At 33.2% G+C, this 72,089-nt stretch overlaps 4 protein-coding genes and 1 long non-coding RNA gene across 11 annotated transcripts; 2 read left to right on the top strand and 3 right to left on the bottom strand.

Annotated features, from left to right (window-relative positions):
- Window positions 1–10,873: 10,873 nt before the first annotated feature.
- Window positions 10,874–12,262, bottom strand: LOC104644571 (GCN5-related N-acetyltransferase 10, chloroplastic-like). Its single transcript, XM_026028288.2, has 4 exons — window positions 11,782–12,262; window positions 11,639–11,691; window positions 11,397–11,561; window positions 10,874–11,309 (listed from the first exon to the last, which is right to left on the bottom strand). Exons 1-4 carry the CDS (start codon window positions 12,124–12,126, stop codon window positions 11,075–11,077), a joined length of 798 nt encoding a protein of 265 aa, XP_025884073.2. The 5' UTR covers window positions 12,127–12,262; the 3' UTR covers window positions 10,874–11,074.
- An 8,265-nt stretch (window positions 12,263–20,527) lies between these two features.
- On the bottom strand, window positions 20,528–21,899 carry LOC138339210 (serine/threonine-protein phosphatase 7 long form homolog). Its single transcript, XM_069290792.1, has 4 exons — window positions 21,711–21,899; window positions 21,310–21,564; window positions 21,030–21,224; window positions 20,528–20,950 (listed from the first exon to the last, which is right to left on the bottom strand). The coding sequence occupies exons 1-4, from the start codon at window positions 21,897–21,899 to the stop codon at window positions 20,528–20,530; spliced, it is 1,062 nt and encodes a 353-aa protein (XP_069146893.1).
- Window positions 21,900–31,047: 9,148 nt separating this feature from the next.
- On the top strand, window positions 31,048–35,501 carry HSP70 (heat shock protein 70). The gene is given in 8 exon segments (NM_001246851.2): window positions 31,048–31,828; window positions 32,517–32,769; window positions 33,165–33,244; window positions 33,352–33,494; window positions 33,620–33,718; window positions 33,912–34,101; window positions 34,219–34,617; window positions 34,856–35,501. Coding segments are annotated over 8 exon segments (2,079 nt in total). The 5' UTR covers window positions 31,048–31,315; the 3' UTR covers window positions 35,258–35,501.
- A 150-nt stretch (window positions 35,502–35,651) lies between these two features.
- Window positions 35,652–38,989, top strand: LOC138339703 (uncharacterized). Its single transcript, XR_011212557.1, has 3 exons — window positions 35,652–36,279; window positions 38,236–38,311; window positions 38,606–38,989. It is a non-coding gene; the product is annotated as an uncharacterized lncRNA (long non-coding RNA).
- Window positions 38,990–45,730: 6,741 nt separating this feature from the next.
- Window positions 45,731–53,208, bottom strand: LOC101248937 (uncharacterized). 7 transcript variants are annotated; one of them, XM_069291268.1, is made up of 11 exons: window positions 52,971–53,080; window positions 52,800–52,906; window positions 51,903–52,033; window positions 49,961–50,105; window positions 49,672–49,799; window positions 49,135–49,206; window positions 46,852–46,978; window positions 46,660–46,784; window positions 46,515–46,556; window positions 46,042–46,254; window positions 45,731–45,954 (listed from the first exon to the last, which is right to left on the bottom strand). In XM_069291268.1, exons 3-11 carry the CDS (start codon window positions 52,011–52,013, stop codon window positions 45,886–45,888), a joined length of 1,032 nt encoding a protein of 343 aa, XP_069147369.1. In that variant the 5' UTR covers window positions 52,014–52,033; window positions 52,800–52,906; window positions 52,971–53,080; the 3' UTR covers window positions 45,731–45,885. The 7 variants fall into 7 exon arrangements, 6 of the variants coding, with proteins under 6 accessions (XP_069147369.1, XP_004250408.1, XP_069147370.1 ...); XR_011212351.1 differs by having other exon boundaries at window positions 46,357–46,556; window positions 52,800–53,048; XM_004250360.5 differs by having other exon boundaries at window positions 52,800–53,208.
- Window positions 53,209–72,089: the final 18,881 nt, after the last annotated feature.

Consider the following 72,089-nt stretch of genomic DNA (forward strand, 5'->3'; position numbering starts at 1 on the left):
AAGAAAGAAAAATATATAAGCCAAATAAAAATGATTTGCATGATCAACACTAAGGCCTTATTTGTTTGCACTTAATGGAGGTCTGAATCTTAATGATTCAGATTCAGCTTATTAAGTACGTTAGGTTTTTAGTTCTGAATCTGAATTATTCAGATTCAGCCCATTAAGTTTATTTGTTTTATTTTAAGAAAAAAAATCTTAATGGGTCTGAAGAGGTCTGAATGAATTAGATATGTAAGAGACTCTTAACAACATTCAAACTCATTTAATAAGTTATCAAATAATAAATCATCGTTTTCTCTACTTTAAGCGTGCCTTTTTATCTCATAACTAAACCTTTCTTTCTCTTTTTACTCAATCAAACACCATTTTTCCCTCTTAAACTGGTAAGTTTTCGTAAATACTTTCAAGTTTTTTTATATTAATAATTTTCTTGTGTTGACGGTATCAAGAACATTGTTGGTGTATTGGAGTTTATCAAGGTTTTTGAATGAAAAATTTTTTACTTCCAAATCATGATTATTAAAACTTTTAAAACTTTTCTTTTTAATCAAAAGTGATATATTTTGTTGAAATGAAATTTTTATGATATTTTATTAATTTGATGTTAATTTTACATGCACGTTCAAATATTAAAAACAAACAACATTAATTATTTAGTGTTCAGATTTAGAGACCACATCTTAATATTCAGATGTGTATTCAGATCAAAACATCTGAATCTTAATACAAATCTTAATATTCAGATGTTTATTCAAATTCATACCTCTTAATCTTAAATGAAAACAAATGTGGCCTAAATGTGCTCACTAGACAATAGAAATGAGTAGACTAATAGCCAAGTGTTCCACCAATAAAAACAGTTTTTTATTACATTTTTTTATTCCTTGTATATATCCTCTTAGTTTTGTCTAAAGAAGAAAATCCCCAAACTATTGAAGGAACTGGAGCAAACAATCCAATGGAAACTCATTATCATGATATGATTGAGAAATTTATGTGATGTTGATTGATCTTGACAAAGAGTTTGTTGATGAGATGGTTGATTTGCTAAAATCATATGAATATAAACGTAAAAGTTGATACATCTCTCTCGAAATGTAGAAGTTATAACCTTTGTCGCTTTGATATAATTGATTATTTTGTGGTTATTTCTTTTTTAGATTAAATTATCTCTTGAATTTTGAAATTCTTTTTTTCCTTGTTGTCATAACACATCTCTATGCTTGTTTCTATTGTTTTAAAAGCTAATAAATGAGTTTTTAGTGGTTATTAATAATTTAATTATAATTTCTACTTGTGATCCTTGTTATATATATGTCATACACCCGATTAACTTCCCCACTGGGATTTATATGATTTCTGACCCGGGGGGGGGGGGCATAATTTCATTTTAACTTTTGTGTCATTTAAATTTTATAAAATGTTACCGATGAGATATAATTTACTATTTTGTATAAATTCATTGAATTATAGATTGTTCATTTGATTATTTCAAAATTATGACGAATTCATGTATGTATAATTCCAAGGTGATGTGAACTTTGGTGGATAACTTGTATCTATTGATTGGGCATTTATTATGATGACCTTTGGGGTGATATTCAAGGGCGGACCCATATGCTCCCATGAGGGTACACGTGCACCCGGTACTTTTTATAAAAAAATTGCACACACACACACACATATATATATATATATATATATAAGTGTGCACCCTAACAACAAAAAGTTGTTAAGGGTGCACTAGTCGCGGTCTCCTCTCTGGTACGAGAGCGTGACAGATCAATCCCATTGAAGGTAATCTTTTTTTTTTTTACTTAAAATTCAGCTTTTCTCTTAAATTTTTTTTATTATTTTTGGTACCATTATCAAATCCTGCCAAAGGTAACTCTTTTTATACTTTAAATTCAGCATTTTTCTGTTTAAAAAAAATATTTTGTCTCCTTCCTTTCTTAATTGAATTTAAAAACAAATAAGAGTCTCAACACAATTCTAAGCAAAATATAACTAACTTTTCCTAACATAATTCTAAAAAAATTATAGGACTTTTAGAAATCTAAACTTACAAGTATTATTCACCGTATAACTAAAGTCCTACTTTCATTATTTTTTTTATAAATTGATAAGTTCTTCTTTATAAGCGTATTTTTTTGTGAGATTTGTTATTGATTCTTGTGATTTGAAATAGATAGATTTTGACGAAAGACAATTTTTCTAAACAAATTTCTAGTTTTAGTGACAATTTTTTGGGTTTTATAGATGAATTTTTGATTTACAATCACTTAAATCGGATCCTGGAGAAATTTATTTATTGATATGAAGATTTGAGTTGTTTATTCAAAGTGCTAATATATTCTTGATAAGTGTTGATTGTTCTTTCTTTATTTATTTAATTATAATGTTCAATATTGATTAAAGTGAAATAGAATAATAAAATTTACTATTAAAATTTATTGGAGCTTCAAAATTTTCGGCACCCTAAGCAGTAAGCATGGTGCTTCGCTAACCTTACTCTTTAAGTCACTCATAGCCTTACCCTTGAGCCACTCTTACTGGTGTCCCCCCTATCTTCAAATCTTGGGTTCGCCTCTGGTGATATCTCTACAATATAAATAGAGATATCATTCACCTTTTGTAAAACACACTTGAATAAGAAAGGCATCTTCTTCATCTCTATATTTTTTTTCTTCTATTTATCTTATATTATTCTAATCTTATATTTCATAACACGTTATCAGTACCCAATATCATTTACTGATTTTGACGAGTCAAACAGAGAAAATTGCTAGGAAGGTGGTTCTTGTATCATCAAGTAGTCATGACCTCTGTCTCTTACTTGATGGATCAGACCACTCAACAATCTCCAGAAGTTGAAAGCAGAAGCAACACAGGAAATGGAACTTTGAAATCTAACTCTATCTTATAAATATGAAATGGCAAGCTGCAATAAAAGTTTATAAAAAAAACACTTGGCTATTGTTGGAACTCAAGAAGGTATAAAGTTTTAGTAGCATAAATTTTAATATTATTGTGATTATTCTTAATGATTTTGAGGGTGAGTCAATTGTAATTCGGTCTATTACACCTTTGGTTAAGGGTAAGAGGATGAATTCAAGTTTCATCGCATCAAAATGGTAAGACATCAAGATAAAGTCCGGATGCACCATAATGAAAAATGTCTGAGGATAAGACGGTTGATTCATGTTTTATCGCACCAAGAGGGTAAGACATCAATTTGAGTTTGATTTAACGTAATTGAATCAAGTCCTATAGAATGATGGTGTGACACGTTTTATATGGGTAAGACATTGAATTTGAGTCAATGCACCATAGTGATGATAAATGATTACTAAGGAAAAATAATACATTTTTTATTAAATGAAATTCATCTTAATGAATTTGCTTCATTCCTTGAAAAGAATATTGCAGCAATATATGATAACTTTGACATCCGCCTATTGACATGCTCCATTCTATCGTATGAATGTGATAGCAGTAAATAATTATTCTGAAAGATGACAAATGATTAACGATGTAAAAAAGAATGTGAAGGAACGGAATTATAATAGTCATCATTGTGGTAACTATAAAGGGAAAAACATTATGGTTCTTCAAATAGTCCTTCAAACTGTGAAGACAATTTTTATTATCAAAAATTGTATGAAATTGAGGTCATTGGACTTGTGAATGTTGTCGATCCAATAATTTGATAAGTTTATGAATCCTCTATCAAAAGACAAGAATATAAAGTGATGGTACACTTGATCTTTGAAAGTGATGTTGAGGTGTGTCATGTAAATATGATGAATTTTAAAGGCATGATAAAGTGCTTATAATGCAAATTTACAAAGTACACATAAATGGTTTGTACATTCCTCGAAGAGAATGTGACTTATGATGAGTATCATTAATGCTCGACCATTCTATAAGAGAATGGGTCAAGATGTGATAAAATCATTATTGGTTCGATATATGTCACAACTCACCTCTATGGGAGGTTTGAAAAAGAATGATTTATGTCAAAACTCATATCTACGAGAGGTTTGAGAAAAATAAATAAAATTTTATTTGATCGAAATGGTCAATGGTCGTATGCATTTATACGTTACGAATATTATGGTATGTTTGTTATGAACTACAGAAAGGGCAAAAATAAAAAAATAATTCTTGCCTATAAAGGTTGTGGTCATGATCAAAATAATATTATTGTGTGGCAATATAAATTTGTCATTGATTGTGTATTTATGGTATAACAAAAGTTAAGGAAGAAACATGTTTTGCTCGTAATAATTTTGACCATGACAATAATAATATAATTTATCCTTGAGGAGATGTTCACCATATGGATGGTGTCATAGAATAAGTGATAGTACACAAAACTAATTGCAAACTCTGAGTTGTATTATTACAAGAGGAATAATAATGGGATTGTAGTGAGTCTCAAAAGAAAATTTCTAAGTTTCAAATGAATTGAAAAAAATAAATATTTGAGACAATGAATTAAGAAAAGATTTGATATATTTATATTACTGCAACCGAAGTGGGTTATAAATATTTATGTAAAAGATTACCCCACTATTCCTCTTGTTTGTTGCACACAAACACGGACATGCTGATGAAATCACACGAAAAATAAAATATGAGTGTACTAAAATAAAGATCAGTTGTCATGACCGGTCGGACTTTCTGATTTGAATGTGATGCAAATGTAATTGAGAATTCATGTGGCTTATATGATGAAGAAATAAAAGATACTTCAAAAATTTTCTTGTATTTCTTGTTCTTTAAGATTTGGACTGTAACTCCATGAAAAGTTTGGAACATATAAAAAGGTGAATATGGGCTCATTCACCTGTCATGTGGTTCATTTGCAACTGCATGATAGATGCACCTATGCGATGATCACATGTTCTCTGTTGTCAACTTACAAATTGGTGTTTGTAAGGTTATTTGCTCGAATTGTTAAATTAAGATAACAGTTCCAAACTATGAAATTATACTGATAATGCTGATGGATTTAGCAAAAATTGTATGCCTCCAATTATAGCTAAATCATGGGTATGAGAATAAAACTCTCATACAAGATTTGATATGAGATAATTTTATTTAACATGTAGCAACACATGTATGCATCAAACCAACAAGGTTTCTCCATTAAAATTGGTTCAGGGTCAGGAACCAAATAATTTGGATTTAAAATGTTGAATGTGAAGTTATGATTCTAATAGTTTCACCACGCACAAAGATGAATTCTCTAATGAGGTTGGGATGAATGTTAATTTTCTAACATTAGGGGGAGAGATGATTTTGATATCTGAAAATTATGTTTGAGGTTAATTATGAATTATCTAGATCCCCATTCAATAAATATGTGAACTAAAAATTCAATGGATAATTCATTTGCATAATATTGCAAATCAATTTGCAGATGAATGCATTGACCCTATGATATGATTCAGCTGCAAATGCTCCAATATAAAGTCCTTGAAGGACAGAGTCTATGATACGCCGAAACCGTAATAGATCAATTGATTCCAAATATAAAATTCCTTGAAGAAGGAGAGGAGCAAATGATCAATATGGTCATGATAATGAGGCAAGTGCTATAAAAGAGCACATTGACATAACACTTCATAAAAACCTCGAAAAAGGTTCAAGTTCATGAAAAATGATGAAAATGAAGAGATCTCGATAAGTTATGTCTTGTTGGAATCGATATCAAATAATCATCGATGGTATCTTTGATATGAGGTAGCGCTCAATGATATAAACTGTGACGAGGATATAGAATTCAAATCTGTCATAGAGTGTGGACAGATAAATGATTGGCCAAGTAAAATGCATTATTCAAGTATATTTTGTTCACTTAGAAAAGTGATGTTTTGGACTGATAGTCCATAAATCAAGGTATAATGTCAGTAGGGTACAAATAAATTATTATGCAATGATATAATCTAAGATATCAAGTACGGCTTGTACCTTGGGGCATAAAGGTTTAACGCAAAAATCCTGACATTATTGGAGATGTTTTATCTTATGGTTAGATGCAATGAGATTTGATTTGATCTGGCAATATATGAAAACTTGAATGCATATAAGGGATAATTATCATGTTTAGCTGAACAATAAAGAAGGTTATATGAAAATCATTGAAGCAATCGAGGTGTCTGAAGCATATAATAGTTTAAAGGAAACATATTCAATAAATCTTCAAGAATCCTTATATGGATTGAAGTAATCAAGGAAGAAAAGGTATAAAAATAATAACTCTACTTGTCCTTGCATTTTTATAAAAAGATTGAAAATTTGACGAATGAAATATTTGTCCATCATTCAACATACACAGAAAAGTTTTGATGCAATTTTATATGGATAAATCACATTCATTGAGTACCCCAATGATTATGATATCGCTTGAAATAAATGATGATTCATTTTGATATCAAGAGAAGGATGAAGAATTTCTTGGTGATGAAACTCTATATCTTAGTGCAATCAGGATACTAATGCATCTTACTAACAATACTCGACCAGATATCTGTTTTGCAGTAAATTTGCTGACAAGATTCGGTTCCTCCCCAACAAAAGGACATTGAAATGGTTTATGTATACACTTGAATATCTTTGAAGAACCACAGACATGGGTTCATTCTATTCCGAAGAATTCAAGTTAGCGTTGATTAGTTATGCAGATACAAAATATTTATCTGATCCGCATAAAACACGATCTCAAACACGCTATTTGTTTGCATATGGAGGCACAATTATATCCTGACGATTAATGAAGAAAATATTGCAATGCAGAAATAAAAGTCCTTCATGAAGCAAGTCGACAGTGCGTCTGGTTGAGACAAATGACACACCATATTCAGGAAATGTATGATTTTTCTTTGAAAAAGAATATATCAACCACAATGTATGAAGATTGAAGACATCATCGCAAGAAATTAAGTGATGTTTTAATCAGGAGAGTATAATACGCATTGCACTCTTTTTTCTTGACCGAGGTTTTGTCTCATGGCAAGATTTTTAATGAGGCAACAAATAATGCATATCAAAAGATATGTGTACTCTTTTTCCTTCACTGGAATTTTTTTCCACTGGATTTTTTATAATAAGATTTTAACAAGGCACATTATTTATGGACATTCAAGAGGGAGTGTTATAAACCCATTGAATTATGGATTGTCCATTTGATTACTTCAAGAATTATGATGAATTCATGTATGTATAGTTTCAAGGTGATATAAACCTAACTATGTATCTACTAATTGGGCATTTATCAAGTTGACATTTGAGGTGATATCTCTTTTCTATAAATAGAGTTATCATTCACTTTTTTGTAGAACACGCTTGAATAAGAAGAAAGTCATCTTCTTCATCTCTATTTCTTATCTATTATATATTATATTATATTATTCCAAGCTTATATTTTATAAAACTATTTATTTAATCAACTTGCCTACGTGTTTGACACTTAGAGCCTGTTTGGCTCAGCTTAAAAGCTGGTCAAACTGACTTAAAAGCTGGTTTTTGACTTATTTAGTTGTTTGGCAATACTCAAAACAGCTTATTTTAAGTTTAAAAAAACTTATTTTAAGCCAAAAGTTAAAAGCTGGGGTAGGGGTGCTTTTTTTTTTTAGCTTATAAGCTGTTTTAAGTTGACCACATTTTTATCTTTTTGTGCTTAATATTTTTATACAATCTCCAAATTACCCATATAACCCTAACATTTCTTTCTTCCATTTTTCCCTTTTCACGTTTGACATAACAACTTCAGCACTTTTATCCAAACGCATAACTGCTTATTTTAAAAATAAGTTTCAGTACTTTTTTAAAGCTGCTTTTATTAAACCCATCCAAACGGACCCTTAATTTATTTTTTTTAGAGAAAAGGGACAGAGGGGGGGGGGGGTTAATATTATTATTTTAAGAAAAGCTTCTTAATTTCTTTCCCTTGTATTTAATTAAGTTAATACCCGTATTTCTTCAAAAATTCCCTTGTATTGTATTTAAAATTTTCTCAAACACGCATAACTTTTGAATTTTATTTGCCTTGTGTTCAAAAAATCCAAGCACAAATAATTTTTTATTTCTTTATTTTTACCTTGTTTCATTTATTTCTAGTTGGATACGAAAGGAGTGAAGAAAATTAAATAATATATAAGAACATCATAAAGTAAAAATAAAGGTCAATTTCTAAAAATTTATTTATTACTTTTGTACAAATAAATAAACAATAAGCTTATTTTTTTTCATGTTATTTTGTAAATGAAACGATAAGAAGCAACTAACGAAAGAGGAAAAAATGAAATTAAAAAAAAACTTTAAAGTAAAGAGTTAAATAAATATTTTACAGAGAAATCAATGAAAATATATATATATATATTATGTGTATTAACTAATTGTATAATATGACAAATTAAAAAAATTCAGGTAGATAGTGTAAAAAAAAAAAGGGTTGTCCTTAGAAATTTGAATCCCTGTTCAAGGGTACTTATGTCCTTTTCCGTTTTAATCATTTTTATTTTATTGGAACCTTCTTGGTCCTTCTGATTCTATATTGCAAACTTTTTATTGCCGGAGAAAATATTTTCTAGTCAAATCAATTGTTGCCAAGAGAAGATCAGTTGTTAACAAATTCAATTTTTAAGCAATTTTGTTTATTTACTATCAATCCTAAACAATATTCATTTTCTTTTCTTCTTTTTTTTTTTTGGTAATAAAAGATAATTTATATGTATATAACCCTAGTTAGCTATTACATTGGGTAGATTAGTGTTCCGTAATCTTGCCAGATTAATACAAGTTGCTATGGACACTTGCTTAGTGGTAATGTGTCACGTTATATCCTCCACTAGGTAGTGCGTCACCATAGTAGTAGGAGTTATAAAAACTACACAAACTTCATTAGTATTACTAGTTCTTAGCATGATTTGCCAAAACATGGGCTACTCTATTGCCTTCCCTGAAGTTATGCTGGATTGTTGGATTTCTGCAGTTTCCTCAGCCAGTACCTGCCATGACATTAGATTGGATGAGACCCAACTGCTGCCAGAAGGTAAGGGCAATAGGGCACTCTACAAAGATGTGCTTAGTGGTCTCAATGAACATATTGCAGATCTTGCATCTATCGTGATAACACAACCATAAAAAGAATTTAATTGTAGGGAGAGTGTTAAGCTGTCAGATCCAACGTAAGTCTTTAGTATGGTGGTGGCTATAATAGGGGTTAATGAGCCTATTAACTGATTCCATGTTGAATCTACTATTCTCATTTAAGAAAGATGATATAGTAGAGAGCTACGAGAGGCTAACTCAATTGGCGTCCACAATTCTATATCAACTTGGTAGCTTATATTGTTAGATAACATTTCCATACATAGTATAAAGATATAAACGCCATCCTTGCCGAATACCGCTAGTTGGATTAAAAAAAATAGTTTTAGCACAGTTAACAAGGATTGCCATTGAAGGCGTAGTACATGACATGAAATGGTAAACATAATAAAATAAAGAGAAATATTTAGTAACCTACAAACATGAATATCCACTTTGAAATCCAGCCATAAAGAAAAGTATGAAACCCTAGCCGCGAAAGAGAACGGGTGAATATATCATTTCTGAAATAATGAAATGAGGGGGGGGGGGGAATAATTAGGATTTAGGGATTTAGTCTATGTGGCAGTGGAACCTTATTGGCATGCAATGTGGCATCCACATGACATTTAACAAATTCTATTGATAAGAAGGATACTTTTGAACCAATAGTTTGACGGGAAGGACAGTTTTGAGCCAAAATATAGTTTAAGGATAAATATGAGGTATTTCTTATATTTTAAGGATATTTTTGACCCTTTCTTTTTAGTCTATGTGGTAGTGGAATCCTATTGGCATGCAATGTGGCATTCAACAACTTCCGTTAATAAGAAGGATACTTTTGACCTAATAGTATAACGGAAATGGTAGTTTTGAATTGAAATAAAGTTTAAGGGTATATATGAGCTATTTCAAATAGTTTAAGGATATTTTTTTATCCTTTTCCCTATTTATTCTAGTATTATTCAACCTACTACAACTATTGCTAGAATGGGTAAAGACTATTATTTCAAGCAATTTACTACAAAAAAATATAGTTTGAAATGTCATTACTTTGTTGCTAATTAAAATATCTCAATTAACTCACTCTTAGAAAAGGAGAGCTTTGCAAAAGATAGGTAAACAATAATTTCTATAATATGTGTTGAATAGTATTAGTGACGATTTTTTATTGTTTAGAGACCTAAATTGTTTGTCGATAGCCAATTCTTGTTTTTTTAGTATATGCATAATACATAAACATGACCCTTAACTTGGTTTCAACAAACAACTACGCCCTTCAACTTTGAATGTGCACAAATAAACACGTAAACTTGTATAAAATTGAACAAGTAGACGCAAGTGCCCTACATGGCATAATACACGTTGGCATGTAGGACACAAAATTGTCATGTAGGATGAATGTGTATATTTGCTCAATTTTATAGAAGTTTAAGTACCTACTTGTGCACACCCAAAGTTAAAGGTCATAGTTATCGACTGGCGTCAAGTTAAAAGTCATGTTTATGCATTATTCGTTTAGTATATGTTAACTAGTTATATTGCAACATTAATTTTATAATTTAATAAAATTCACTGGATATAGTTGAAATTAACTAGTCGGATATATTATTTATAATACGACATGGATTACCATTACAACTTTATTGTATATCATGTATATATAGTCAATTATTTTAACCAACAATACACTGTATAAAGGAGGAAATAACTATGAAATTTAACAGTAGAGTGTCTTTTTATGACTTTCATTTTCGACGATTGTGTCAAATTATGTCACCTATTTTGCAATTATTAGCCACACTAATCAGTAAACAAGTTACTGCAACAATATCAAACTCTAACATATGAATACACTTTTTATGTGTGCTGTATTTGATAGAAAACCGCAGTTGTTATTAGCTATGTAACTCTGAATTTATCACAAGATTCAGCAAATACAGTTTTACAGAATTCTAATTTCATACCGAAACTATTGAGTCGTTGATTTATGTAAGACTTGTTTAACCATAAGAACTCGTCTTCTTTCAGGAATCCACTTTGTCTTCGATGGAGCATCGTCTGAAACTAGTTTATAACCAGCATTTGTATATAATTTTCGAGCACCAAAATCATCCTCGTATGCCTTTAGGACTAGATATTCAATACTCCAAACACTTGCAAGAACATCACATTCCTTAAGCAAAGCAGTTGCAACTTTCTGCCTCCTGCAATTGTGATCAATATCGCGCAATTGTCAGCAAAATTAGTATTTTACGCCATGTTATAGAAAACATCAATTCATTTTACTTGACCTGAATTTGTTCAATACAGCAACCCCTGAAATATAGATATATTTTGTTGCTAATGGAATGTAGTGAAGGATATCTTTATCTTCTTTCACTGTAGCATCAATGACTCCTACAAGATGTTGTTCTTCCTCATCGCTTGAGACGGCTTCCGCGACTAAACATGCATACCTATGTACTCAACAATTTTTAGTACAAGAATAACATTGATCAAGAATTGGAAAGTTTTGATTCTTTTTTTTTTTTACCTGTCTGGTGCATAATGCTTGAGTCTGTAATAAAGATTTGACAATTGTTCAACCTACATAATCACCACAATTCTCATTTTCATAAGTAAAAAGAAGAAGAAGAAGAAGAAATCAAGAATGCGTTTTTCGGAGAATTAAGGAACCTTAAAGAATTGAAAGAAGAAATCATTGGAGTAAAGTTGATGTTCATAAAAGGCATCAGTTTGAATAGCAGCAACTTCCATCATTTCTTCTTCACTCTCAATTACTCTTCTCACTTTCCATAAATCATTCGTTTCGTACTCATCGCTCTTTTGTGACTTCACTTTATCCCTTGATCTTCTTCTTGTTGTTGTTGTTAATGGAAGTGGAATAGATTGTCGATTGCAACACTCAGCAATGGACAATCTTTTTGGGAAACAGCAAATTCTTGTGGCTCTGTTAATGGAGACTCTGCATTTCCATGAAATTTCTTTCTGAAAGTTCAATTGCCATTGACATTGCGCCATCTTTTTCTCTCTTCCAAAGAGGGGAAAAAACTTATTTGATTTATGGAGTTCAATTGGTTATTTCAGTTGTAGACTGTTAGCTTTTCTGTAACTTTATTTATACTCTTCTCATTCCAAATCTATTTTTTTTTATTTCCTTTTCTTTTGTTACCTAATGAAAAACATTAGGGTGTGTTTGGTATAAAGGAAAATGTTTTCTTTGTAAATAAGTGGATTTCAAATTTATTTTTTCATCCTTGGTTGGTGAAAAGAAAATATTTTCTGATATTTGGTTAATGAATAGAAAATATTTTTCAGAAAATGTCTTTTATTTTTTCATTTAAGACAAGGAAATACTCTGTAAGAAAATAATTTTTTATTAATCGAGGGTCATATCCTGACACCCAAGCTTGGACTAGATCCGACAATCATTCCAAAATTTGATCCTGAGATCTCACCCAGACTTTTGAGGTGGCGTAGAGATTGAAATTTTTTAAATTTAAAGTAATTTTTTTTAAAAAAAAATTGAGGGCTTGGTGTGTGGTCACGTAAAAAAAAAATTAAAAAAAAATTCTACCGGGGTGGCTTGGTAGGGGTTTAGAGGTGGTGAGTCGAGTAAAAAATGAAATATTTTTTAAAAATATATTTTTAAAAAAAAATGGGGGTTGCCTGGGTGTGGCGTAAAAAGAATTCTTTAAATTATTTGATTTTGATAAAAATAAAATTAAAGAAAAAAAAATTTAGGGGACTTAAGGATAGCATAAAATGCTTTATTAAAATTTGAAAATAATTTTTGTAAATAAATAATTGATGGGGGTGACACAGGGGGTGAGGGGTGACGGGAATGGGATGGGGTGAAAGTAGGTGTTGGGTTAGGTAAAAATAATCTTAAAATTTGAAATATTTTTTACTATTTTTTAATTTTTTAATTTTTTTTGTTTGTTGGAGGGGGGGGGGGTGTTTAGGAGTAGGGTAAAATATATATGACAAAAATAAGAAAAATTTAATTTATTTATTTATTGATGAGGAGAGTCGGGGTACAATGTAGGTTTAAGAAAAAAAAAATATTAAAGAATGAAGTGGAGTTTTTGAAAATGTTTTTCTAAATTAAGGGAAAATTTTGAGGAAAAATGTGTTGATTTGAAAAATATTTAAGTCAACCAAACATGGAGAAATTGAAATTTATACCAAAACACCCTTAGAATAATGGATTGTTACATAAGGTGATTGTTACACAAGGGATTGTTTTGGACAATAAAAATTAAATGACTATGTAAAATATTTAGTAAATATATTTTAATTCATAGATATCGAATAAATTAGACTCAAAATGAGATAAATTAATTATGATGTAAAGGAAAATGTTTGGTTCATTCCTTAAAAAGGAATTGGTGGCAATCTTTACAACACTTTCTTTGTCACAATACATGGATGTGGGAGAGAAAAAGTGAATGGTAAAATTAGTCAACAAAGGCAAGATCAGACATAAATTGATTAAAAATATAAATATCATGAAATGTCAAACTAAGGAGTCCATGAATGGCCGGGGGTCTGAGAAATATTTCCCATCAATCTTAGAATAATGATTGTTCTACTCCTTGGGTGTAACAATAGTGGTCACATCAGTTAGGTGATCCATGTTCTTTCTTTGGTATACGTCCATTGGTAAAGAAAGTAGTCATCACTACAAAGATTGTAACATACATTTATGCTTTAAATATCTTCGACGTCATCCCTAATAATTAAGAGATCATCAAAATAGATTTGCATAAAAAAACCTCTCTTGTGGTGAGGAGGAGATAAATAGAGAATAATGATTGTGAGTCTATCGATAGCCACATTGCACAAGAAGAGGCTTCAGCTTAGAGAACTAGACTTTGTCAAGTATCTTTTGAATTACTTTTCAACACTCTCCCTTGATTCAAAACTAAAAGCTCTAAGTTAACCTTGGAAGAATTTATGCTTTGCTTGCGGAAGTGACTTTGTAAAGATGTATGTTGCTTTCTCATTTGTATCATAAGACTTCACATTAATTTCTCCATTAGAAACAAGACTTCAAATATAGTGATAATGAATATTTATGTGCTTTCTTTTACAGTGGAATGTTGGCTTCTTTGTTATCGCAATAGAAGATCTATTGTCACAAAAAAAAAAAACTCTTAGTTGCATTAACTGGTTTGGTTTCTGATTAAAATCAGCAACAAGTCTCTATTACCAAACTGCTAGACAAGCTGCCAAAATTTTTGCAGTATATTAGGCCTCTAAAGTTGATAAGGTCGCTGCTTGCTACTTTTTTAAACTCATTCCTCCAAATCCAAGTTCTCTTTGTATCATCAATGTTGTCAATATAGTCACTAGTAGTAAGTACAGTTAATGTGAAATTTGTTACCTTAGAATATCAAATTTCATGTTTTGTTGTCCTAGTGATGTATCTCAATATTCTCTTTAATTTGCATCTCCAAGGCGAAGCTTGTTAAAATTATGCATAAATCTTCATACAACACTAATAGAGAAATCAATGTTTGATTTTGTATGAGACAAGTAGTTCAAACCAGAAGTTTTGACCAAAATGAGCTATTTTTAAAACCAATTCACCAAAATAATATGTTTTTAACTTTTTTCACAAAACTAGTATAAACATACTTTATGGTAACATTTTAGGATATTTTCATTATAAAAATTCAACGGACAAAAAGTTAACGGGTTGGCGACGTTAAACACATAAACGTACGTTTTTGGAGAATCCAATCACGGGCCACTGACTCCAATCCTGCAAAGGCGGAGTCAAATCATTCAACGGTAAAACGTTACTATGAGTAACGTTTTACACTTAAAATGTTACTTTGAGTCCCGTTTCTTAAGAATCAATCACGGGCCTTCGACTTCTGCAAATTTAGAATATATTTCGCTATAAAACGTTACTCACAGTAACGTTTTACCTTAAAAACGTTGCTATCAATTACAACACTCTGTTAAAGTCATATTCCTCCATTTTTCAAACTGACCAAAGTGACTATAAATAAATGTTGTTGTAATTTTTTTTCATGTTCAAATATAATTCAGCAAAATTTTTCCTTGTGTGGTCCATTTTAAAAATAATATTCAGAAAATTTCATCAGGTATGAAGTAAATAAGTGAAGTTTATCCTTTGTTATGTTCTTATTATAGCTTTAAAATTATCTTTCTAATTTAATAATATTGTTTTAAAAAATATTTTATCTTTATGTGTAGGATTAAGATGACGAGCTTTGAACATAATGTGATGGTTGCTTTGTATTGGGGTGGAGAAATAATTACGGATATGAACGGATTTAGGTATACTGAATGTGCTAGAACGATTATTAGCATGTCGACTTCAACTACCTATGTTGAATTGGTTGGATTGTTACATGAGAAAATGGGAACATATAGTGAAAATATTCATATGGATATTTTTGGAAAATATCCATGTTTGATTCAAGGTAACAATACAAGGGTCATTGAGTTTAAAATTGAGAATGACCAATCTTTGTTAAAATTTCTTTTCATACCTCAAAAATTTGCGGATAAGATTGATATAAATGTTTTGGAGATGTATGTAAAGACTGTATCGACAGGACAAAATGTTGCATTTCAAGTTAGTGGTCATCATGGTTATCACATGAATTTGTTGGCTCAAAATTATGGCCTTACCACGATCAATCAACCTCATTTTGTAGAACCGATTGTTCAACCATCATTTCAACAATTGTTGATGCATGATCATCGATCATTTGGTGAAGGCTCAAGTAGTCAAATGCATATTGATAATAGTCACATGGAATATGAGGCTAGGTAAACAACAAATCTTTATTTTATTAAATTTTAGTCTAACAATTTAATAAGATAATTTTTATTGTAAGTATACACAAATTATCTCTTATAAATAGAAGAAATAATATTTTAGAATATTTATTATCGCTTTTAAAACAAGCTTGTATATTTATAATTTTGCTAGAATTTGACTAATATTTTTTTACAGAGATATTGATATCAACGTTGATCTATATAATGATGTAAATGCTGAAATTAGTGATGAAAGTTCGGAGGAAGATGAACCTCCGAAAGATGGTGATGAAAGTGAACCTGATGAAGATATCGATGATATTAGAGATTTTTCTCAAAATGGTGTAAATCTTCATAATCATGATCAGGGTGTGTCTCATGACATACCCTATTTCAGGACATTAGAGAATGAGGAAGACATTTTTATGTCTACATGTGAATCTGAGATGGAATGTTGTTCCGTTTGGTCTGAGCAAGCAAAAAAGATTTAAAAAAAGGTATGCTTTTTAGTAGTAAAGAAAAGTTGAAAATGGCTGTAACGATTTGGAGTTTGCACAAAAATAAGGAGTTCAAGGTGGTAACATCTACCAAAAGTCTATGGGTTGTGAGATGTAAGTTTTATAATTTATTGGGTTGCATGTGGTTTCTTCGAGGACGACAAGTTAGAGATAAATTTTGGAAGATAGGAAAATATGTTGAAAACCATAGATGTGAGACTGAGGGGCTTTCTAGCGGTCACGCCAACCTAAATACCAATTTGATTGCATCACTACTTCTAAATCAAATTAGAAAAAATCCTAAGTTCTTGGTGGTAGATGTCATTTCAAAGGTTCATGAAAATTTTGGTCACCAAGTGACATATAGAAAAGCATGGCTTGGACGTCAACGCGCATTTGAATTGGTATATGGTGACTTTGAGAAATCATTTAGTGACCTACCTAAATTTTTTGCAGCTTTTCAACACTTTATCCATGGAACAATTGTGGAATGGAAACATGAAGAGTCTATGAGTTCATCGGATAAAAACTTTTAAATTTGTATTTTGGGCTTTCAAGCCATGCATTGATGGATTCCAAACATGTCGCCCAGTTATTTCAGTAGATAGAACTCATATTTATGGAAAATATGAGATCAAATTATTAATTGCTGTTGAAATTGATGGGAATGATAACATTCTCCCTTTAGCGTTTGCTATTGTAGACAAAGAATCAAAAGAGGCATGGAAATGGTTTTTTAGAAATTTGAGTGCATATGTGATAAAAAGTAGACAAAATGTATGTGTTATATCTGATAGGGCAAAAGGAATCTTGACTAGTTTGCAGGAGTTGCGGCGATTTCAAGAGCCTCGAATCTTCCATCGGTTTTGCATAAGACATCTTAAGAGCAACTTTCAATCTAAATTTCCAAACAAGGACCTCAGCAGATTGATGTGCAGGGCTGCTTCAGCCCATCAAGTAAGGAAGTTTGAGTCCATGATGTGGCAAATTAAAGAAGAAAATATCGAAGCATATGCATACCTCATGGAAATTCCCTTGGATAAATGGACTGTTAGCCATGATGATGGAAAAAGATGGGGAGTGTTGACAACAAATCTTTCAGAGTCATTCAATGGAGTATTGAAAAAAGCACGAGGTTTGTCTGTCACTGCTATGATTAGACTTTCATTGGAGCAAACTATTGAACGGTATACCCGTAGGTCTCAAATAGCACACCAACTTGCAGAGCAAAATGAATTATGGACCGGGAGGTTCAAAATAAAGTGGGAGAAGAATTATGAAAGTTCAAAGAGGCACTTTGTTTTTGATTGGAATATACCCACAGGAGTATACGAGGTTAGATCTATACAAGTTGATGGTACTGGTGGTAATCATTGTGTTTCACTAAATGAAAGAAAATGTGATTGTGGAAAATGGGTTAATCTGCACTTCTCGTGTTCACATGTCATGAAGGTAACTGATAGAATGAGAGGGCTAGCTAGAAATTTTGTTAGCGAGCATTTCATAATAGAGAATTATGTTGCAACATATTCTGGGTCATTTTCACCAATTGGTCATGAGTCATATTGGCCATCTCCAAGTTTTACAATGACAAGTAATGAATTCTATCGTCGTCCTAATCGGCCAAGGACAACTAGAATAAATAATGAAATAGATCGTAGTTCTACAGTGTATGAGCGAGCTTGTGGATTATGCAGGCAGACAGGACATGATAGGCGTCAATGTCCCAATCATAATTAAATTTAAGTGAATAATTGTGGGTCAATGTCTAATGGTGTTAATTTTCTTTATGTTATCTAATGTAATGTGAATTTTTCCAGATTGCTAATAAAGGAAAATTATTAATGTTAATTTCCAAATTTCCATTTATATTAATTTCCTTTCAATTATTAGTGCATAAAGTTATCTACTACATAAGCTTAGAATCTTAGAGGGAAAAACTAACTTAACTTAAAAATTCTCACATTACTAATACTCAAATAATTCAAAATTTCATATTTGTTGCCAACCTTGGTGATTCCCAAGCTGCCAACCTTGGTGATTCCCGAACAAAATTTCATATTTCAATTATTAGTGCATAAAGTTATCTATCACTTTTCACAAACTTGAAGTTACATTATGGAATACTTGAAAAACACAAACTAAATATAAAATAATTGAAACATTCATGTATTCATAGATCATGTTGCTTTACAAAATAATGACTAGTAGCTTCATTCTTCACAAAATATCTCTACTATTCACCAAGGGTTATCCAGAATATCAACAAGCTGCATCAACCTAAGAAAAAATGATTAAGAAAACTTTGATGAGTTACATTCACCAAGAATCTCAAAGTTAAAGAATATAAATATCAGCTAAAATTAAGTCAAACGATATATTTATATATTATGCATGCCTATTTATAATATAAGAAGCAGCAATTCAACTGCTTCAAATATATGCAGAGGGTGTAACTAATTAAACTTGCAACCAATACACCGGCGTTCCAAATAGCTCAGTTGTAGAGAAGAGGAGACATAAAAACAAAGAGAAGAAAATTTCTCATGATAACCACTCTGATGGAGGTATTCATCTTTAGTAGTCACATTTTGAACTTGCTTCCATCGTGAAATTCTGGTATTTATCTTTATTTTCTGTATGGGATGTTTGACAGGTACGAAGGATGCAAATACAAGGAACACAAGTGAGGTGGAATCAGATGTATCTTCCAAAAAAATTATACAAGATGATGCACTCGATGACGAGAACCAGACCTTCTGCCCAGTTGTTGAAAAGTCTAGATGGAGTTCAAGCAGTAAAATGCCAGAGATGATTCGTGACAAATGTAAGAACAGGGACTCAGAGGATGATTCAAAGAAAGACTTGGTTTCAGCAAAGAACCCAGAAGCTTATATTTCCGATGTGTCAACGCAGAAGGGGAGAGCCAACGAAACAAGTCCTTGCAGAGTAACTAAACAAGCATGATACATATCACTGTTTCAACTAATCCTTGTAGAAGACAGGCAAAAAGACAGGCAATGCATCAATAAATGTTTGACCCAAACCAGAATCATGTAAATGGAATAACTGTTGTAACTGTCTTTGCAAAGCATCTGAACTAGAAACTTCAGGATATCCATTAGATTGAGATGATGCTGAAGAAGAAGGGTGTTTGACTCCCTGACAAACAAGAATAATTTTCAGTTGTTCGACTAAACAGAGGAGCATTTATGTCAAAAAAATAAAATAAAGATGTTAATAGTACCAGTCCCACACGCTTAGGAAATATCTTATGCTTCTCCTTCGCTGATGGTTCACCACATTCGTTTGCATTCTCCACTTCATTGTTGGAGTCCTCTAAATGATTAACAACACCAGGGGTCTTAATGGACATTGGCAGCCCATGTGATGAATTAAAGTTGGGGGCATTCTCAAAATGTTGAGGTCGAGAACCACCAAATACATTCTCAAGTGATGAAAGACTAGAATTCCTTAATATTTGTGATGCCGTGTATGGAACAATATCAGTATTTGTTGGTTGATATGTCATACCTGATGCCCCGGGAGTGAATTCTTGAGTTTGGCCCCTTGAACTGGAACCAAAATCACAAGTTGTGTGATCATCTTCGGAGACTGATTCATCCATTTCAATAGGTGCTCGTCCTTTCTCAACAGCACGAGCCCTCCTACCGGCAACACCACCTTTTCCTCGCCTACGAACCGGATGATGTAAATGATCATCATGTACCTCATCTCTTCTATAATCGGCTTGTACATTAATCCTAGCAGCCTCGTGCACATATGTCAAGCACTTTTCTCCTTCATTTCGGACCATTGCACGAAATATGTATAAATCCTCCATTGATGGCTGATCACCAAGGGCTTTTACTCTATCAACCATGGAATGAATATGACGCACCTACACAAAGATCAATTTTTTTTCTTACAAACATTTTTCATTCTTTTTTCTAACAGATGCTCAAACAAATATCAAACTAAAGAACTTATTTTATATTTTTTAAGAAAAAACATAGGTAACAATTTTCCAAGTAACATTTTTCGAGAAGAAGCAATATTATACTCAAAAGATAAATCACAAACACACTAAATCTAATACATACCATTGTTTCATATGCCGTTCAATTGGGCACATAACCTTCTTGTTGTTGAGGACGCTGAGTAGGATTACCAATAACAAGACGAGTAATGCGTCTAAACCAAATAAGGTAAGGGTCATCATATCGAAGTGGTTCACGATTGACCGGAGCATCACAAACATATTGAAGTCGTTGGTTCCAAAGAGGCAACCATTGTGCATGCTCCAAGTACCAATTTGTATTTCGTCTGCCCCTACGATCATGGTGAAAATGTGTGGCATCAAATAGAAATGGAGTTGGTATCGTTTGTTTTAATCCAAATTGTCTCATAACTCGATCAGGCAAGTGAACCTCAACGATATCCCAACAAAAAATTGGAGCTCTTACACGCCATATGTCTCGTTCAATTCGACAATAATCAGGAAGACTCTCAATTAAGTCATCCAAATATGGTTCCCAAATAAACTACATAAAGAAAAATACATGAGTTTCAACTACAATATATACATAATTTTTTTTAAAGAAAAACAGTATAACATCATACCTGATCCTCTGTCATGGAATCAAGTGCATCCCTAAAAACTTTCAACACATGCTTAGTGGTATCAGTCCAACTAAAATGTGCAAACCATCTAGTAGCACGTGGACCCCTAGGTAAACAAGCAAGAAAATTATTTTCGATGTCCCTTTGTGCTATTACCTGAGGTCTGAGGACGGTTACTCTTTCCCATGCCCAAATCTAAATATAATATATAAATATATAATTATGATATTATAAACTAGAAGAAATATTTATAAAGAATTGATGTAATTATTAAGTATACCTGAAGTAGTGGTAGAAAGCCAGCTATCTCATTTTGGTTACTCTGTGAGGCCTTACAGAGAAAGCGATACAAGCATGCTAAGGTGGCACTACCCCAACTATAAGAGCTAACTACATTGAGATCCTCGAGCATAAGAAGGTACATAAGCTTTAGATAGTTGCCGGATGTATCTGCCATCATCATAACAGCAATCATCCAAAACATGTAACATCTAGCCATTTGATCGATCATTTCTTGTGTTGTCAAGTCAGGTAACTGTAGTTGCTCGAGCATATGCGCATTAAGTGCAGTTACCTTGAGGCTACTACGGTTGAAGTCTTGAGGACGTGGAATAAAACCTAACAATCTTTGACAAATATTTTCCAATCCCCTATGGTCCTTATCGACTCATCACCAAGTACTGGATCACCATTCACAGGTAAGCCATAAAACACTTCTACATCTTGCAAGGTGATTGTCGCCTCACCCGTTCTAAAGTGAGATGTATGAGTCTCGGGACGCCATCTCTCTACTAGTGAAGTGATCAAGCTACGATCAATAGAAGGTCGATTTGATCTATAAACACCATATAGTCCTGATAACTCAATCATTTCTAAGACTCGTGGATGAATGGGATATTTCTTTACGAGGTCCCAAAATTTTCCATCACACCTCCTCGTATTTAAAATCATATTAACACTTCCATTCCATATATCCCGTGACCTATGGGTAAGTTGTTGAATTAGTACCGATGGTTCAAGTGGACCGGCAACCAATCGATATGCACTATAACCAGTCATATACGTATCTATTAAACTGAAAAATCCATATGAAAGTAAATTAAATATAATTGTTAGTCCAAAATATAACAACCAAATCAAAGTAATGTACTGTCACCAAATTGTTTCTCTTTGCATCAACAAGATGCATGAATTCAAAATAAAAACAGAACATGCAGATTAGAATTTCTTAAGTGATTATTCTATATAACCAAAACGATATAAATACTAGAAGATAGAAATTCTAAATTCAAGCATTCCATCTACTAGTTTGTAAGGAAAAAAAACATACCTCGGGGCTCTAATACAGGAAATTAACTTGATTCCAAGCTTTCCAGAAGATTGATAGCCACAATTTATCGTGAAACTCGATATAACAAGAAATCCCCAAAATTGATTTGGAAAACTACCGCTACCATTTATCCACAAAATGAAATTTTAATCCATTCATTGTCTTCCTGTGTTTTTGTTCTTTCACGCCTCCTCTTCGTCCACAAATTACCGATCGAAAATGGAACTAATTTTATATTACTGACCATACATGAACAGGGATGGTGAAGGAACTTACAGGTGGCTATATAATCAATATCATGCGAAAGGGTTGGAGAGTGACCCAATTGAAATTGACTTCACTCCTCCCTTCAGGTTTGGGAGCTTTTCTGGTTTGTCATGTTTTGGTTTAGTTTACAAGGCACTAAGATACTTATGCGTTGCTTCTGCAGACGGATTGATATGGTAGAGGAATTGGAGAAGATTGCAAACTTGAATATACCCAAGGATCTCTCAAGTGATGAAACCAACAAATATCTCATAGATGCTTGTGCGAAGTTTGAGATCAGATGTGCTCCACCTCTAACAACAACTAGATTACTTGATAAAGTAAAATTTCTTTCAGATATCTTCCGGATAGCCAATTTTTACATATGCAAAGCTTAGAAAGTGACAATGGCGGCTGCCAATTTTTTTTTACAGTGAAAGGGGGAAAGGGGTGAAAGGGTTTAGCCTTTTAGATATCTTAGGAAATTAGAATTGCTTAGCAGATTTAGCCTTTCAGTTTTAAGTTAATAACAAAGTGACGTCGTTTAAAGAAAGGGATGGGTCAAGTCACGTTTTAACATAAAATCGTTACTGTCAGTAACGTTTATTAAGTTAACGGCGTTAATTTTTTTTAAATCAAATAAAGCCTAAAACGTTACCATAAAGTACGTTTATACTATTTTTGTAAAAAAATTAAAAACGTATTAATTATGTAAATTGATTTTTAAAATAACTTATTTTGGTCAAAATATCTCAAACCACATATCAAACTTCTAAAATAAACAATACTTTTCATTTCAGAACCATCATCATGACACAACTTCTCATAAATGTTCATTGGTGTAGAAATAATATTACAATTTTTCATGTTGAACTTTTTCAAAACATATGTTAAATTTTTATGTGTGAAAGAAATATACCCTCAACTCATTGTTTCACCTCAAGATCAAGAAAATCTTCATCATGCAGTATTTAAATTTAGTGATGAGAATCACTCAAACCCATATATATTATATCGTCAACTAAATACATACAACCAGCAAATCATTCTTATCTTCTCTTTCTCTCTCTATATATAGAGAAAGAGAGTAGGTTCATTGTTGATCCTTTTAAAGCTACTCTCCTAGAAATAAAAATCTATTCCGAAGTATCACGCCAACGATGCTTGTTTTAAGCTATAGGGTGTCTTTTTAATCTATAAATCTTATTTTATTTGTCATTCACTATAAACCTTCAATTTTTAGACATAAGCTTTTCATTCCAATCACCATTTAGAAAAGGGGATTTAACATCAAACTGGTACACTGTTTAATTTAATTTTGTATTCAAAATTAAGAAAGTTCTCATAGATTCAAAGTGGGATAATGCCAAAGTACCCCTCAACCTATGCCCAAAATCCCAGAGACACACTTATTATATACTAAGGTCCTATTAACCCCCTGAACTTATTTTATAAGTAGTTTTCTACCCCATTTCAGCCTACGTGGGTCAACCATCATTGGGCCCACAAGATAGTGTCACGTAGGCCAAAAAGGGGAAGAAAATTATTTAAAAAATAAGTTCAGGGGGTAATAGGACCTTAGTATAGTATAAGTGTGTCTTTGAGATTTCAAGCATAGGTTGAGGGGGTACTTGTGCATTATCCCATTCAAAGCAGACAAATTTTTGAATAATTCCATAATCGTTTTCAGAAATGCATAATACTGACTTCATCTCAAAAATCTGAATATAGCCCTAATATCATACCCGACAACACATGGTTAAGACTTAACAGCACAAAATCATAAAAAAATAGCATTGGATCATACCAAAACACGTTCATCATACCTAATCTCTGTTATCGTACCAAAACAATCTTTTTCCAATGGTTTTCGATTAATTTTGACTGTCCTAAAATTGGGGTTTTCCTGTGATCACTATTTATATTATTTAATTACCATTCTTACCACGATAAATCCATGCACAATTCTTAACACAAAAATATTCAGTTAATCACATAGCAATTTATCACCAACCCATGGCATATAATCAAGTTATGAATTTATCAGAATTACAAAAGTCCAGACAATCATATGCACATAATTTCAGTCATTCTGTCAATACCATGCAATTAGAATCATCAAGCTTTATCAATAATTTTACAAGTTCTTTACATTATGTTTGCATCATGAATTATCACTTAATTAATCGTTCGTCAATGCATTTAAGTGACCTTTAAGGTCAGTTACTAACTTCTATTACTTGTGTCCCTTCAGTTGCAACAATGACATTAATTTTACTTTGTTGAGACACCAATTGGAATTTAGAGATACCAAATAAATTCAACTCATATCACAAGCGACAGACCACACGAAAGGAGTGAAGAAATGAGACATCTTATTAGAATAATTCCTAGTGTTCTGGAAATTAAATGTGGATGTCAACACAAAAATCCTCGGGACTTTATTCGATATTTTCTCTTGTACCAGGATATTGGTAACCTAAACTCTAATACCAAATCGTTCCGACTCAACCTATTAGGTTGCATGGGGACCTACGCTAACACCTAGATAAGAGAACCGTTAACCACCGACCTGGGATATTAATCGCAGAAGTGAGGAATTATAAGCTAATACCCTATATATAAATAAAAGTACTTTTTAATCTAAAGTGAAGTCCTTTTGTAAACAAATACATTGAACCCTCCCAAAGAACTAGTTTTAAAAGGTACAAAAACTTCTAAGGGAGAATAAAATTATGAAATAAATATGACACAACTCTCACCATAAAGAAAGAGAAGTAGAAGTTTTTGGAGATCATATTCATCTTTACCTAAGAAACATCATCAATCCTGCAATAGGTTTATACCAAGTGACAAACAATATGTACTGGTAGGCATCATCACTTTGTTAGAAAGCATATATGCACATCAGAAGCATACCGGAATCTTTACTTCTTACATGAATAATAGATAACAAATATTGTTTATGCTAAAACACATAAGCTTGCTAAAATTTAATTCGATAAATACATCTTGAAGTGCGAGTATATACCTTCAAATAAATTCTAAGTTAGACAGATCTTCAAGTGAATCCACAAGATAGACAACAACTATGGTCTTCTACAAAGATCTCAAGTTCACATCCGAACTCTCTCAATATTTGGGTGGGCAAGTATCGAGTAGAAAACTAAACAATCTTCTAGGGTTAAATAATCTTTATTATACAGCTTTATTCCCAATCCAAAGAGGAGAACCAAAATACACGTTATTTTTATTTCTAAAAAAAATACATGCTAGTTTTCTTTTTATAAGAAAACTCACGTTTGTCTCCCCTTTTTCCTTTAGCAATAGGATTCTGAGTTTTAATTAAATATGTGCACTATAATGTCACGTCCTGCTAATTCTTAGTAAGATGTTGCATCCGGATAGGGGCGGAAAAGTCTAGATTTATGGAGAGGTTTATAGAAAACTCTAGAAGCCCTTAGATATTTTAAGAAGACTTTGGAGAGCTCCAAAAGAAAGAAGGACTAGATACTTTCTAGGAAAGCATTAGAATTTCCTAGAAAGTGTAGAGATTTCTAAAGAAGGGACCAAAGTGTAAATATATAGGAATTTGTAAAGTAATTTTAGATTACACTTTAGCCTCTAGGTGTTATTATGAATAGAGGTGTCACTCATTTGTAAATCATCCATCCTAGTTGTAAGAAATCTTCCAAGTAGTAAAAGTCTTCTTCCAAAGTTCACAAATCTTTGTAAGTCTTCCTTTCATTCTCTTATCGGTCTTAGTCCTAAAGGCTTACTTGAGCTTACAAGATCATGAAAGATTTGTGAGTAAGTTTTCAAGTGTCGCACATAATATTCGTTAGAACTCTAGTTCCGTGACAATATGGTATCAGAGCAAAGGTTTGTACTAAGGGAATGGCTAACGAAGGAGACGTAAATGCCTCTAGCACCACCAACCTCCGTCCGATGGAGGAAAAGAGAACCACAAGGGAAAGAAGCACCAAAGAAGTAGTGAGGAAATGTTGCTCGACCCTCCACCAAGCGAGGCACTAACATCTCACCCACCTTCGACCACCGAAGCAAGTGACGATAACCGTGGCGAGAAACCCATTAATGTCACACCTGGAGAGAAGTGGATCACAAGGGTTGAAACGGTGAAGCAGGCCGTGGATATAGTAGGCCAGATTTTGAACGTAGCTGGTAGCAAGTTCAAGAATCTCGAGGATTTCACCCTTGAGGAGACCGAGAACCTATGAAAGATTTTGGAGGGACGCCAGCATGCGGAGTTTGAGATGAAGGAGGCTATCACTTCCTTGGAGTGCCAACTCATGGAGGCATGAGGCATTAAGCACGATTGAGACCATGAAGGCCGAGATCAAAAGCACTCAAGGAGGGCGTAGAAGTTGGAGGATCATCGTCGCTTGACCGAGATCATGATACCAAGGTCGATGCTCCCAAGCCACCTATGTTCAAAGGTGTTTGTGACGTGCAAGAGGTGGAGAATTTCTTGTGGCACTTGGAGAATTACTTCAAGTGTAGTCTGCTGAAGAGCGACGAGAACAGATCAACACTGTCGTGTTGTATCATTTGGAGATGGTCATGTTGTGTTGGAGACGTAATGAGTCGGAAATAGGGAAGGGAGTTTTCACCATCAACACTTGGGAGCAATTCCAAATGGAGTTCAAGAATGCAGTCTTCCCTAATAATGTCATCTATGAGGCGAAGCACAAGTTAAGGGAGTTGAACAAATGGGAAACATACGTGCATACGTGAAGGAGTTCATTAACCTCACACTTCAAATTCCTAACTTCACGGATGAAGATATGTTGTTACATTTCATAGATGGGTTGCAAAATTTGGCAAGGACGGAATTAGAACGCTGACAGGTCAGGACTATAGATGAAGCCATCACAAAACTCGAAGCTTTGACATACTTTAGGCATGAGAAACCTGACTGAGTGGGGGGAGAAGAGAGGAGAGGTAGTCATGACCATGGTGGGAGAGATTATGGTAAAGTTAAAGAGCAGTGTACACATTCCAAGAAGCATAATATATAGGTCTGTGGCGAGAAGTTTGGACATCAAAGTGATGTCGAGGAAAAGGTTGAGCCTACAAAGAGGAAGGGTTGCTATAGATGCAGTGGGTTGCATGGATATGCAAAGTGTCATGAATTGAAGAGACTTTGTGCTATCCTGTGAGAGATGAAGGGAAGGATGCACAAGAGCAAGGACAAAGTGTAGATACGATGCAATTGGGTTTGGTAGGACTATGCGGAGCTATCGCCAAGAAACAAGAAAGCCGAGAGAATACGGCTTGCAGTATGTCGACATCACGATCAATGGAAAATTTGCTCGTGTTATGGTCGACACAGGTGCAGAGGCCAATATTATGACCGAAACGGCAACGACAATGTTAGGACTGAATTACAATCCAAGTTACGCCCAACTCAGGACGGTCAACGCACCATCGACTCCCGTGAATGGAGTTCGCATGAAGTAAGCATCATGCTAGGCGAGTGACAAGGTAAGACCAACTTCATTGTCATTCCTTTAGATATCTTTGAGATAATTCTTGCGCAAGAATTCTTCCAGCAATGTCACGCGGTGATCGATTTGTACCTCCATCAACTCTTGGTCATGGAGAAAGGAGGATCATGCATGGTGCCCCTGGTTAAGGTACCCAATGCATCTCAAAAAAGTTCGAAAGAAAATAATGGAACTAAAGGGTCCTTACCACCGTGCACAAAGAAGGTTAAAGAGAAAAAAACAAGGTTGTGATGCCAAAGGGGCCGCTGAGGCGCTTTCCTCCTAGGAAGGAGGTAGATCATAAGAACGAGTTGGATATAAGTAGGCCGCTGAGGGAGTTTCACAAGGGCATCGATCGAGTCAACATATTATTGGTTGTGCATGCACAAGATTCGGATGCCTATGTAGCGGCCATGCGACACGGTCGTCGCATCAATAGGTGGGGGAGAGTGTCACGTCCCGTCAATTCTTAGTAAGATTTAGTATCTGGATAGGGGGAAAAATCTAGAGTTTTGGAGTGGTTTATAGAAAACTCTAGAAGCCCCTAAATGTTTCAAGAAGGCTTTGGAGAGTTCTAGAAGAAGGACTAGATATTTTCTAGAAAAGCCTTAGAATTTCCTAGAAAGTGTAGAGATTTCTAGAGAAGGGACCAAAGAGTAAATACGTAAGGACTAATAAAGTAATTTTAAATTATACTTTAACCCCTAACTGTTAGTATAAATAGAGGTGTCACTCGTTTGTAAATCATCCATCCAAGTTGTAAGCAATCTTCCAAGTAGTAAAAAGTCTTCTTCCAAAGTTCTCAAATCTTTCTAAGTCTTCCTTTCATTCTCTTAGTGATTTTAGTCTTAAAGGCTTACATAAGCTTACAAGATCGTGAAAGATTCGTGAGTAAGTTGTCAAGTGTCACATTGAACATTTGTTTTAACTCTAAGTTTGTGACAATAGGGACCACAAAATTAATGCAACTTAGAGATAAAATTAAGACCCCGATCCTCTCAATTATCGCCGCTATTACTCCAAGTAAAATTACCTTGTAACTCATACGCTTTATCAACCCACTTCCTTCCACTGCCAACTCCATTATTTAGACATTTCATCCTCATGCGATCATTATTAAACCATTTTATTACATAGAGATTCCTCGAATATTAGACCATTTCAAACTCTATCAACCAATCGACTACTCTCCCACAAATTTCTATGTCAACACCGTGATCCTTGACGAATTTACTAAATCATCTGCAAGACTATCACTAACCACTTTGACTCAACCACCACCCTAGACATGTTTAGAATGTAACAATCACCTTAACAAAATTCATCACACTTTGTGGGTAACTCACATCACCAAGAATCTCTAAAATATCAGTACAATTTTTAGTATGTAATTTTGGTTTATACATGAACCATCACCCCATCATTTAAATATAATAATACAATCCCTCAAGGACCAATATGTGACAAATATAACACAATCAATAAATTTGGTCTACTCACAGAACAAACATGTTATAATCATGTTACAAAAAACTAAACTCGATTCTTTTGTGAAATTCACATATAAATTGTTAGTGTACTAGGTGTGGTGCCCTTATGAACAATTAGTATGTATCAGTGTGATACCCGAGCCAATCATATATGAATATTCATGTATCGGGCGTGGTATATGTGTCAACTGTTAGTGTTTATTCTGTGTGATACCCAAGACAAACGTGACATATCATGTACCAATCATGGTATCCGAACCAACCATCAATCACACATCACAAACAAAATGAATGGCAAGCATATTTTTACATCTAAGTAAACACATTCATTGCATGCGATTGCAACTTATAATATTTCAAATCAAACACTTATTTTTCTCTAATTATATATCATGCATTCAATACTAATGAAGCAGTTGACAAGAACATACAAAATAATGGAAAACAAACAACCATCAATTATTCGAAATGATTCTTTCCCGAACATTTCCTGATCATAGTGTGATTACCCATGATAAACTTTCTCAGGATAATGCCCATTAATCGTCATAATTCATAAGATCGACATGAATTAAGCAGATATATCCTCAATCTAAACCACAACTAACAACATATTCAACCTTTCAAATGTCGTGCATGGAAGCTTATACATGTAATATATGACGATCCACGAAATATGATATAGGTAAAGACAAGTCTAATTACTCAACTAAAAAAACTATTCTATATGGATGTCAAGCAACCATTGAAGACTTCAGAACACCTGACTCTATGGGGGGAGAATCCTAGCCAACGTAGACTGAAAATTTGTGGATTTTAACTCTTCTTGCGCTGAAGTCTCTCTCCTTTAGTCCATAGTTTTAGAGATTAGAGCTGCTTAAGGTTTTTTTAGAGTAACCCTCGTCTATTTTTATAATAATGAAAAGTGAAAGAAAAATAAAAGAACTTGCGTTTCTAGGGTATGATCTCGTCAGCCCCACTATAGAGGTCATACAGACGCTATAGAGGTGTCGCTATAACATGAGTCTTTCCGCTATGATGGGATGACATCAACCCGAATCAATTCAAATTTCTAAATTTCGTTGTGTCTCGAAGCTTTCACCTTGACTCTTTTTTTAAAAAAAAAAATTACCTCAACTCATATGACATAAAACGTCTCGACCCACGACCCACGCCCACATTTTTTTTTTATATTTATATATAACATAAATTATTAGCAACTCTTTTTATTAAAAAAATGGTAAGAAAAGAACTCGAAAACTAGATTTGGCCCCAAATATTATTAAAAAAATTTTCTAGTTTTTGGGTTATAGAATTGTTTTTGCCAAAAAATTTTATTTTCGACTTGGTAAAAATTAAGTCAATTTTTTGACAAATCACCCCGTAGGGGAAAAACGCCAAAAAGAAGTTTGTGTTGTCTTCACCAGAAGCTCCTGGAGTTTCCCACAATTTTCCTTCTAATCATTTTCTCATGAAAACCCCATAACCAAGACAGTGACTTTCTCTTTATCTATCGCCTTTTACAGTATATATAATACTCCAAAACAACAAAATCTTGATTCCCTAGACCCTTCTAGAATTGTCCTTTACCAATATCCTTTCTCTATATGCATCCCTCTCTCACTTGCAGAGTTTCAACAACAACAAGAATTGTCGATCATTTCAGTATTTCACTTTCACTCACTAAACCAAATCAATTTTTTCAGTTCAAAAATGGCTTCGTCAGCAACCCACCAAGTGAAAATCCCATTTTCCGGGCATAAGCTGGACAACAGAACCCCATTTTCGGGAGGGAGAATTAGTTTTGCATCACGGAAGAAATGTTACAGTGACAAGGCGGTGAGGCAAAGGTTCAGACCCATGAAAGTAGTGAACGAGAAGGTGGTGGGGATAGATTTGGGGACGACGAATTCAGCGGTGGCAGTAATGGAAGGTGGGAAACCGACAATAGTGACAAATGCGGAGGGGCAAAGAACGACGCCGTCTGTAGTGGCATATACGAAGAATGGAGATAGATTAGTTGGGCAGATAGCCAAAAGGCAATCGGTGGTGAATCCGGAGAACACTTTCTTCTCAGTGAAGAGGTTTATAGGGAGGAAAATGGCGGAGGTTGATGAAGAGTCGAAACAAGTATCTTATAGAGTGATGAAGGATGAGAATGGGAACGTCAAACTTGAGTGTCCTGCTATTGGTAAACAGTTTGCTCCTGAGGAAATTTCTGCTCAGGTATGTATGGCTGTCCCATTTTAATGGTGAATTTATCTCCTACTTATAAATTTCACTGCAATATTGAACTTGGAATTAATGGGGGTTTTCAACTTAGGAGGTAAAATTAGGTTGAGTTCTTGCTTGATGCTCGACTGTTTTTGGTTACTCTGTTTTCTTGATTATCAAGTTTGAAATTTTGTTATAGTGTTTGTGTTTAAGATCACAATTCACAAGTCTTCCTTATTTTTAAAAATTTTGTGTAGTCAAAATGAAACAAACAAATTGAAACGGACGAGTGCTATTTCTGTACTGTTTATGAGAAATCATATCTTGGTTGTGCCACTGTGACTAACCATACAATTTATGTTGTTTTGAGTTATAACTGATAATGGTGCAGTCTTCCTGTAGACAACACTGATAATATGAATGGGGAATCAGTGATGAGTTGAAGCTAGCTATTGTGGGTTTTATTATCTTTCATCTCTTAGTTAAATTATCTGTTAAATTTTGATTTGTTTAACTGAACAATTGAAAGTTGGTATGATTATTAAGCAAGTATGGTTATTTATTTGTGATGGATGGAGTTATCAGATGTATTCGTGTTTACCTGTTTCAATAGTAATTGAACCTTCAATGAGGCATATTTGAAAACTATGATGCTCCTTTTCTTGTTATTCAAAGGAATTGCTTAATTTCTGGTTCTCAGGTCTTGAGAAAGCTTGTTGATGATGCCTCGAAATTCTTGAATGATAAAGTTGCTAAAGCAGTGGTTACAGTACCAGCATACTTTAATGACTCTCAGAGAACTGCTACAAAAGATGCAGGTCGCATTGCCGGATTAGATGTTCTCCGAATAATCAATGAGCCCACTGCTGCTTCTTTGGCTTATGGATTTGAGAAGAAGAGTAATGAAACCATTCTAGTCTTTGACCTAGGAGGTGGTACTTTTGATGTATCAGGTATGAGAAGACTATTCGAGGCAAGATCCGGCTTCAGTCTCAATGCTGCCTCTGTGCTTCTTACTTATAGTTTAGTTGATTATTGTTATTAACATAAACATAATAATAAAAAGGATTACTGCTGCATCCTGATCATATGAATCTTGTTTTTCCAGAGTTCTCTTCCTTGGTACTGGGTTTTGGGTTGTATTATAAACTTGAGCATAATTCTATTACCTCTGTCGTCTATGCTGTGACAGCTGATACATTAATGTTTTTACTTGTGTATTTCAACATAGAACATCAACAATATGGATGGAAGAAAAAGCAGTGATATGAAGTCTCGTGGGTAGAATTCTAGCTTTAAATGTGCCTTTGCATCTACACTAACTCATATATCGACTTCTATGATGCAGTTCTTGAGGTTGGAGATGGAGTATTTGAGGTACTTTCTACCTCAGGGGACACACACTTGGGAGGTGATGATTTTGATAAGGTATTAAATCATCAGTACCTTCTCTTTGCTTGCATGCATCTTGTTTAATTTTTCCTTGTTTTGGGGCTTCTTCTGTACAATGCTTACACTTTTTTTCTATCAAACAGAGAATTGTGGACTGGCTTGCTGATACTTTTAGGAAAGAAGAAGGAATAGAGCTTCTTAAAGACAAACAAGCGCTTCAACGTCTTACTGAAGCTGCTGAGAAGGCAAAGATAGAATTGTCAACCTTGACTCAAACTAATATCAGGTATCTCAGTTACTATCTGGTTCTTTCTCCTTTGCTACCCCTTTCCTTCTGGAAAAAATGGAGGGTGAAACTGCTGCTTTTGCTATAACAAGCTTTAATTGAATGTACCTTTCCTTTTTGTGCAGTTTGCCATTCATCACTGCTACTGCAGATGGTCCGAAACATATTGACACAACATTTACAAGGGCCAAGTTTGAGGAGTTATGCTCAGACTTATTGGACAGGTACCAATTTTGTTCACAAAAAAATTACTTGTTTAGTATGGGGGTGTCGATATGAAAATATTGGTTTCAGCTGTGCTATAGCTTAGATTTTGAGATGATCTTGCTTCTGTAAACCGATGTAATCATCTTGTTCCGAAAGATTTCGCTGTTTGTCCTTCTGACTTGATGACTCCGATTGAATTTGTCTTAACAGGCTTAAGACACCAGTTGAAACTGCCTTGAAGGATGCCAGCCTTTCCTTCAAAGATATTGATGAAGTAGTTCTTGTTGGTGGATCAACACGAATACCGGCTGTTCAAAACCTTGTCCGCAAGATGACTGGTAAAGAGCCTAATGTTTCTGTCAATCCTGATGAAGTGGTTGCTCTTGGAGCTTCAGTTCAGGTTTGTGTCTTTCACCTCTCTATCTCTTCAAATCATCTTTTGTCTTAAGATTTCGTGCAGTAATTATACTGGTGCAATATTGTGATCCGGTTACGTTATTCTCCTTTATATTCTCAGGCTGGTATCTTGGCTGGAGATGTTAGTGACATCGTGTTATTAGATGTAACTCCACTGTCACTTGGTCTGGAAACTCTGGGTGGAGTCATGACCAAAATTATCCCAAGAAATACAACACTACCAACTTCAAAATCAGAAGTTTTTTCAACTGCAGCAGATGGGCAAACTAGTGTTGAGATTAATGTGCTGCAAGGTGAAAGAGAGTTTGTAAAAGATAACAAGTCTATTGGAAGGTTCCGCCTGGATGGAATCCCTCCAGCTCCCAGGGGTGTTCCCCAGATTGAAGTGAAGTTCGACATTGACGCCAACGGTATTCTTTCTGTCACAGCTACTGATAAGGGTACAGGAAAGAAGCAGGACATTACTATAACTGGTGCTAGCACTTTGCCCAAAGATGAGGTACACTCGTTAGATCTGTTGTTTCCCTTGCTGAATAGAGGATGTTCTTTTAAGATCGGTGTTTTATCAACTTACATCCGCTGATCTTTCCTTGCGTCCTATCAAGTATTGCACAATTGTTCAAGTGGATTTAAGTTGCATGTTACGGACTGTGTGAAATATTAATCCCGGATGTATTTGTATTTAATCCTATGATACATTTCTCACTGATGTTACTTTCAATGAAATGGAATTTCAGGTTGATAGAATGGTTCAAGAAGCTGAGAAGTTTGCTAGAGAGGACAAGGAGAAGAGAGAAGCCATAGACGCGAAGAATCAAGCAGAATCTGTCGTATACCAAACCGAGAAGCAGCTTAAAGAGTTGGGAGATAAGGTGCCTGCTGACGTTAAAAACAAAGTGGAATCCAAGCTGAAAGAGCTCAAGGATGCCATTTCCGGTGATTCTACTCAAACCATTAAGGTCGCGATGGCTGCATTGAACCAAGAAGTAATGCAGCTGGGACAGTCTCTGTACAGCCAGCCAGGTCCTGCCGGTTCTGGTCCTTCTCCTGGTGCTGGTACAACTGGATCATCTGGTTCCACCGGTAAAGATGATGGAGATGGAGAAGTTATCGATGCAGACTTCAGCGAAAGCAATTAAGAATCCATCGATGTATCAAATTTCTTTTAGCAAAACAACACCCATGGTAAATATTTCGTGTAAATTTGGGAGGATTGTATATGTGTGGCTAGTTTACTGCAAGTGTAACGAAGTTGAAGAATAGCTTTTTCAAACCAATCTTGTCTACAGAAGTACAGTTATGCTCTAAAATCTCTGAGTAATTGCGAAATCAATTGCTCTGTAACTAAACTTATTTCAATAATTGAAGCAAGATTTTCCATTACTGATTCTGAAACTGTAAAATTTCTTTCATCTGATCATAGCTCATTGTGTAAATATATATTATAATAAGTAAGAAGAAGAGTGTGAACAGTTCTTCCCAAGTAGGAAACTGGTCACACATTCACAATCATTTTACACTTGAAACAGATATGAAGACATTAAAGATTTTAAAACAGAGGGGTTAACAAAATAAAAGTCATGAAAAGCAACACTAATTCATCTAAATCGAAGCAATTTGATGCAAGCTCTTAGAATCTTGTTCCCTTTCTCCTTGTGAGCATTAAAATTCTCTGTTTTTTCATGAGGATTATCATTTTGATGATGAATTCTGCAATATCCTCCTCTACCTCCTGCAGACGAAGACGAAACTGAAGATGATCTCTTCATGGGAACACTACTTCTCTCTTTCTCCGTCATGGATTTATATGATGAAACAGAGCGACTTCTTTCTAAGATAACTCCAAACATCTCTCCATCCCCTTCTTCCCCATTTATAATGGTCTCATGATTTTTGTTGCTTTTTTCTTCATGCGGTTTAGATATTATTTGTGGGGTTTCAGATATTGAAAGAGAAAGATGATCAGAAAAATCTATAGCTACTGATTTTCTGTTGCTTTTGGCTTTACTGTTGATTCTTGAATATCTATTCATCTTTCTTTTTTCTTTTTTGTTTTCTGCAGAAATGGTAGTGTTACTTTTTGCAGTGTGAATGTGGGGTTTAAAATAGCAGTTAGAAAAAAGAATTGTGTGTTGAAGTTGTCAAAAGGAATTACTAAGAGGTAAGTCAATGATTGGGCAAAGATGTGTGATTGTGATGTGTAGATTACTCGTTTTAATTTGTTTGTATGATTTTAATGTGACATAAAATTATTTTTTTAAAAAAAATATATTGAATATTATAAAATATTCTTTAATTTTGTAATGTTAAGCATGTTAATTATCATGTGAAAATTAAAAGTTGAAATATATTTTTAAACAAATTAAAACGAAAACATAAATTTTTTGAGCTTAATTAGGAGGGATATTATGAGTTCCCTTGCTCTTAGGATAAGTTCATATAGCTGAGGGTAGGTACTGAATTATTCGATTTGAATATATATTGATCGTGTTTTTTGGTTTTACAAAAGTAGTACAATTTACTTTGAATTAGAATAAGTTTTCGGTTTGGTTCTTTTTTGTTATTTAAATATAATTATTCAATTATGCTAACTATTTTAGGACATAACCAAATAATTATATCACACATAGAGGATTAGGTGTGCAAGGCTCCATCATATAAATTGAGCACACATTTGGTGTGTCAGGTGAAAGTAACGTATGATGAAATCATTCTTATGATTGGTTAGAATTTGATTAGGATAAATAATGCATTAAAGTTCTTTTATATTTTATTCACCTATTTACTATGTTTGTTTTTGTTGCTCTTATATTTTATTGAGTCGTGAATCAAAATAAGCCACAAAAATATAAAAAGTAATCAAAATAAGTCACTATTTTAGTAAGTAACTAAAATAAGCTTAGTGAAAGAAAAAGTTCCACTATATTCAATAATTTAAACGTTTTCCATTAGTTTCATAACGTTTATTTTTAATATATAACGGAACTTTTTCTTATACTTTATAAAGTGGAGTTTTTTCTTCCACTTTATAAAGTGGAACTTTTTATTCCATTTTATAAAGTGGAACTTTTTATTACACTTTATAAGAAGAATATTTTTCACGTCTTGAAGAAGTTTTTTCAGTGTTGTCATATAAATTATATTGATTTGATATGTCATTAAAACGGAAAAAAATATTTCATTATGTATTTTTATTATTTTATTCTGAAAAATCTATTTAAGGACGTTTATGCATAGTTGATAGCACCTACAACATAAAGTCTTCTATATTTGTTCATTTCAATCTAAAAAAAAATATCTTCTACACGTAAAGTTAAAGTTTCAGTTTATTGGGATGGCGAAATTATACATGACGGAAATATCATTTATTATAATTGTCCTCCCAAACACAATGCTAAATATCCAATAAATGTCCGATATCATAAATTTATTTTATCAATTTATAAAAGAATGGGTATAAACAGTACGATTATAATTTGATTATAGCCGGAAAATACCCTACTTCATTTTTATCACAAGGACAAGTAAATTTTAGAGAGTGAATTATATATAATGACGAATCGTTGACCGGCTTTTTAAGGGTTCCAAATGGCTATATAGATCAAATCAAGTCAACAATACTTGGAATATATGTTAGGAAGGAGCCTAAGATTAGTCAACAATGTTCTCCTTTATCGGTCGATGTTCATCCCTAATTAGAAAATCATAATAGCATTGATGGATTTTCGATAACTCAATCTACTGATTTTCCAAAAATGACTCATTATCAAAATACTCTTACCGGCCGATATGATTTTGATTTAAACAAAACTACCAATGATAGTGATCGGTAATGCTCAATTAATATATTTCAGTTATTGTTTGTTGATTTTGTCAATTATTTATTAATTTATATTATTTATTATTCTTATTATTATATATTTTGTAGCGGTTTACCTCAGCAAGATAGGAATAATGCTCCGAGTTATGAACTAAATAATTATTTTGGTCAGTCCTCACACTTAGAAATGACGAAAAATATTGGGACATCCTCAAATTTTCATGTCTCGCCTACTTTTGATGCAGATGATTATCGCTATGTCTAACACTTATTTTTTTAAGTGAATTTTTGATGCAGATGACCATCTTCAAAGTGATTTTTTTTGGAAGCCATGAAAAAAAAAAGGAGAGAAGGTGAAGGTGAAAATGAAAAGGTAACTTTTTATAAAGCGGAAGATTTTCTTTCACTTTATAAAGTGGAATAAAAAGTTCCACTTTATAAAGTGGAAGAAAAAGTTCCTTTATATATTAAAATAAATGTTATGACAGTAACGGAAAACGTTTAGAAAATTGGATATAGTGGAACTTTTTCTTCCACTAAGCTTATTTTAGTTACTTACTAAAATGGTGGCTTATTTTAGTTACTTTTATATTTTTGTGACTTATTTTTGTTCCCAACTCTATTTTATTCACCTATTTACTATGTTTGTTTTTGTTGCTCTTATAAGGTGCAAAGGCGGACCTATGGCGAAGGGTATGGGTGTGAGACACTCGTTAACTTTGGAAAAATTATGTATATATCTCTTGAGATATAAATATATATTTTTTCATTGTTTTTAAATATAAAAATGCGGATAAAGACAGTTACATGATTTTGAATGATCTCATGGTGCAAAGTAGAGTTGAATACCACAACTCCACCCAGCAAACATTGCGATCAAAGTCGTCTTGTTAGTAGAGTAATATTTTTATAAATACCTTAAATATTTCTATGTTTGATAAAATTATCGCACAAAATGGTATTTCGTGACACTTTAACTAATGTGATTAGTCATTCATGATGTACTTATCTATTTTCAAATTTTAAGTTCTCCTTTGATTGAGTTGTATTAGCAACATGATGTACTTGATAATAGGAACAACATGGTGGACTTACTAATTGGAAAACATGGAAATTCTTTTTCCAAAATATACAAAATTGAATTGTGTATAAACCTTACTTTTTAGAAATTCTGTTTTTGTAGAGTAAAGTTGTAGGATTATTGTGGACTTACCCTATGCAAGTGTTCTATACTACTTCAAGGTGTACACATTTGTATTTTACACACACATGGACTTTCTTCTCCTTATGCACCAAATTCTTGAATTTCTATTTTGACAATTTAAAAGAAAAGGACTATACATAATATTATGTCATATCATTTAATATTTCCTCAATAGTCAGATAACCTATAACTTTATCGTGATTTTGAATTCTAAAAAAGAAAAACTTGAATTAATTGAGAATATTTTAACGTATAATAAAAATCTGAATTAATTGAACAAGTAAATTTTTTATATCATATTATTATTACCATATAATTATTTTAAAAATATCTTTTAGGTAGGTTGATTTGGATGGTGCATTTCAACTAATTATTAATTGAGTGAAAGTTTGTCTTTTGGTGTATGATGTATATATGTATGTGATAAAATAAGTAAAAGAAGTCAACAAATTTAAAGAGAGTTCTCCACCAAGAGTCTTCATGAAATTAATTTTATGCCAAAAGATGGAGTAATTTTCAATGGATAATAAATTGAGAAAAAGGACAAAAGAGAACAAACAAAGGTATTATTAAACAAATTAACTTATTTAAGAAGGCAAAAGGACAGCCAATGGTCTGGAAATTACTCATATTATGGTACTATAGTTATGTGGTACAAAGGGATTTCCTTTTGTCCATGTTATATGTTTCTTAGGATCCCTTTCTCTATTCAAATTTATTTTATTTTTTTTGTAAAAAATAAAAAAGTTCATGGTTATATATGGGCGGAACGACATGAGAAATCATTATACTTGGTGGTTTTGTTAGTTAGTTAGATCTGCTTAATTATTATTTTTTCAAATAAACACTTACATTCGATAAAACACTATTTTAACCTGTTTTTCTTGAAAATTCTTTTCAATACTCAAAAATTCAAGCTAAATGCACATTTAAATATAATTCAATTTTCAAATATACTCTTTCAACTTTCACACAGATGACACTAATGGGTAGTTGTAGTGATTTTGTCTTGAGAAATTCCACCACCAAGAGTTTCCACTTGAGGTCAATTATGGATAGTGGTAGTAAATTTTATATTATTATTTTTTTTTCCAAAAAGTCCAATTGATGCCAAAATGGGTAGTTATGATTTCAAAAAAGTTTCATTGATAGATACTGACATTGAAAAACTGACACAAAACAAAAAAGAGAGTCAGTTAATTAGATGGCAAGACAACACCAAGTAGTATTTTAGGTGACTAATGGCAAGACAACACCAATTAGTATTTTAGGTGACTAATCGGTTCGGGCAGAGCTAGAATTTTTAATTTAAAATTTTTAAATTATTTACCTTCTTTTTATTGGAGTTTTTAATATTATATTTATACATATCAAATAAGTTTTTATACGAGATAAATATAAAATTTAAATTAATTATTAAATTGTATGGTGTAAAGCCAACCCCACCCTTGTGGTGCCAAGTGTTCTAAAAATTTTAATGTTCCTTATGAGTTAGATGTGGCCAATGTGTTAGTTCTTTGTGGGGAACTTACGTTTTATATTTGGACAAAAACCAGGGTGTTCCAGCCTTTTTGTCTATGACAGAATGGTAGCGATTTTTATCATTCGGTGTTTGGTATCTACATTGGAGCTTGATTAAATATAAATTTGTATATGAAAGTTTCACATTGTTAGATAAACGCTCCCTAGAAAAGGTGTTTTTCTATCAAGAAAGTTCGAATCCAAAACCTTTTGATTAAGAATGAAAAAATACTTACTACTTTATCACAACCTTTATTGGTAATGATATGGATTTTTGGTTGTGAGAAAATAGGACGAACATTTTGATGTACCATCGAACTTTCATTATGTTCCGGCTTGAAGAAGGGTCAAATTATATGAGTCTATTAAATTATACTGAATTCAAGATATTAATTAACATAATATAAATTATTTATTTTTATTTATAATATTAAGTTGTTAATTAATTATAAATATGGCAACTTCACAAATGCATAGTTATACATGTTTCTATATCTAGTTTTATTTATTTATTTATTTAGGGCTCGTTTGATCATACAATATGGTATCATGATATTAAATCATGAGATGAAATTAGAGTTTTGTTTGGACATGCGATATGGAATTTTGGTGTTGTATATTTTCTCATAACATAAAAATCTCACAAGTTCTAGAACAATTAAAATAGCCCCAATTGTTTATTCAATATTATCAAATAAATAAAAAATAATAAAATCGTATAATAAATTATTACAAAGTTATTTGTTCTCGACTTAAGTAAAGTAAAAATGAAACACTTTTCACGGGCTCTTCAAAATTTTATTACTCAACAATCGTGAAGTGTGAGTTAAAATGACTATATGTTGATCACGAGAATAATAAATTTAAAAAAATAATGATGTGATTACAAACTTACCTGTGAAATAAATGGTTAGTGATATAAATGTGGGTTGTTTTAACAAAATATGAACTTGTAGATCAATTTTTTTATTAAAATAACTCAAATCATGATATGGTATTCCCATATGATTCCATATCATGGTTTTTAGAGAATATGGTATCAAATCTCATGATATGGAATCATGAGATGATATCAGGGTAAAATCGCATGTCCAAACGCTGATTTCATCTCATGATACTATATCGTGATATGATATCACATTACCAAACGCCTACTTAGTGTGCTAATTTTGTAGAAGTCATAATTAATTTTATTTACTTTTTAAAATTCCAATCACAATAATATTATTTTCTCTTTTTTATTTCCCTTTTTTTAAAAAAAGAGGCCATTTAATTGATTTTCATCAATTTTAAGGTAGAGGAAGATATTCATATTGCCTCAATAGATCACACTTTTTATATTTTGAGAATCAAATAATTTAACTTCGATTAGAAATTTGCGTATGAAATTTTTAATTTTTTTGAAATAAAATTTATATGTTCATAAACTATGTAAAAAGTACTATGAGCCACAATAATTGATATTTCAAAATATTTTAAAAGATCTATGAAAATTTATAATTAAAACTAAACTTGTTTAATTTTTGAAATCTAAAAGATGACATATAAAATGGGACGATAATACCATATTTTCTCGGTAATACCCTTTGGTTTGCTTGTTTTCATTCTTCTTTTTCAAATTTCAATGAGAAAAAGGTTATACTTCTGTATTTGTTAAGAATACGGTATATATAGGAAAAATGTTTTTGGCCAGAAAGATATTTATCTATAATATTTTATTCTTTTGAATAATTTTATATTTTTAATTTTTATATCTTTTAATTAAAAAATGGAAAAATATCAGTTATTTTTAAAAATTTATAAAAAAGAATTATAATTTTTTTAATTTTCTAATCTGATCAAATTTTCTGATCATTTAACGCTTTTCAAAAAATATTTATAGAATAAATATTAGTGTATCATATGCATTAACATTAGGATGATATATATGGTCTTATTTAAACCACAACGAATATCTTCTACTATACAACAACACAATTCAATAATAACGAATTTTTAATAATGGTAAAAATGACACTATTCACGAATAATATTGGAAAAGTTATTTATTAAAAATATTTGAAAAGAGCATTCAATAACAATGTGGGCGGTTGCGTTGAATTTCAATCTTAGAAATCTATACACACTCCTATGACATTGTTCTATAAATAGATAGACACGAATGAACTTACAACAATGCATAATACCATGATATAAATACGGGCTAGCCCACTTTATCGGGGCTAATTTATACAGGTTTTAATATTTTACGGGTCAGATCAGATTAGTTTATTTTTTATGTGGGTGAGAAAACGATCGGTCCAACCGACAAGTACGTGGGTCACAAGCTTGTCGAGTCAGTTCATTTTTTTTAAAATTATATTCTTTTTAATTATTAAATTAAATTATAATTTATAATTTTAAAATATTATCATAAATATCGACAAAATATTATTACGTGAGGTTAATGTTACTACTTGTTAACCAAGTTCACAAATAAAATTATCTTTATAATATTTATTAATTTTTTCAAGTAAAAGTATAAATATTTAAATAAAAATATTAACTTAATTGTTTGAGTTTAGATTCTCTTTAATTTTAAATTTTAGTATTATATCATATTTTTTAATTAATTTTTATTGACTCACGAACCGACCCTATCGATATTTTTCAATCCCCATAAATCAACAAATTTATTCAGATTGAACTAAAAAGCTTTTTTCTTAAATTGACTCAAAAAATCTCAGTCTACTCCAATTAAATTATGGTGAGAGTGTGGTGTACACTTCAAATATGATATATAATGCACGACATATACCATAATTTACACCACAAGCTAACCAAGATATATCAGTTTATTTGTTTGTTTAAATAATTTAATTACACCATGTGCATATGATGATTTAACATTGTTATCCTAAAGAATAATAAATTAATAAATGACCAATACAAATAGTCAACTAAATGCATTACAGCAGCATACAATTAATTTATATATCATTTTTTAAAATTAATTATGTTCTGCATGAATAATGTACATTAGGGCGAAAATATAGTGTACGGTTCAATCCGATGCAAAATAGATTATTTAAACCAACACTTACGCCATGAAATAACCAAGAATTTACCAAATTTACAGGTATAATCAAGTTGATTTATACAATTCAATTTATATTTGGTGATAATTTTGATTTTGGTTATATGTGCAACTCTACCATGTATAATATCATAATCTACAACCATATTGAATTTTCCGTTTTAACAATTATACAAATAACATTACTGTTAGAATTTTACGTAGAACATGTGTGTCTAATTGTTTAACTTTATACAAATATTTATTTATTCACAGGCAAAATTGAAAAGGCATAAATATAAACTGCGATCAAATTAAAGGATCCATTTATGTATTAAGTCATCATAGAAAGAGAGGAAAACAACCATGTTCAAAGTGGTACATATGTGAACAAGAGGTTGAGGCAATACATCAATTGGTTGTAGTAGGAGTGTATGTGATCGGGTTGGTTCAGATTTTTTTAATGTAAATTAAATTATTGTCTAATTTTTAAATTAATAAACCAAACCAAACAGAATCCGGTATTTCAACTTCGGATTTTTTCGGGTTTCTTCGGGGTTTTGTTTTTTTTCGAATTTTTGGATTTTTTTATAAAGTTTTCATACAAACATATAATTTACTTGTACTTCAAATATTTCTTTAGTCCTACCAAACTGTAACTATCTAAGTTATTTCTCAAGAAAACAACAAAAAATATAATATGATTAATGACACTAATCCAACAAAAAAAAATCGAGTAAGAAAATCGTACAAATTAATAAGTCATAATGAAATTGATCATTATTTAAAATACTAAATCATGCTAAAATAAATTTAGTAAGTATTAGTTACAAAGACTAAATATTAAAAGAAAGTAAAAGTAGATCATGTATTTTAATTGTCCAAATCTATGAAAACTAAAAAATAAATATTCAATATTATTGTCATTCTTAGTGTTGAATTGATTTCCTTTTTGCATTAGTATTAATTTGGTTTTTATTTAAACTTTATATAATTACCAACATGTATGAACTATAATCTTTATTATATCATTAAGAAATCTAACTTCCAAACATGAAATAAATATATTTAAAGATAAAAACTATAAAAAGGTATAAGAGATATTTAAAAATTATATCAAAATAAGTATTTTAACATATAAAATAAAAATTTAAAATTATATATATAATGTCGGGTTGGTTTGATTTCGGGTTGATTTTTTTCAGTTGAAACCAAACCAACCCAAATATAGTCCTTTTTTTTTCAAAACCAAACCAAATCACTAGTCAATTTTTTTTTCGATTTACGATTTGGTTCGATTTTGTACAACCATAGGTTGTAGATAGCAAAATTACAAGGCAGCTATGAGATCAATTCATCAATCTCAGACTCAAAAGGTGTATGCAATATTTCGAGATGATGGATAAATTATTACATAAAAATCGATCTAAGATATTAATTTGATCGATTCGAATATATATATATATATATATATATATATATATATATATATATATATATATATATATATATATATATATATTAGAAAAACGAAATAATATATAGTAGTGTTAAAAATGGATGATGATCGGGTTCACCTCTTTCCGTGAGGTTAGAAATTCAAATTTTGTATATATATATATACAAAATTTTAGAAAAAAGAAACAAGATTAATACAAAATTTGAATTTCTAACACTACTATATATTATCTCGGTAGAGGAGCATAGGTTCATGTGAACCCAGTGACCCCCCCCCCCCCACCATACGCATCAGAGGTTCTAGCTGAACAATGCGAAAAAGAACCTTTGGAGTTATTGCATGCTGGAACAAAGATGTAAACTGCAAGACTAGCAAAGATGATCCTGAGGAATCATAGATGTACTAGGTACCTTGTAAGATGATTAAGGCTTTAGGTTTTGTAGTTTACTTGCCTCTTTCGTTTTTGATCCTCTTGTGCCCCATCACATTTTTTTGGGGGGTGGATGTTGATAGATACACAAGAATATGGTACCTTCTAAAAAAAAAATCTGACTTTGAATGATTAAGACTCAGACTTTTATCTTAACAATTAAACAAATGAGACCTTAGTTTATTCGAATACTTATGCCAGTACAGGTATATATATGAAAATCAAAGAAACTACTTTGAGCAATGGCAAGAAATTATTCTTTCATCATACTGATTGGTTCAATTGACAATCTCTATTCCTGTAAAAGGTTTTCCAGCATGGAGTTGAAGAGCAACGTCTCCAACAACCTGTAATTTAACAATTACTCTCATATTACAAGTTCCATTTCAACATGTACAAGAAATAATAAACTAGCCTGAATTGAGCAAACTGACCTTGGCCATGTCTCTATAAGACAATTCTGTCACACCAGCAACATGGGGTGTGATTATAACATCTGGAAATCTGAGGATAGCATCATCGGGATCAAATGGTTCAGTCCAAGCAACATCAATTCCTAAACCTCCTAAATGTCCCGATTTGAGATGACTTAAAACAGCATCATAATCCAACAGACCACCTCGAGCTATATTAATCAGAATGGCACCCTGCAGCAAACAAGAGCACGCAAACTTTCATGAGATATGAAAAGCCCATCTTCAACCCACCTATTATAACCCTGGTAAAGTTCGGAAAGTTAGTCAACCCGCCTATTTATTTATTGAACACATTTGAACCTACATAGCCCATTTGACACCCTTTATATTCTCCACTGATTTCCCCCATGGAGGAATAGAATTTAACACGGTCCCAAACTTTCCCCTGAACCCCCTAGTTTCTGGAAGGAGATTTCCACTTGAAGACAAACCTTTCTCATGACAGATATAAAATCGTTGTTCACGATGCCAATCTGCAAGTCAGCAGCATATTTTTAGGTATAGGCTTGGCAAAATACATAGATCATCAGAAAGCACGAGATGTCCTGACCAGGCAGAAAGAAAGAGCAGTCTTACAGTTTCATTGTTCATAGCTAAGCAACATACAACAATATCAGCTTTGCTTGCAAACTTCAAGATATCAGCATGGTTTCCCCTCTCGTCAACTAGGTCAGCGTAGCCACCATTCTCAACAGACGGTGCTGGAAAGATAGATACGCGGTTCCTATCAATATTTAGAAATGAATGAATTTTACAAGGTTTTCTTACCCTCGGATTTGCTCGAGTCCTGTGCAGGCCGGCCCCAACTTCGTTTTGTAGCAAGTATTTTCACGTCAAATGGGCGTAAACGCTTTGCTAAATGTATCCCGATATTTCCAAACCCCAGGATAAATACCTATATGATAATGCAGATATTTTCTAAGACATAATAAAAGTGCAATTCTTACACAAGTTTGATGGTCTGTAAATTTGTCCAGACCTAGTCATCAACAATATCCAAGCACGTCACAATGCCATTAAATTCTTTTCAATTGTGATATCTATTAGAATTATTCTACTTGATATTAGCAAACTTGAATGTGCATTGTGCATTTAGTCTATTAAAAGAATGAAGGTGAAGTTGGAATTAGATAGATTAGTGGTACATTTGCAAGCAATTCAGATATAAGTCCACTCTTCCTGAGAAAATGACATGATAAATGAAGAAGTAACCCATAAAATCAATATATGATGATCAAAATGGAGGCATATTACAAGAGTGACATGTAAAAGGAAGATACCTAACAACGCAAAATGCAAGTTCTATATATAGAATGGTTGGACGGTATGCAGGAATGAATGTTGACCCCTTTAAAGCCCAACATATCTAAGATGTATTCATACCATAGATGTATTCATAAGACCTTTAAAGCCCAACATATCTGAATGTTGAGACCTTTAAAGCCCAACATATCTATAAGATGTATTCATAAGAGGAGATTTCAATGGACACATCATATCAACCCCGAGGGGCTATGACGGTGTGCATTGAAGTGTTGGTTTCAGGGACAAGAATGAAGGAGGAGTCTCGTTTTTGGATTTCAGCAAGAGCGCTTGGGTTAGAGGTAGTCAATTTGAGTTTCTCAAAGGAGAAACACTTGGTAACTTTTCATAGAACGGTGCTAAGACTCAGATAAACTATTTGCACCTTAGGAAGGATGATGAAGGTCTTTGTAAAGACTGTAGGATTGTTCTAAGTGAGAATCTTACAACCCAACATAAGCTCTTGAAGATGGATTTGGAGATCAAGAGGCAGGAAGAAGAGGGTTGTGGGTGACCAACCTAGGATCAAATGGGGTAGCTTGACTATGGTCAGTGCCCAAGAGATGGAGAAGTTGATTGCTACAGAGGCTTAGGGGAGTAGTGGGGATGCGAACAGTATGTGGGATAGGAGTGTTAGTTGCATTAGGGAGGCAGCTAGAGAGGCGTTCGGGGTTCAAGAAACAGATTTAGGTGGGCACTGAAGGAACAAGTGATGGAATGAAGAAGTCAAGAGAAGGTGAAGACAAAAATGTTCAGTGCATCAAGCAGGGGCGGAGCTACATGGAGCCCAGTAGCAGCCTAATAGACACTTGTACTAGCACCGATTTTTCATCCCGGCCCCTCAACTCCACAAAGTTTCATCCAAATACATGAACATTCCAAACCCCTTTGACCTTACATGTCTCTTAATTTCCCTACCAGTGTTGTAAAAGCCATGCTTAAGCCTTAAAGTGAGGCTCAAAACGTGTTAAGCGCTCTGTCTCACTTAATGTCAGCTTATATATTTGTACATATTTTTTCCCTTTGTGCCTTTTTCATTAAAGCCCATCTCCTTTTTCTCCAACACTACTCTGCAAAAAATAGTCAAAAACCATTTTCTCTCCCTCAATTTCTGAGCAGAGACATTGCTCCTCCCCCTCCACTACTCTCATTTTTTTCTCTTTTGGATAAGGAAAAACAAATTTCCTACTCTCATTTCTTTCTCTTCCACTCATCTCTATCGTAGAACACTGCCCATCTCTACCGATAAAGTTCTGTTAATAAATAAAACAACTATTATCTTTTTCACCAAGCACCCAATTTGTAGATACTTGTATCCTAAAAAAGGATATGATACCCCTATGCAATAAAATGCAAAATAGAAGAAAAGAAACGGCTACCATATAGGTACTTGCTCCTAGGAGTATCCTGGATATTTTGTACCAGCACTGCAGCAATTAATCTAAGCAATTTAAATTAGCATCCCCACTTCATAATATTACACAAAATGCACACCATTTACCTTAACAATTAAGGTAATTTATTGTCAAGTAAACATGTTTGATGAAGCATTTGTAGCTCAGCTAACAAATTAGTTGATCCTAACTACTGTATCTTTTCCTATTTAATTTTAAAGCTCTAAGCACTTGATATTTTGCAACAATATAATAAAAACCAACCAGTGGTGAAATGAAAAAGGGAAAGAAGATACATCTTAGCACTCCAAAATGAGATAACAGATAAATAGGAGGAAATAAAAGTGAAACTCACCGTTTTCCCTTGCAGGTTGACACCAGTTGGCTCCCCTAGCTTTTTCTGCTCCACGGAAATTTTCATTTGATGCTGCAACATTTGGGGGATGCCAAGTTAAAAAGGAAAACAACATAGCTTACATGAGAACAAAAAATACTCTTAGAACACCTATATATTTAGCTATCTGCATATACTTTCACTTCTAGAACCACAAAGATAGAGTAGCAACGGGACTGCCAGCAATAGAATTAAGCACTCAACACCCCTCTTTGTTTGACCACTCAGTCCAAAACACTCTAGATTTCGTTGATTCTAGGCTCTCATGTCCACTCGAGTGAAGTCATTCACATTAGAAATATAAACAAGTTTCAAGCAGATAAGTACTAAAACAGACTGCAAAACCAGATGCATTAATTATTCTTACAAAATAGTGATATATATATATCCCAAATCTATCAACTTATGAAGAAAGGAAGTACAATATGTTTGTTGTGTTATCCTCTAAGAGTTCAGAAGAAATAAAGCCATGAATTATAAGATTAGAGTCAAACCAACTTGCTTACGCAGGAGGCCCAAGATGAGATATATGGCCATTTCAGCACATGAAGCAGCATTTCCAGTTGCACCACCCGGAATTTTGGCGACCTTAATGCCATGCTTTGTGGCAGCAGTAATGTCAACACCTTTATACAACAACATTATAAAGTATTTAGGCAATTGGAAACTTTAAAACGACTGATTAGCAATGAATCCAGCTACCAAAGAAATAATATCAAGATAAAGGAGAACAAAAAAACCAAAGGCCTAAGGCAAGTAGAGAAACTGAAAACAAAATCAATTTGACCTTCTAACCCAACTCCAAATTGCATTATGAGCTTCATCCTCTTTGCACGGGAGAGAACATCAGAGTTCATACGGAAGCTTTTAACCACACAAATATCATAGTCACCAATCACAGCAGGCACACTTTCGAGTGGAACATCATCAACCTACAACGGAGGCATATATCATCATTCAAGATTCGATTATCACTTGTAATTAGGACACTTTTCAGAAGATAGTGCAAGAAGGTACTGACAGATACCACTCAAAAAATTGAATAGCAGAATTAAAGAGTTTTAGCCTTTTCTATGAGTTAATTTTTAGCTGTACGTTAGGAAATAACTGTGAATAAAATATTGAAATGGTAAAGAAGATTAAGAAGTTAGATTTAAAAAGTGCAAGTTTACAATTAGGTAGCATGTTTACCATGCAAACAGTGTGCACGAGTATAATTAGCAGCTCTTAGTATACTCGGTAAAGTAACAAACAGACCTCTAGACAATTGGTTTCTCTGTTTATGATTTTGCTTTTATTTTATTTGATAACTCAGTAGTAGTTTTATCAGTTCAGCCTGTAGATGTATTATATTAGTATATACAGCCGTTACTCTATTTGATTTAGTGTACGTACAGTCATTTACTAATCATCCCAAAAATGAAGCCTATAATCTAACAAACTGACATATGCTTGTCACCTAAGAAATACAAATGAAATAAAAAGGAATATTCAACCTTGAACAAACGAATTTCAATTCTTCCTAAGATTCTACGATCATCTCTCTCCAAACTTTCCAAATATTATACAGGTGATTTGTCTATCATATGTAAATTTCATAGCCTCCATGCTTGGAAAAAGTCTTGTTTCTTGACCCTTTGTATTTCCCATTTGTCCTGTGTAGGCACTTCAAGTGAAAAACAAGGCGATTTTTGTTTTCCCTTGAAATGATGGTATATAACAACTTCTGTTGTGACTCAAGTTTCCTTTAATTGATGTCAAATGTTTCCACTCATATCAAATTAATTGTCTGCATCTTCAACGAGTTGTATGGAAAGAGAATTTACTTTTTCATTATAGAGGAAACTCTTAATGCAAATTATAACACAAAACAATACTTCTTTTTTTATCAGGTAAACACAAAACAATACATGGACCTCAGTTCTACTCTTCTTCACCAATTTTTCGTTTTGTATTCAGATATTAACAAGATAAAGGCGGTATACATTTTACATAGACAGTACTAGAGAATACACATTTTTCAACTCTGTTTTCGAATGATATGAAGTCAAATAAATAAAATCATCTTTGACAAGAGAATGCAATAACTACCCCAAAATAAGAGCTCACTTTTCATGTATTGTGATTTTGCATATCACTTCAAACGTCTACCTCGCTCCAGATAGCAATATCAAAATTTCTTCAGAAATCGAAAAAAAAAAACTAGGCAAACCAAAAAAGTCAGAAACCATGTAGAAGCTTCAATTATGCAATTATTTTTAAATCATTCATCAAGATCCTCTGTTGCTTTATGAACTTCATCACTATTAAAACAAGTTTATAAATCAACCTTCCTTTATTTATTTCCCAATGGATGCCTGAAGAACATATATGGTTGAACAACTTTGAAATGGAGCCAAAATTAAGTCCCGTGCAATGAAGAAGTACAGCCCTTCCTATCTGATAAAAAAGGATCCCATGATCTTGAACCGATCTTACCTCAGATCACAAATCCAAGACCGTCTATGAAGAGCGGATCTAATTGAATTAGTGTCTATAATCGATTTCTTCTATGTAATACTAATCGATAGTAACTCATTCGCAAGTGCTACAAGAACTCATGCACTGGTCCCCGAGTCCGTTAGTATGGAACATTTTCTTTTCCAAGTGAAATCCCCTAGTATATGAAAGCGCCAAAAAGCTCTTTCGTTTTGGTGGAATAAGAAACAGTAAAAGAAAGAAAATGACACCTGAACAAATGGATAGCCTTGCAAATATTCTCTTGTATAATTGTGAGAATCAGGAAAATGAGGCCCACAAAAAAGAACACGGGTAACATGATTGCACCTATTATCACTCATCTTCTGAGATGAGTTTGCACCTAAATGAACAAGAAAATGCAAATATAGACATCAGCATATACCCTTATTACACCTGACAGTGAGTAATATACATATTGTTAGAGAAAACACATTATCATCATGACCACATATTGTAAAAATCCACCTCTCCCAGCACTAGGTGGGATGTGGACAAAGAGGAGAGGGTAAAATTCCCTTCAAATCATGTAATGGTATATGAGCAGGGGCCGAACCATGTTGAGCGAGGCGTGTCACTAGACACCGCTTTGACAGAAAATTTTATATGCATTAACATTAGATATAAATTGATATATTTAATGAAATGACTCTGCTTGACAATGGATGTCTCTTCGAGTTCGAACCTCAACCTAAGCAGAGCTGGAGCCAGTATTAGGAGTTTGAGAGTTTTAAATTTCCTTCCCCTTCCATACTATTCAGCTATCAACCAATTTCGACAGAGGTTCACAAGTTATTACTTAATTTTCTCATACAAATATAAGGTCTACGAAAGAACTTCTGGATTCGTCCTAATCCATGAACCTCTACCGAGCTCCGCCCCTGAACCTAAGCATAGTTTGGGGAAATATAAAATCTATTGCTTAAAATTATGGTTAAGTAACATTGAACCTTAGATATCTTCTAGCTTAACACCAAACTAAACCAATGAGTCAACTATATGTCTTACTTGTATATATAATAATATGATATTGAATCTGAATCAACTAAACATATGAGAACAATTGAACATACAATAAATTAAAGAAAAATTGTGAATTTGTGGATTACCAGCTTGAGCCAAGGAACAAAACCAATGGCGTTGATGTTGGCGGTGAAGAAAAGTTTTCTCCACAACGTTGCAAGTGATGAGCGTTTTTGCGTTAGAAATCCAAGTTCTGCAGAGAAGTAATGCAGAGTTGGTCTTACTGTACATCTATGGTGTGAGGAAATTAGAGTTACCTTAGGTTTTGTCAGACTATGATTTGAAAAATGCAATTAGGATGGAACTTATGCCTAAACTTTGTAAATGACAAAACACTATAAAAGTGGTGTTTATTATCCAAGTGTATTATATTCATTATTCAATGTAGGTAGTTGTAATCATAGGTTATGTTAGACTAAAATTTGAAAAATGCAATTAGGATGGGACTTAGGCCTAAACTTGCAATTAGAATGGGACTTATGCCTAAATTTTGGTAAAGGACAAAACAGGTGTTTATTATCCAAGTGTATTATATTCAATGTAGGTAGCTGTATTCATATGAATATTATATAATGTCACGTCCCAAAACGAGCCGTGAGTGGCACCCATACTTACCCTCCTATGTGAGCGAACCAACCAATCTAACCCCTACATTTCAGCCATAATAAACAGAATAAAAATGCGGAAGACTTAAAACTCATTAACGAAATCAATTAAATAACTTCTAAAATTTATCAATTACTATCCCCAAAACCTGGAAGTCATCATCACAAGAACATCTATTCTCAAATTACTAATCTAAAAATGTCTAGGAAGCTAAAACAAATACAAGAGATAGTCCATGTCCGAACTTCAAGGACATCAAGACATGAATGAGAGAGAATCCAGTCCGAGCTAGGAACAATAGCTCACCCTGAAATCTGACGTGGTGAAGACTGGCTAGAGTTGCGGTTGAGTTGAAGACGACGGTACGTTTGCTGTACTCCACAAATAACAAAGAGAAAACATACAAGTAGGGGTTAGTACAAGCACATGTACTAAGTAGATATCATCAGCCAACTCAAAATAGAAAGCAATATATATCAAATAATATCATAAAATCAACTACAATACTCAACAGGTGGCAACAACAAGTACAAGAACCATTGGCAACAACCCAAGCGCATCTATGAGGACTTACGCCTCCACACCCTACTCATTTGGGAAAAGGTTCTTTAAGTTTTGAGTATATTAAGATAATTCAAGATTCATTCTCTTTATTCCTCTTGTGTCGGAACGTGACACCTGATCCCCTAATACTATGTGTCGGTTCGTGACACCCGATCCATTAACCTCATTCGTTTAGTTTCATCAAGCCTTCTTTTATACCAAGGCATCATCATTAATAGAGAGGTTTTAAGGTTTAAGATTCAACAGTCTCATCATGCTAATTCATCACAATTACATATCACATCATGCAAGCACACAATTAAGCATATAGAAGACTTTACAAAATTACTCAATACATATCATTCGCTATTAAGAGTTTTACTACGAAATAGCATAAACCATAACCTACCTCCACCGAAGAATTCGCGATCAAGCAAGCTATCCCCCAAAACCTTTGCTTTCGTCTTCGTTTCTCTCTTCTCTCGATCGTTTTCCCTCTCTTTCTCTTTCTGATTTTTCCTTATTCAAACCCTTTTTCTTTTACCCTAATTACCATATAATTAAGTATAAAAGATGGTAAAAGTAATCCACTATTTATTCCAAGGTTGTCTCCTTTAACCCCCAAGTAATTGAATTATTAACATTAACCCACTAACTTTATAATTATAAGCAGGAATAGTCCAAAACGCCCCTTAAAACTTTTAACAGAAATCCGACTCAGTTAGGGTTACGCAGCCTGTGACGGCCCGTCGTGCCTGCGACGGTCCGTCCTGCTGCTTCTGTCACAAAGTTCAGAGACTAAATTTCTCTAAAGGGTCTGTGACGGTCCGTCGTGTCCACGACGGTCCGTCCTGCCATGTCGTCGCGAAGTTCAGAGAGTTGTTCTCAGTATTCAAATTTTCAGAATCTAAGTGTTTTGGAACGAGACCCCCTCGACGGTCCGTCGTGCCCATAACGGTCCGTCGTGGGATCCGTCGACCCAGACAGTTATTACCAAAATAAATTCTACTGCTCAAAACGACTAACAGGTCGTTACAATAGATACCAATTTACCCATCGTTCGTCCTCAAACGATCACAAGAAGAAAAACAAAGGCTAAAAGGAGTACCTGAATCTGTAAACAGGTGTGGGTATTTTTCTTCCATATCAGCCTCCTTCTCCCAAGTGGACTCTTCAACTGGCCGATTCTTCCATTTAACTTTGACAGATGCAATCTCCCTTGACCTCAACTTGCGGACTTCCCTATCTAAGATAGCAACAGGCTCCTCCTCATAAGACAAATTCTCATCAAGAAGAACTGAATCCCAACGAATGATGTATTTTCCATCCCCATGGTATCTTTTCAACATAGACACATGAAATACCGGGTGCACTCCTGACAGTCCTGGGGGCAAGGCTAATTCATAAGCTACCTCCCCCACGCGCTTCAGAACTTCAAATGGACCAATATACCTCGGACTAAGCTTACCTCGCTTACCAAACCGCATCACCCCTTTCATGGGTGAAACCTTCAGTAAGACTTGTTCACCCTCCATAAACTCCAAGTCTCTAACCTTTCGATCTGCACATTCTTTCTATTTACTTTGAGCTGCTAAAAGCTTTTCTTGAATGCATTTCACTTTATCTAACGATTCCCTCAGAAGGTCAGTACCCCAAGGTCTAACTTCAAATGCATCAAACCACCCAATGGGAGACCTACACCTTCTCCCATACAGTGCCTCAAATGGGGCCATATCAATACTTGAGTGATAGCTATTGTTGTATGAGAATTCTGCTAAGGATAAGAAGTTATCCCAATGACCACCAAATTCTATTACACATGCACGAAGCATATCCTCTAAAACTTGAATCGTTCGCTCAGATTGACCATCAGTCTGAGGGTGAAATGCAGTACTAAGATCCAACCTAGTACCTAACTCAGCATGCAATGTTTTCCAAAACTTAGAAGTAAACTGCGTACCTCTATGTGATATGATGGAAAGTGGAACTCCATGCAATCGAACAATTTCTGAGATGTAAAGTTTGGCCAACTTCTCTGCATTGTAAGTCACCTTAACCGGAATGAAGTGAGCAGACTTAGTTAACCTATCAACAATTACCCAAATGGAGTCACACTTACCCATTGTCTTTGGAAGACCAACCACGAAGTCCATTGCAATTCTCTCCCGCTTCCATTCAGGAATGGGCATTCTCTGGAGTGTCCCTCCAGGCCTCTGGTGTTCATACTTTACCTGCTGACAATTCGGGCATTGAGCAACGAAATAAAAAATGTCCCTCTTCATCCTATTCCACCAAAAATGTTGCTTTAGGTCACGGTACATCTTGGTTGCACCAGGATGTATAGAATACCTTGAACTATGAGCCTCTATAAGAATAGTGTGAATCAAATCATCGACGCTGGGTACACATACTCTTCCCTTAATCCTCAAAACACCTTCCTCATCGATTTTTGCTTCTTTAGCCTCTCCTCGCAATACCTTATCTCGAATCCGGATCAGTTTCTCATCAGCAAACTGCTTTCCCTTAATCTTATCAAGAAAGGAAGATCTTGCCTCCACACAGGCCAAAAATCCTCCCTTCTCATTTACTTCTAGCCTCATGAGGTCATTAGCCAGAGTCTGAACCTCTCTAGACAATGGGCGTCTAGAAACCTGCAAGTGGGCTAGACTTCCCATGCTCCCTGCCTTTCTACTTAAGCCATCTGCCACCATATTAGCCTTTCCTGGATGATACAAGATAGTGATATCATAGTCCTTCAGTAGTTCCATCAATCTCCTCTGTCTCAAATTCAAATCTTTCTGAGTAAAGACATACTGTAAACTACGATGATCCGTATAGACTTCACACTTAACCCCATATAGATAATGTCTCCATTGCTTTAATGCAAACACTGCTGCCGCTAACTCCAAATCGTTGGTTGGATAATTACGTTCATGCACTTTTAATTGCCTTGAGGCATAAGCAATTACATTCTTCTCTTACATTAGCACTGCACCCAAACCAGAATAGGATGCATCACAGTAAACAATGAAATTCTTACCTTTCACTGGCAAGGTAAAAATTGGTGCAGTAGTCAACAAGGTCTTGAGCTTCTGAAAGCTTTCTTCACACTCGTCCGACCATACAAATGGAACACTCTGCTTAGTCAAGTTTGTCAATTGGGAAGCAATGGAAGAAAATCCCTTGACAAATCGACGGTAGTAGCTAGCTAAACCAACGAAGCTCCTTACCTCTGTAACATTAGTAGGTCTTACCCAATTCTTCACTGCTTCAATCTTGGAAGGATCCACCATCACTCTGTCCTTAGAAACTACGTGCCCCAAGAAGGACACTGAATCTATCCAAAACTCACACTTAGAGAATTTGGCATAAAGCTTTTTTCTCCCTCAACATTTCCAATACCATTCTCAAGTGCCCCTCATGTTCTTTCTTTCTCTTTGAGTATACCAGTATGTCATCAATGAATACAATGACGAAGAGATCCAGATATGGCTTAAAAATCCCGTTCATCAAGCTCATGAAAGCAGCAGGGGCATTCGTAAGCCCAAAAGACATTACTAAGAACTCATAATGCCCATACCTGGTCCGAAAAGCAGTCTTGGGCACATTCGTTGCCCGTATTTTTAATTGATGATAACCAGATCTCAAATCGATTTTTGAGAAGGTACAAGCTCCTTGTAACTGATCGAACAAATCATCGATGCGAGGAAGAGGATACTTGTTCTTAACAGTTACCTTATTCAGTTGTCTGTAATCAATGCACATCCGAAAACTTCCATCCTTCTTCTTCACAAACAGAACAGGAGCACCCCAAGGGGATGCACTTGGTCTAATAAAGCCTTTGCTTAACAACTCTTGAAGTTGGGCCTTTAACTCTCTTAACTCAGCGGGAGCCATCCTATAAGGGGGTATGAAAATGGGACGAGTACCCGGCTCCAGATCAATGCAAAAGTCGATATCCCTTTCCGGTGGCATACCAGGAAGTTCTGCAGGAAACACATCCAGAAACTCACGGACTATTGAAACCGACTCAATTGAAGGTACTTGGGTAGTATCATCCCTGAGGTGTGCCAAGAAAGCTAAACAACCCTTTCTAACCATTCTCTTAGCACGAAGGAAGGAGATGATACGAACTGGAGTGGAAGTGTAGTCACCCTCCCACACTAACGGATCTGTCCCAGGCTTGGCCAATGTCACAGTTTTGGCATTGCAATCTAAGATTGCGAAGTTTGGAGAAAGCCAAGTCATACCCAGAATTACATCGAAATCAACCATTTCTAAGATAACCAAGTCTACATGAGTATTGCTCCCCATAAAAGTCACAAGACAAGACCTATACACCTTTTCAACTATCACAAACTCACCTACCGGAGTAGAAACACGAATAGGCATGTCAAGCAATTCACAATGTAAATTAAGACCAGTAGCAAATGAGGAAGATACATATGAAAATGTGGATCCAGGATCAAATAATACAAAAGCCATTAAATCACAAACCAAAAGATTACCTGTGACAACAACATCAGATGCCTCCGCTTCAGACCTCCAAGGGAAAGCATAACAATGGGCCCTATCACCGGTCTGTTCGTTGCCCCTACCATGTTGCGGTGCAGTAGTTCCAGCTTGCCCGTCACCCCGGCCGTTTTGATGACCACCATTACCTCGCCACCACGTCCTCCCGAATAACGGCCTCTTCTATGACCACCTCTACCTCTGATTATTGGGGGTCTGTAACTCTGTTTTGGACAATTTCTCCTAATATGTCCAGTCTCTCCACATCCATAACAATCTCTGGATTCAAGCATAGGTCTTTGTGAGAACGACGGAGTCTAAGGATAACCTCCAAACTCAGAGAAATATTGACCAGTCTGCAGTGGACCCCCAGCTACAGTCTGTAGTGATGACTGAATAGGGCGGGCTGGATAACCTCCTGAACTCTGCCCTCTAGAGTAAGAACCATTAAACTCACCTCCTTTACGAAACCTCTTAGATGTCGATGCCATGGTGAAGTCGTCTGGCTTCACTCCCTCCACTTCTATCACGAAATCTACCACCTCCTGAAAGGATTTTGCTGCAGCAGCTACCTGTAAGGCTGAAATTCGCAAGTCTGACCTCAACCCTTTCACGAAACGGCGAATCCGCTCTTGTGGACTGAAGCAAAGCTGGGTGGCATACCTGGATAGTGCACGAAACTTAGCCTCATAAGCAGTGACCGACATCCTGCCTTGCTCTAGGCTCAGGAACTCATCTCTCCTCCTATCCCTCAAAGTCCGGGGTATATACTTCTCCATAAACAAGCTAGAGAATGATGCCCAAGTCATAGGTGGTGACTGTGCTGGTTGACACTCGACATACGATCGCCACCACATTTTGGCATTTCCCTGGAACTAATAAGTTACAAACTCAACGCCAAATCGTTCTACTATGCCCATCTTGTGTAGTAGCTCATGACAATCAACCAGAAAATCATAGGCATCCTCAGATTCAGCACCCTTGAAGACTAGAGGTTTCAATTTCAAGAACTTACTGAAAAGTTCATGCTGATCACTTGTCATTATAGGCCCTGTAGGCAAGCGAGGAAACGTGCCTATTTCAAAGGAGGCATCCATGCGGGGAGCCGCAGCAGCTGCATGTTGTACTCCCGGAACCTGAGGCGCTGGTGCAGAAAACACTGGAGGTGCCTGGCCCTGATCAGATAACCCACTAAGATAAGCAAGAATCTGGTTAATCATCTCTGGGGTAGGTTGGGGTGGTAATTCCTCATTCTGTACTTGTTCATTCTCCCCTTCCTCACCCTCTCTTACTACTTCCTCGGTCGGTGGAGGAGTCACCGCCCTAGTACTAGATGGGCCAGGTGCTTGTCCTCTTCCTCTAGAGGACGTCCTCCCGCGACCTTTACCACGGCCTCTTGCCACTGCCCCTCTTCGAGCTACAGCCTCAGCGTCTGAAGTAAAGGCCTCTTGCCACTGCCCCTCTTCGAGCTACAGCCTCAGTGGCTGGTTCAGACGCATCTTGTCTTGCCGGTGTTGGTGTTGGCGCAATTGTTGCTCTAGTTCTAACCATCTGCGAAATAGAGTGAAGATGGTCAGATACCAATTTGTATCACCTCGATACCAATTGGATCCAAGTAATAGCACGAAAGAAAGAAAGAATGGAATTTTCCTAAAGTCTTGTAGCCTCTCAAAGAAAAGTAAAGGCGTCCCCCTACCGTTCCCCAAGACTCTACTAGACTCGTTCTTGTGTGATGAGACCAACGAACCTAATGCTCTGATACCAAGTTTGTCACGACCCAAAACGAGCCGTGAGTGGCACCTACACTTACCCTCCTATGTGAGCGAACCAACCAATCTAACCCCAACATTTCAGCCATAATAAACAGAATAAAAATGCGGAAGACTTAAAACTCATTAATGAAATCAAATAAATAACTTCTAAAATTTATCAATTACTATCCCCAAAACCTGGAAGTCATCATCACAAGAACATCTATTCTCAAATTACTAAATCTAAGAATGTCTAGGAAGCTAAAACAAATACAAGAGATAGTCCATATCCGAACTTCAAGGACATCAAGACATGAATGAGAGAGAATCCAGTCCGAGCTAGGAACAATAGCTCACCTGAAATCTGACGTGGTGAAGACTGGCTAGAGTTGCGGTTGAGTTGAAGACGACGGTACGTTTGCTGCACTCCACAAATAACAAAGAGAAAACATACAAGTAGGGGTCAGTACAAGCACATGTACTGAGTAGATATCATCGGCCAACTCAAAATAGAAAGCAATATATATCAAATAATATCATAAAATCAACTACAATACTCAACAGGTGGCAACAACAAGTACAAGAACCATTGGCAACAACCCAAGCGCATCTATGAGGACTTACGCCTCCACACCCTACTCATTTGGGAAAAGGTTCTTTAAGTTTTGAGTATATTAAGATAATTCAAGATTCATTCTCTTTATTCCTCTTGTGTCGGAACGTGACACCCGATCCCCTAATACTATGTGTCGGTTCGTGACACCCGATCCATTAACCTCATTCGTTTAGTTTCATCAAGCCTTCTTTTATACCAAGGCATCATCATTAATAGAGAGGTTTTAAGGTTTAAGATTCAACAGTCTCATCATGCTAATTCATCACAATTACATATCACATCATGCAAGCACACAATTAAGCATATAGAAGACTTTACAAAATTACTCAATACATATCATTCGCTATTAAGAGTTTTACTACGAAATAGCATAAACCATAACCTACCTCCACCGAAGAATTCGCGATCAAGCAAGCTATCCCCCAAAACCTTTGCTTTCGTCTTCGTTTCTCTCTTCTCTCGTTCGTTCTCCCTCTCTTTCTCTTTCTGATTTTTCCTTATTCAAACCCTTTTTCTTTTACCCTAATTATCATATAATTAAGTATAAAAGATGGTAAAAGTAATCCACTATTTATTCCAAGGTTGTCTCCTTTAACCCCCAAGTAATTGAATTATTAACATTAACCCACTAACTTTATAATTATAAGCAGGAATAGTCCAAAACGCCCCTTAAAACTTTTAACAGAAATCCGACTCAGTCAGGGTTACGCAGCCTGTGACGGCCCGTCGTGCCTGCGACGGTCCGTCCTGCTGCTTCTGTCACAAAGTTCAGAGACTAAATTTCTCTAAAGGGTCTGTGACGGTCCGTCGTGTCCACGACGGTCCGTCCTGCCATGTCGTCGCGAAGTTCAGAGAGTTGTTCTCAGTATCCAAATTTTCAGAATCTAAGTGTTTTGGAACGAGACCCCCTCGACGGTCCGTCGTGGGATCCGTCGACCCAGACAGTTATTACCAGAATAAACTCTACTGCTCAAAACGACTAACAAGTCGTTACATATAATTACGTACGGTAGTCAATTATTAGATTCATATGAATATTATATAATTTGAATAGGAGGGAATACTGAGGTTTATAATTTTTTTAAATTTTTGTAAAGTAAAGTAACTTATGCACGATGTCGTTGTCAATTATATTGGATTATTGACCATCCTAATTGCATTTTATGCTAGTTAAATTTTTATACAATAAAATATATACACTTGGATATTTATATTTTTATACAACAGTTAATGGTGTATGTAATTGAAAAATTAATATCCTACATACATTTAAGAGCATAAATATCAAGTTGTAATCATATTCTTTAAAAATAAACTACTTATAGCATATTATTATGATCCTATAGCACATCAATTAATAATATATTAATTAAGAAAATATTTAAAAATAAACTATTTATAGCATATTATTATCAAATTATAGCATATTAACTAATAATATATTAATAAAAAAAATATTATTTAACTAATAATTATTATGTTTAAATAATCAGTTTCATTTATTCACTTACCTTTTATCAACAAAACCTTTTAAGTTATTACTGATTAATCAATTACCTTTTAAAGTTTTTCATATAAATAATAAATTATTAAATATTAATCAATTACCTTTTAATGTTTTTAATATAAATAATAAATTATTATTTATTAAATATTAATTAAACTTCATATTATATAGTTACCTTTTAAAAAATAAAATCTAAAAATTAGGGATTTGATTTTAATTAGATTTTAATTAATTTCATATTATATGGTTACCCGATAACTATTCACCCCCATATCAACCAATACTCTTTTATCTTCCCTCAATACACTCAACCTCTCTCCTATTTACATGCTTCTCTTTCTACCATATTAATTTTGCACACTTTTACGTTTCTCTCTCTATTAATCAATTAAAAGCACCACATGTTTCTCTCTCTATTAATTAATTAAAGATAGAAACTCTTTCAAGCTTTAAACTTATTTTCCAAAATCAGATTAACCTTAAAATCCTTATTCAACTATATCTCTATCAATCTTTCACAAGGTTTTTTATTTTTCGACCATCAAATTCGCAATATTGCATGATTTTCGAAAAAAATCGTGTTGTATAGATCATCAAACAGGTTTATTTCTTAAAGTATTTATTTTTTCTCTGATTCTTTTGTCAACTTATTTAATTTTTATATGTTGTTACTTGATTTTAGGAGAAATTTACGTTGTATAGATAATGCAGGTTTCTTCAAGATTTATATTTGTTTATTTCAAATTCTTTAATATTTATTTGTCTATAAATTTTTAGGATCTGATTGTTGAATACAATGTATAAACCAAATACCCTAAGGAGATTCACAAGAGATACAAACTATACCGATAACTTCATGGTTGAAATACCATCTTTTGATCTATGTATAACTCAAATTCAATTGCAAATCTCAGGCTATACAACTGCGATGGAATTAGAGAAGAAGTCGAATGATGAACTAGTAAGGTCTAGTCCTTCTAAAAGGAAGGTAGTGTCAACGGTGAAAGCAATTGAAAAAAAATGTTACAAGAGGAGGAAAGTAAAAAATTATGTCCCGGACATGATTGGAGAACCGGTTGTTAATGAAGAACAAGACGAAGTGCATGAAGAATCACATAGTTCATCAATTTCTTCTTCTTCTTCTTCTCTTCTTGGTGTGTGAAACCAAGAGATGATTTTGACTTGTCACAGAAATCCAGCAGTAGAGATCTTGTAACACTCATGTATGCATGTTGTATAAAATATATTTAACTATATATATCATAATAGATTTACTGTTGTATTTAATGGTAGTATGCTTAAATGATTATTTTCACTTTATTAAATGTGTATGATTTTTGTATAAATTTCAATTGCAATATGCAAAAATATATGATCGTTGTAAAAAATGTATAAATATTGTATAAATTATGAATGCATATTGAACTTTGACATATGTAACGTAAACAAATGATATATATATATATATATATATATATATATATATACAGAAAAGGGCCTAAAATACCCTTAAAGTATTGAAAATGGTACAAAATTACACCTATTGGCTCCAAAATGTCCTTCCCACCCACCTATTGGGTCCAAAATACCCTTGTCATCCACCTTTTGGTTCAAAATTGACCACTTATTTAACGGTTTTATATTTAAATATTTTTTAAAGTACGTGGCGCTCAACTATTTGTTATAATCTATCTTATTAGTGTAATTTACAAATCAATCCACTACCCACCCATTACTAATTAAATCCCTCTAAATTAATGAACCCGTCAAATTATTAATGCAAGCTACTACCAATTGAGTGTTTTTAAAAAATATAGAAGAAAATTATCATACATTCAAGTGGCTACATAAAAATCACCGATAAACTTAAAAGTCTGACTATGTTCATCTTAATTATTCTTACGTCTTAATTATGTGATGTTACCTCATAGGTAACTTTTTTTCAAAATAATATATTAAAGGTTTTAAAATAAATCATAAATATTTATAAAATTATATTTAAAATAAGAGGCATTAATTAAATCGAGATGTATTATTTCTTTACCTTTAATCATAATTTTCTAATTCAATTTTGAAATAAAGTGTCCTCCTAAATAAGCGGCTCAACCTAAATTTCATTGGGGCTTCGATTCGGACTCAAATAATTTTGAATGTCATTTTCAGTAATCTATAATTTCATCGTGTTTTAGTAGTGTTTATGACAATTTTGATATTATAATTGAATTATTAATTGAGTGAGGTTTAGTTTGTAATGAGTGGATAGTGGATTAGTTTATAAATTATATTAATAAATTAAAATTATAATTATTAGTTGAACGCCCAGTATATAAAAAAAAATATTTAAAGAGTTTAATCTTAAAACAATTGAAAATGGTCAATTTTGAACCCAAAGGTGGATGACAAGGGTATTTTGGAGCCAATAGGTGGATGAAGGGTAATTTTGTACCATTTTCAATACTTTAAGGGTATTTTAGGCCCTTGTATATATATATATATATATATATATGACAATGTTTTACGAAACCAAATTTTATAAGTGTCAATGATAACAACTGCACTCAATAAAACAAAACGTGTTTCTAACATTCAAAACAACACAATAACAAGTGTAACATTACGAAATCATTATTTTTGCACAGGATAATTTGAACATTTCTTTCTATTGTGTCCAACTTGACGACATCTACTCCAAATCATTTTTGTTCTTTTGAATTTCACGTCAGCAAACCCCTTCCATCTTTCAAGTTTTGGCATACCTGCCGTACAAAATTAATACAAAATATATATTCTAATTTCATTAGAAACATATACTGTAATTTTGAAAAAAAAATAAATGGACTTTCATACACAAATGATACACGTTTTGTATAATCTTCATACACTATTAAAAAAAATTCAAACTTCAACATTACACAAATTTATAATCAGTTCATATAATTCATACACACTTCATGCACAGTTAATATATCATTCTTTGTCCTATACAATACTCAAATTAAACAAACACAATACATTTTCAATACAGAATTAATATAAAAACATATATTATAATTTAAATAGAAACATATATTGTATGTCAAACTCTTCAAATTCTCAGGCGTGCAACATTGAATAAATGCAGTAATTATGACTAACAAAAGCCACTTAATTTATATTGTCATAAGTTCTTAATCATTAAAATTAATTACTCATTATCACTTTATCTACTTAATTTTTAATTGATTTTTAATAACAACTCTTTTTAATAAATTATAGTTATAGATGTCAATATGGGCTAGCCCACCCCATCTGGGCTAACCCATGCAGACTTTGACATTTTACGAGTCAGGCCAGGCTCGCCCATTTTTGGCGTGGGTCAGAAAATGGTCGGCCAACCCATAAGTATGTGGGCTACAGGCTTAATGGGTCAACCCATTTTTTTAAAAAAATTATATTTTTTTATAATTATTAAATTTAAATTTAAATTATAATTTAAAATATTATCATAAATATCGACAAAACAATATTACATGATGTTAATGTTAGTACTTGTTAATCAAATCAAAATAAAATTATTTTTATAATATTTATTAGGGATAATTTCAGAGACCTCCATGTTTCGCTCTATAACACTCACCTCCCTTTTGGTTTACGATATTACGTCTACCTCCCTTATTTTCATTACTTCTAACCATTCTTTAAATCTATTTAAAACAAATATAAATTAATATAGATTTGACAATTTTACTCTTTTTTATATAAATTTCTTCTTATTAATGAATATTATATAAAAAATAACTCATTTAACAAATACTTTAAAAATAAATTAACACAAAGACTTATTTTTTTAATCCAACAAAGATCAAATTCTTAACTAAGCTGACCACATTTTCACCAAATATTAACTCTTTATCTCTATTACACCTTTACCAATTCATGTAAATTTTTTCCCCACAATAACCCATCATTTTTAGGCAATAATTTCTTCAAATAGCAGACAAAATTGAACTTTCCAAGAAAGAAATTCGATAAGAACGATAAGATTTTGTTCTAGTTAAACAATTACACAAGCGAAGAAGAAACATGATCCAAGGAATAAAGATAAATCATTGAAAATTAGATCTAAGCATTCATATAAAAGGGTAAATTTGTCAAATCTAAATTAATTTATATTTATTTAAGAAGGTTTAAAGAATGGTTACAAGAAAATGAAAATAAGGGAGGTAGACGTTGTTGACACCCAATTTTGGCCTAACATTTTAAAAATTCGTGATTTTGAAGCTTTGTTTATTTAATAGCAAATTTTTGTCCGATGATTTTAAAATTCATACATTTTGAGTCAAATAAAAAAAAATGCCTTTCCCACGTTGTCTCTCAAACAATTTTCAATTTTGCAATAGTCCCACATCGGTATTTCATCCTTTTTGAGAATTTTTGGGTTTCTACATAAGCCCACTTCATTCACTATTTTTAGGAGAGGATTTGGAGGGGAAAACAAAAGAATACTCATAAATTTTGAGAATTCTTGGTTCCCATAGTTAAAAAATTTTAAAGTATTTTTGTGGTTTTTCGAGTTGAGGAGGTGGAGTCGTCTCTTTCAAACTCGGAGTTCCGGTTTGCTGTCCAGAACCAGGTAAATTTTTTTTTTTGCCTTGTTTTATTTAATTCCCAGTTCTTTTATGTTTTCTGTTTATTATATGTAGCTTGTTTTGTTTTTTTAGTTTAATGTAGTTCTAAAAGTCAATTAATATTTGTGTTTATTGTAGTTTTAATATTAGCATTATTTTAGGATTCGATGTTTATTTATTTATTATCACTATTATTTTAAAATTGTTAGTCAACTATTTGCTATCTTAACTTTTCAGGGTTTTGTTATTATTCTATTTTAATGTTATTTTTAATTTTTATATATTACGTTATTGTTGTTTCCATTTCTAATTATGTTATTTTAGTTTGATTGTTTTTTTCCATATTCTCTTGGGATAAGTTTGTTATGTTTTGTTGATGTTCAGTTTATATATTTTATATGTTGAAAAGGGCCGATGAAGAAATTACCGTCGATTTCCAAGGCCTCCCATGTCAATAAGACGGATTTTTATTCTTAAGTTATTATTTGAGTTATTCATTTTTAGTTATATTTATTTGGCACTAACTCTTTTACTAAGTGTCTTTACAGGTACACTGAGGTGCTTTTCCTTGAAATTATTTGAAAAAGTTCGAATTATATTTTTATTTCGTTATTTTGTAAATATTGACGTTAGGCAAACCTTAGGCCGATGATTATTATTTTATTGTGTATATTGTGTGTTTATTATTTGTATATTATTTTATTCTTCCTCAATTTGAAAAAAAAAATGAATTCAGTCGGGAACCACATTTGTGGATTCCGAAGGGTGCCTAACCCCTTCCCTTCGGAATAACTTGAACCCCTTACCTAGAATCAATTTGATTTCGTAGATTAATAATCGATTTCCTAGTTTTCCTAAAAATTAGGTGGCGACTCTTTTTTTTTTTAAAACTCATTTATTTTTTAAAACTTTGTTAAAATTGAATCAATTAATAATTTTCTGAGTTGCCGTGACGTTTCGACTTATTCCAAAAGATTAGGGATGTAAACAGACGTAATATCGTAAACCACAGGGAAGGTGAGTGTTATAGAGCGAAGCCTGGAGGGAGGTCTCTGAAATTATCTCTATTTGTTAAGTTTTTTTTTCAAGTAAAAGTATAAATATATAAATAAAAATATTAACCTAATTATTTTGAATTTGGACTCTCTTTAATTTTAAATTTTAATATTATATTATATTTTTTAATTAATTATTATTGGCCCACGGACCGGCCCTACCTATATTTTTCAAGCCCATCAAATCAACAGGCTTATTCAGGTCGGGCTAAACAATCCTTTTCTTAAATGGGCTCAAAAAATCTTAGTCCAACCCTATTAAATCCCAGTTAGGCTAGGCCTGCCCAACGGGCCTAACACATATTGACGACTCTAATTATAGTTAACAATATAATTACTAATAAAATGCTATAGAGTGAGATATTAAATGCTACAAAATGAAATTAAAATTCTAATGTCATTACTTGATAATAATACTACATATAATGCTATATACAAAATTTACTCTATGTAATTATTATACAATAAAATATATACACTTGGATACTTATATTTTTATACAATAGTTAGATGTGAGTATGTATTTATTTATTGTTAATTTAAAAATGGAAGTTCAGAGTTTAAGGGGGCGTAATTAAACGACCAACAATAATAATAACAAAAATTACATTATTTAGTGCAATATAATTTAAATTGTATCATTGTTCTTTAAAAAAATCTACATATAGTTTGAATACAACGAGGTTTAGGTCTCATTTATTTCCACTTAATGGATGTATGAATCTTAATCATTCAGATTCAGTTGATTAAGTATGTTTGGTTTTTAGGTATGAATCTAAATCATTCTGATTCAGCCCATTAAGTTCATTTGTTTTATTATTTAAAAAATCTCTTAATGAGTCTGAAGAGGTCTAAACGAATCAATTTTGTAGGAGACTCTTAACAACATTCAGACTCATTTAATAAATTATCAAATAATAAATCATTGCTTTCCTGTTTTGGTATGCCTTTTTATCTCATAACTAAAAAAAAATTCTCTCTTTTCTCAATCAAACACCATTTTCCTCTCTTCAACTAGTAAGTTTTCATAAATCCTTTCAAGTATTTCTTTTTATATCAATAATTTTCTTGTATTGACGTGTGTCAAAAATAGTGGTTGCAATAATATATTTGATGTATTATTGTTTATTATGGGTTTTGAATGAAAAGTAGTGCTCCAAATCATGATCATTAAACTCTTAAAACTTTTTTTTTAATCAAAAGTGGTATATTTTGTTGAAATGAAAATTTTATAATATGTTATTAATATAGTATTCAATTTCATATGCACATTCAAATATAGAAAACAAACAACATGAATTATTTAGTGTTTAGATTTAGAGACCACATCTTAATATTCATATGTGTATTCACATCAAAACACTTAAATCTTACACTATGTTTGAATCATTTTATCCATTGTATTGTATTGTATTGTTACTATACCTACAATGTTTGTTTTGATTGTTACTTAAAAAATGTATTGTACTGTATTGTTAAATTTCGTTGTTACGTAACAATAAAAATTCCTATTTTATGAACAACCAATTTGGTGTGTTCCCATTGTTACTTAATTTCTTTTTTCAATTATATTTTTATATAATATTTCAAAATACTATTTTACCCTTTACCTTAATTATTCAAATCTAGTCAAACCTCTTACCCTTGAATAATTAACAATATTTAAGTAAATTTATAAACTACAATACAGTACGATATAATCAAACTAAACAATTAAAATGTTACTATACAACAACAAACAATACAATCTAGCTAAACATTGTATCTACCATACAATACCGTACAATATAGTACAATACAATACAATATATTATGAAACAATGGATAACAATGATCCAAACAAAGTGTTAATGCAAATCTGAATATTCATATTTGTATTCAGATTCAAACCTCTTAATCTTAATCCAAGCAAATGAAATCTAAGTCATGAACTATAGCATTTTTTTGTAAATATTATATATACTTATAGTTTTTTAAAATTCATAACCCTAAACTATAGTCATTTTTGTAAGACCATTCTCAATCCATCTCTATTTTACTCTCATTCTCTATATTTGGAGAGTAAAATAGAGAATGCCCTCTCCAACCCCTCTCCATATTACTCTCTATACTCCATTTATAGAGAGGTGATTTGGAGAACTACTATTCACACTCTCTATTTCACTTTTTCAATACTTTATTATTATTTTCATTACCTTTTAATTAACATATTATTTTACATATAATTTCATTAATTAAACATCTAATATTCATGATTCTTTTTAAATGTAATATACTATTTTAAAAAATATATTATCTAATATATACTACTTTAATTTCATTAATATATTTTTAATAATTTTCACCAATTATAATGTTATTGATTTTCTTTTTAAAGAATACACAAAATTAAAATGGTAAGATGAAAAAATTAATTTAAATACGAATAACAATACAATACAAAGCAATAATTTAAATACAAAATAAAATACAATACATAACATAATAATTAATACGACGAAACAAAAATCAAGTTGAAAAGATGTGGAACGTATATTCGGAGTTTTGCAATTATTGCAAGACCGTCACGTTTTTGGAGAAAGAAAGTGCTACATGATATAATAACTACATGTATTATACTACATAATGTGATAATTGAGGACATGATCTTCACCAATTCAAAATGTCGTAGAGGCTTGATATACCGTGGTTTCACGGTATTGTTAATACTTTTTCCTTAAGTTTAGTATGTCCAAAAGCCTTTTTGTGCTAATTTTTATATAAGTTTCTCCTTATTTGCAAAAAATCTGTCCAAAGATGAATGCGGAGGTTTTTGAGCGAAGAAATGCAGAAGAGAGCACCTACGGAGCTTGTGACGGTCCGTCATGCTCGTGACGGTCCGTAGGTGACAACGTAGTGCAGCTGCTGAAGGAAGATGGGGAAGTCTGACCAAGTATGGGGTTACGGAGTCCATGACGGCCCGTCGTGTCTATGACGGTCCGTCCTGCAGGTTCGTCATGAAGTTCAGAGAAGTAGTCCCAGTACCCTTATTCCAAGAGTTTAAGTGTTTTGGAACGAAGACCCTCGAGGGACCGTTGTGCCTGTGACGATCCGTAATACTTGCCATCAAGGGTAATGAAGAGAGCAGCAGAAGAAATTGCACAAGTATGGGACGTCGGAGTCCATGAAGGTCCGTCGTGACCACAACGATCCGTCGCGATGTCCGTCGACCCAGCCACATTTTGACAGATTTCCAGCAAATAGAGTCCTTGTTTAATTAAGTTTTTATTTTCTATAAATAGTTCCAAAAACCTCGTTTTTGAGGTTAGACTCTGGACCATTGTTAGACTCTGGATTATTTGGTTAGGCCTTTGATTATTATTAGATTTTTTGTGAGATTCTTGATTACTTTGAGATTCTCATGAAATTGGGACATGATTTTGAGCCTTTTAGAGCTAACATCCTTAACAGAGAAATTCTTTCAAACATCGATGTAGTTTTTAGAAAACTTATTCGTGAAGAGACATGCATCAATACTCTAGCATCTATGGATTCGTCCTACACAATTGATGCGGTTATATATATATTAAAAGGTACTCATAAATTATATACTCAGAGCTCAATTCAAAAGTCTGGACCACAGTGTTTTGAGTGAAAAGAGTACGATCATATTGTGCCACATTGAAAGAAAAAAAAATGTAATAACTATAAGAAGCCCGGCTATATAATTTTAGAGTGCAATCGACGCTCAAACACGCGTCAAACCAAGCAAAACGCTTATCAGGCGTCTGATACGCTCAAACTTACTTCTCAAATAAGAAGTAAAGCGGTCGTGTCAAGTAAATAACCCAACTAATGAGGTTGGGATCGTTCCCACGAGGAAAATAGTTTAGACTTAACTTCAATCTATTATTACTATTGTTTAGTCAATTACTTTCTTGGAAAGCAAAAAATGATAAAACGGGGGGGGGGGGGGGGGGTTCATTTCTAAATAAATGAATATAACTAGCGAACTTGAAGGAGACAACTAACAGCTTCAAATGTTGGAGTTTAATCAATTAATAAAAGTAAATAGGGTTTACGTGTTCCCCACAGGTTCATAACTTCATAATTATAACTGTAAATATTCTATCCTAGTATCTTGCATGCAAAGTCATAAGTTATGTATTTCTAAATCCTTGGTCCGGCATCTAGAAAATT

The sequence above is a fragment of the Solanum lycopersicum genome, chromosome 11 (genome assembly GCF_036512215.1).
Source record: "Solanum lycopersicum chromosome 11, SLM_r2.1".
Taxonomy (NCBI): Eukaryota; Viridiplantae; Streptophyta; class Magnoliopsida; order Solanales; family Solanaceae; genus Solanum; species Solanum lycopersicum.

What these genes read in the sequence shown, in the direction of transcription:
- LOC138339210 (XM_069290792.1), bottom strand. Translation starts at nt 21,899, where the DNA reads ATGATTGAGTTATCAGGACTATATGGTGTTTATAGATCAAATCGACCT. An exon ending in GCTTTCTACCACTACTTCAG is followed by an intron (nt 21,225 to 21,309) that starts GTATACTTAATA and finishes TATTATATTTAG; the next exon opens with ATTTGGGCATGGGAAAGAGT. An exon ending in ATTCCATGACAGAGGATCAG is followed by an intron (nt 20,951 to 21,029) that starts GTATGATGTTAT and finishes TTCTTTATGTAG; the next exon opens with TTTATTTGGGAACCATATTT.
- LOC104644571 (XM_026028288.2), bottom strand. Translation starts at nt 12,126, where the DNA reads ATGGCGCAATGTCAATGGCAATTGAACTTTCAGAAAGAAATTTCATGG. An exon ending in AAGCATTATGCACCAGACAG is followed by an intron (nt 11,562 to 11,638) that starts GTAAAAAAAAAA and finishes TTGAGTACATAG; the next exon opens with GTATGCATGTTTAGTCGCGG. An exon ending in GCTGTATTGAACAAATTCAG is followed by an intron (nt 11,310 to 11,396) that starts GTCAAGTAAAAT and finishes TCACAATTGCAG; the next exon opens with GAGGCAGAAAGTTGCAACTG.
- LOC101248937 (XM_004250360.5), bottom strand. Translation starts at nt 52,944, where the DNA reads ATGTACAGTAAGACCAACTCTGCATTACTTCTCTGCAGAACTTGGATT. An exon ending in TCAACCTGCAAGGGAAAACG is followed by an intron (nt 46,979 to 49,134) that starts GTGAGTTTCACT and finishes ATTATCATATAG; the next exon opens with GTATTTATCCTGGGGTTTGG. An exon ending in CTTATAGAGACATGGCCAAG is followed by an intron (nt 45,955 to 46,041) that starts GTCAGTTTGCTC and finishes GTTAAATTACAG; the next exon opens with GTTGTTGGAGACGTTGCTCT.